At 46.3% G+C, this 71901-nt stretch overlaps 1 protein-coding gene across 2 annotated transcripts; it reads left to right on the top strand.

The window, feature by feature from the left end:
* Positions 1-12794: 12794 nt before the first annotated feature.
* Positions 12795-37733, top strand: ASB1 (ankyrin repeat and SOCS box containing 1). 2 transcript variants are annotated; one of them, XM_090044972.1, is made up of 6 exons: positions 12795-13093; positions 13915-13999; positions 16702-16848; positions 21217-21519; positions 28513-28898; positions 31501-37733. In XM_090044972.1, exons 1-6 carry the CDS (start codon positions 12964-12966, stop codon positions 31632-31634), a joined length of 1185 nt encoding a protein of 394 aa, XP_089901098.1. In that variant the 5' UTR covers positions 12795-12963; the 3' UTR covers positions 31635-37733. The 2 variants fall into 2 exon arrangements, with proteins under 2 accessions (XP_089901098.1, XP_089901099.1); XM_090044973.1 differs by lacking the exon at positions 13915-13999 and having other exon boundaries at positions 12796-13093; positions 16707-16848.
* Positions 37734-71901: the final 34168 nt, after the last annotated feature.

The raw sequence follows: 71901 nt of genomic DNA, 5'->3' as shown, positions 1-71901 counted from the left end.
GTTGATACTCTGAAGGGCTTTGAGGGTAAGTTGTAAGATAAATGGGATAGCTGTAAGGACAGTGTTTCTGCATTTCCATTGAAAGTCTCCAACGCTTGTCTGATAATGATCTCACTGTCCATTAGATGTGCATCTTGAATGGGCTTTTGTTTTTGTTTATAAACAAAAGGGTTAATAATCTCATGTGTACACATGGGCTGATAGGCATTACACAAGAGTTGCTGTTTTCCTATGATTGAGAACTCCTTGCCTGCTAGCTATAGAGTGGTATTTTGCACCTGATCAAATTAAACCTAAACCAGTTAAATCAGGATTGGGCTTGTCAACCATCTTCAGACCTGCAGATAAGACAATCGTGGTCATCCTCAACTGTGCGGAATTGCTGCTGATGAGTTAAACTAGGTGTCTCAGGGGGATGAAAGCAAGGGAACTGGAGACCCGCCCCCCCCCCCACCCTTGGCGGGACCTGGGGCAGAGACAGCCCATCCCCACAAGAAAAAGGAAAGCCCTGAAAACAGGGAGAACTTACCTTTTTCAGGAGAAGAAGAGATGAATGAGCCATGCCAGGATGGAGCACCCGCACAGTTTTTCAGCAACTTTTATTTTCAGCTAAAAGTGGCGGACCATGTTACACAAGAGTGCCGCCTGGCAGAAATAAAAGTCGGCAGTGAAAAAACAGCTGGGGACATACTGCAGGGGGCAAGCTGCAGGAATGCTTCCTGAGCTGGCCAAGGATAGCACTGGCTGCCACCACAGGACCCGAGGATAGACCCATTGGAGGGGCCCACGAGTAATTAGAGAGACGAAGATGGGATCGAGGGACTGCGGACCCACAGATGCCAAAGTTGTGAGTGGGGATGGGCTAAGACTCTACTCCCCTTTTCTTTCTTTGTTAATTTGTTCCTTTCATGAATTACTCCAAGTGGCCCTAAGGCAAGGATCAGGGCCACGGGCAACGCTCAGGGAATAGGAAGGGTCAGGGCAGTATTGTGAACAGCAGCACAGTGAGAAAGACCCGGCATAGCAACAGGGATGGTCTAACATCCCAAAGACACCTACGGCAAGGCGAGATCACCAGGAGCCCAGCAGACAAGGAGGGTCAAGGAAGGGACATTGGAGGGCAAGCCAAACGACCATCAAGTGGCTGTCTTAAAGGCTGGCGCATGGCTGGAGTGTAGGGGAAGTGGAGCCCCAAAAATACCTGCTAGGAAGTGTGACCAACCCACGAGGGGCTACAGGAGGGAGCCACACCACTGAAAGGAAGACCCAAGTCATGGCAGACGACTTTCAGGGTTTCCCTCAGGGAGAATGTGAGCCCTCACCAAGACTGCAGGAACAAATGCTGTGGCCAACCCCGGGTGCATGCTCCAAGGCAGAAAGGGAACACCTGTACAAGACAAAGCGGACACATCAGGGTATGGCTTCAGGTGATGTAAGTTCCTGAGAAGTGTTTTGGGTTCTAACCGGTTCAGATGAGAGGTCAGAAACCAAAGACACAGCTCAGCAGTTTTGTGTTCTGGCCAGCACCAGCAAGTGATGCAGGGGCTAGGGCAGTGGGAGTGGCTGCTATTTGTGTGCTCTCCTCCTACCCCTAAGTTGGCACTTGCGTCTAGTGTCCTGTTTGTTTCTTTCCTTCCCCCCAGCTCCTTAGTTGCACTACTTTTGGGAAACTTTGAGCAACAGTGGGCCAAATTAATGAAGACTAGTCTAAAGCAGGCCTCTGCAACACTGAAACTATATCATGCCATGTATTGCCTTGTCATGGAACGCTGCTTCCCTGCTCCCAGCTGACGCGCTTCCTGTGCTACCAAATCACCACTGCTGTTTTGGATCTGTGGGTCAGTTACAGTATAGGTTGTTGACTCCTGGTTTAGATCACTCTGTAATGTCTGGTTCTTCAGACGTAATCATGCTACCTGGTCTATAGTCCTGTTTTCTCAGGACATATCAAACTGTTATCCAAAATCTGCCATGTTTTTCACTTCAGCATTTATAAATACCCTTTGGTGTGCTAACCAATTCCACAGCTGAGGAGTTTGCAGAAGAATTTACTATGCATCATGAAAAATAGTAAATTCTTCTGGAAAGCCAGAGCCTGAAACTGACCAGCTACACTGCCTGTAGAGCACTGCAGGAATCAAAGCTAATCACAAACTCTCCCTTTCCCTGGTGCACACAGAGAAAAAGATTTCTGTTCCAGGCTCAGTATTGCTGTGTCCTGAAAGTAGATATTCACTTTATAAACTTCAGGAAGACGTTAGGTGTGGCTGGGCATGCTTCCTCTCCCCCCCACACACATGCTGCTCCAGACCTCAACCTCTGATATACCTGAGAGCAGGGGCAAGGGGCTCCCCCCAGGATCATTTCACCACCTCACTTCTGGGTTTGGTGCATGCAAACTAGAGCAGCTGAGTAAGGCATACACTAGAACAAGACACACCAAAAGAAAGCAGGCCAAAGGCAGAAAATGAAACACTGGACAGACAGCTGTAGCAACATAGCAAATTTCTCAGCAAAAATACTGCATATCTACTTTCAGGTCACAGCAATACTGAGCCTGGAACAGAAATCTTTTTCTCTGTGTGCACCAGGGAAAGGGAGAGTTTGTGATTAGCTTTGATTCCTGCTGTGCTCTACAGGCAGTGTAGCTGGACAGTTTCAGGCTCTGGCTTTCCCAATTCCCTGGGTAGTTTAGGCTAATACAGACCTGTCAATGACAAAGATTGGGGTTGGGGGAATAAGTGGATATTTTACAGTGACAGAATTGAGGAGGCCAGGGTATGTGGAACATAGTTGCATTTGTGCTTCAGAGCCCACAGTGCCCTGCCACATAACTCCTTTTCCTCGTGCTATAAAAGGTTCCTAACATAGTTGCCTGCAATTACAGAGCCCAACTCCTGCTGCGGCAGTAGTATAGTGCATTTCTCCCTCTCCAGAGAATACAAACCTGGCCCACTACACAGTCTCTATGGTTGGATATAGTTGATGGTGGCAGACTGGCTGGGATACAGATGTACAAGGAACAGCAGAAGGTGGGATAGATGTGCACCTTATGGACTAACTATTTAGTGAGTCTCTAAGTCTATATTTACATCTCTTCTATGGATCATTTAAATATCTAGTAGGTCTATAAGGTGCATATCTCCCCTGCCATCTGCCTGACTTCAGACTAACATGGCTAACTACCTCTCTGCTCGTGGAACGAATGACTAAGGTTCCAAAAATAAGACGGCTGAAGGTCTTCTGGCCAATTTCACTTTTATGAAATCCCAGAAAACAAGAGGCCTAGGTACTGTATTGACCAGCAAGCTCTGCAAAGCAATGACTCAGACAGCAGTTTGTTGTCAGGGTCAGACATGTCTATGTTAGAAATATTATTAAAAATGCATTATGAATAGTGTTGTTAGAACAGCACGGCTGGCAGCTCTCCCTGGTGGGAGGGGGAGGTTGGAGGAGAAGCTACTAAGGACTCTTTGTATTAAGGTATCACTCTCTCTTTGTTTTGAAAATTTACTATCTCTTTGTTACAGTAAAGCATATACTCCTTAGTTTTCTCATGTAGATAAGAGTAATTGCAATTTTTAATGATCCTGTCCTTGAGACAGAAAGAGGGTTTGAACTTTTGGTAACCTAAAAAGCTTTCTGAGCAGGCGTAATTAGCTAATGCATATAAGCCTATCCGCCCCGCATACTTAAGTAGTTAATTATAATGCACATGGGACGTATGAAGTGACGTATTTACATATATGTTTGTATGAACCGGAAATGAGTTGTAAGAGTTCCTGCTTCTGCACACGTGCTCAGGAGAGAGAGGATAAAAGCCAGCTGAGAGTTGTCCTCAGCGGGCGGAGTGGTCCTTTGTTTCCACTCCAACCCTATTTGCAAATATACCTTTTGTGTTGCTAATAGAGTGTGTCTGAGAGTTCTTTGCCTCCCGAGAAACGAACCACAGCCATTTCTGCAACAAATTGGCGACTCCGCCGGGACCTTCTCGTGGACTACCCCGGAATCCAGCGGCGGAGCGCCTCCGGTACCGGGGGAAGTGCGCACCGAGCCAACTTTTTGGACTCGCCCCTGGAATCTGAGGTGTGAGTCGGGATATTCGGGCAGTTAAAGGATCCCATGCAAATTTTCAGTTTTTGGAGAGGTCAGACACACTTTGGTATTTGGATCGAGATCTCTGGGGTATCTGAGTGAGTATACGAATTCCCTTTGCCCAATTTGGTTCTGGATCGAAAACGGGGGGCGTGCATGATCGCTGGGGAATTTTTTGGCCTCAGCTTTCAGTAAACCTTCTGTTACAAGGATCTTTCGGTATTTGGTGTGCCTTGGGTGCACTCTTGTGGGCAAAATGGGTATGGGTTGCTCCTGTGTAGAAAATTCAGATGCACCCCTACAATTCGTATTACGTCATTTTAATAAATTTGCAAAGCCGGCCGATTACGGAGTAAAAATGAAAAAAGGTGATTTAATTAAGTTTTGTCAACTCGAGTGGCCAACATTTGGGGTCCACTGGACCCCGAAAGGATCCTTTGTGCTAAAAGAAGTGATAGCTATCCATGAAATTGTTATGCAGAGCGGGTATTGGAATCAGTTTCCTTATATTGATTGTTGGTTGTGGGTGGTTCAAAATCAGCCACCTTGGATTAAGAATTACTTAGTAAAGTCTCATGTGATGGTTGTTAAGGAAAAGACTCGAGAGGGACCGCCTGTACTCCCTGAGTCTAATGAGGGAGGGGATTCTGAATTGGCTGAGTATTGGACCCGCGCTCCGGTTGCCCTGTCAGGTAGCGAAGATGAGTCAGACGCCTCCTCAGGATCCAGTCCCTCTGCACCACCGCCCCCTCCCTTAGGGAGACCACCACTGGCGTATCAAAGCATACCTAATGATTTAGAGCGTGAGCCTCAGCCAAGTGCCCCATCTGAATCGGGGAATAAGGGTTATTATTTGCGCAAGCCTGTAGAGTCACAGCCGGTGCTGAACTGCCCGATGCGAGAGGTTATTGGAGAAGGGGGCAATGCAACTTTTGTCTACACCCCATTTAGCACTTCAGATTTATTTAACTGGAAGAATCAGAGCCCCTCTTTTCGTGAAGACCCTGAAAAGATGAGAGACCTGTTTCGATCTATTGGGCAGACTCATCGACCCACTTGGGCTGATGTCCAGATGATGCTCCAGACCCTCCTAACCCCGGAGGAGAGGAGATTAGTGTTGGGTACAGCGGAACGTATTGCAGCAGCCAGAGTTGAGTCAGAGGCTGCTGCTGGTCATACTCTGCGTGATACCTGCCCTGTTGAGGAGCCGAGATGGGATAATCATACTGCAGAGGGAAGAGAGCTGAGTGCACGGTATCTGGGAATTATAGTGGAAGCAATGGGAAAGGCAGTGCCTCGGGTTACTAATCTGTCTAAGTTGTATGAAGTGAGACAGGGAAGAGAGGAGGATCCCTCAGCTTTCCTTGGGAGGCTGTATGAGGCGTTTCGCAGGTTTTCGGATCTGGATCCAGAAGCCCCAGATAACCAGCGCATGGTAAATCTTATGTTTATTGGTCAATCTGCTGCTGATATCCGTAAGAAGTTACAGAAAACTGAGGGAGGTGCTGGGAAACCGATTTCAGAGCTGGTGGAAATTGCATATAAGGTGTATGGGAATTGTGAGCAAGTGCAGGAGCGCAAGGAGGATAAAAAGGCTCAGCGACAGATGGCAGCACTAGCAGCTGCTATAACTGGAGGTAACCCTGGAAAGGCTGGGATACAGAAGGGGAAAGGAGAAAGAGTGGGAGCAGACATTTGTGCTTATTGCAAAGAGAAAGGACACTGGAAGAGGGAATGCCCGAAGTTGAAGGAGAAGAGAGAGAGGGAACCGAGAGGTCACCTCATGCGGGCAGAAGAAAAGGGTGAGGACTCAGAATGAAGGGGACGGGGATCTAAGACCACTACCCTTCGGGTTGGAGCCCGAGAAGATCCCATGGTAACCATTAGGGTTGGTGGCAAAAACTTTGAAGCCTTGGTGGATACTGGGGCTACATTTTCAATGATTCCAGAAAACGCCCCCTGTGCAGGAACTAGTGAACAGCATGTACTTGTGGAAGGGATTGAGGGAACGCAATCCCGACTCCCTGTTTGTAAACCACTCCTCACCAAAGTGGGGGACCATTTGGTTGAGCATTCCTTTGTGTATTCTCCAAGTTGCCCGGTTGCACTCCTTGGGCGGGACTTACTTACAAAATTGCAAGCTGAGATCTTTTTCAGAGATGATCAGATGGTGGTCCAGCTACCTGTCAAGCAGAGCTCGAACTATCAGATGGCTCTCCTGGAGGACCGATGCCCTGCAGTAAGTCCAGAAGATCACATGATTGGAGTTAGACCCCTCGGCATGGGCTGATGGAACCCCTGCGCGAGCTAAGTCCGTCTCCCTGGTAAGGATCGTACTCAAGGATGGGGAGGGGCCCGTTCGGGTAAAGCAGTACCCACTCAGCCGAGCAGCTAGAGCTGGACTCAAGCCGTTAATAGAGAAATACAAGAGGTGCGGATGGCTAGTGGAAGGGTCCTCACCCTATAACACCCCCATCCTTGGAGTGCCGAAGGCAGATGGGGTCTCATACAGACTGGTCCAAGACCTACGAGCAGTAAATAAGAAGGTCCTTTCAGACCATCCTGTAGTCCCGAACCCTCACACGATTTTGACACAAGTACCGGGGAAAGCTGAAATATTTTCAGTGCTAGATTTGAAAGATGCTTTCTTCTCTATTCCCCTTCACCGAGAGAGTCAAAAATTGTTTGCTTTTGAATGGGAGGATCCAGATACTTTCCATAAAGCCCAACTCATGTGGACAGTTCTCCCACAAGGATTCGTAGCAGCCCCCCATATTTTCGGACTTGCCCTTCAGAAGGACTTGGAGGAGTGGAAGGGATCACACCCTGCAGTGACTCTCCTCCAGTATGTGGATGACCTGCTAGTTGCAAGCCCAAACTTGCAGCTCTGCAAGGAAGCCACCAGGTCACTGCTAAACACTCTGGGGGAAAAAGGATATAAAGTCTCTAGAGAGAAAGCCCAAATATGTCAGCCTGAAGTCACATTTTTGGGATATAAGCTCTCAAAAGGAGTCAGAGCCCTGAGTGCAGATCGCATACAGGCAATCCAAGGTCTAACCTCACCTAAGTCACCCAAGGAGCTGCGGGCATTCCTAGGGCTAACTGGGTTCTGTCGACTATGGATACCAGATTATGGTGGGAAGGCTAGACCACTGTATGACTCCCTGACTAAGGAGAGTCTCACTAAATGGAAATGGAATAAAGAAATGCAGCATGCCTTTGATCTGCTTAAGGCAGCATTAATTCAGCCCCCTGCCCTGGCCATCCCAAATAGTAAAAAGCCATATCGACTGTATGTTCATGAGAATCGAGGGGTTGCATCAGGGGTGCTGACACAGCCATCGGGCCCGACCTGGAGACCCGTGGGATATTACTCAAAGGTTCTAGATCCAGTTGCACTCGGGTGGCCAGCCTGTCTTTGGGCTGTGGCAGCCACAGCAGTGGTTGTTGAAGCAGCCCAGAAGATAGTCATGGGTGCGGATATGGTAATACTCACTCCTCATGGAGTTCCCCAGATCCTAGGGACTGAGGGAGAAAAATTTCTTAACCCCTCCAGACAATCACGATATGAGCTATTTTTGCTCTCTAATCCAGGACTTACTTTCAAACATACTACAGCCTTAAACCCTGCAACCTTGCTGCCGGAGCCAGGAAAACCGACGCATGACTGCCTTGAAGTCCTGAATCAAACCACACAGGTGCGGCCTGATCTTGCTAAGGACCTAATTGAGGACCCAGATGTTGAATACTTCGTAGACGGCTCCAGCTCTGTCATCGATGGAAAAAGACGAACAGGATGTGCAGTGGTAACCTTGGATAAGGTAGTATGGAGGGAGTCATTGCCGAGCTCATAGTCGGCACAGGCCGCGGAACTCACTGCGCTCACCCGAGCATTACAGCTGGGGACAGACCAGCGAGTTAATATATATACTGACTCTTGCTATGCTTTTTCTACAGTCCACGCGCACGGACTATTGTGGAAAGAAAGGGGTTTCATTACGGCCTCTGGGAATAAGATTGCTAATGGCCCCCAGATTATCAAGCTACTAGAGGCACTCCACCAGCCTAAAGAGGTAGCAGTCATTCATGTGCGGCATAAGCTTGGAAATGCAAAGGCTGATGCGGCAGCAAAGGAAGCCGCATTTATTGGGGGAGAAGCGGAGGAGGTATCCAAGCAGGCCATGTCCCATGCCATATGGCCATACGTTCAGGATTTAGTTCCACAATATTCCCCTGAAGAAGATAAATTTGCACAGAAAGCTTGTGCAGAAAAGAACTCCTAGGGGTGGTGAATAGTACCGGGAGGGAAAGTCATGATACCCAGGCCATTGCTTCGGGAGGTGCTGCAACAGCTCCATGCAAGAACCCATATGGGAGGCTTGGCCATGGGTGATCTAGTGATCCGCCAAGCAGTAGCCCCAGGGCTATATGTAGAAGCTCAGCGCATTGCTACCAAGTGCATCACATGCCAGAAAGTAAACCCTCGAAGGAAACCCCCTGTGCCAATGGGAGGTAGACCCTGGGCAGCGTACCCTGGACAGGCATGGCAGATTGATTTTGCCGAGCTCCCACGGTCCGGACATCACGGGTTTTTACTTGTCATGGTAGACCAGCTCTCTAATTGGGTCGAGGCCTGGCCCACCAGGACTGCCACTGCGGCTACAGTAGTGAAGTATTTGTTGCAGGAGATCATTCCACGGTAAGATCTTAGACACTTGAGTCAAGCAAAATGATAGTAGGACCTATATGAGTCTGCCTGATGCATGAGGGAGCCTGGCAAATCCAAAGGAACTGACATATACTCAAGCAGCATTTTCTGATTTCCAAGCGTTGTCCCTTTAACACAGACAGGATGTGATTTGCAAACTGTCAGCCAGCTCATTATAGGTAACCTTTTTGGTCCCACGAAAATGTTTTCTAGTAGGGCTGTGCGAAGTGCTGTGCGAAGTTCTATCAAAACTGTTTCCAGGGGCAATGCATAGTGGGTTGTAACAGGGGGCCTTCTTGGGGCCCATTTCCCTGTGGCCTGCCCACCTTCTTGTCTGCCACACCTGGATGATAATTAATTGATGTTGATTAAGCAGGAGGCTGCCCCAATGCCAGGGGGCACTATCTGGGGCTCTGTTCTTCCTCTACACCGCAGCCCAAGCCTCACAGGTGGCATCCAGATGTTATCAATATCACCAGCCCCACACTGGGCCCCAGAATTCTACTAGTTGAACCCCACTTAGATCCCTCCATTCAGGCAGCCTATTCTGCCTTTATTCCCAGGTGCATCGGTCCCTGAGCTGCTCCCCCTTATGGGTGTGGTTCCCCCCCGGGACCTTTGGCTACTAGGCCTGGCCCAACTCTAGGCCAGCTGGAACCCCAGGCCCTCAGCTCTTGGGCATTCCTCATGGTAGGCCCCTGATCCTTTGCCCCTTCCGGTCCTGGCCCCGGCATTGCCCAGTCAGGGGATGTTCAGACAGGTTCTTGAGTCTATGGCTTCACACTATCTTTGGGGTCCACCTTCCAGACCCTACAAGGGGGTAACCCACCTGGCTGTGGGAACTGGGATTAAGATGCCCCAACCCGCCTTTCACCAGGGTGGTAACTGGTCTGGCATTTCCTGGGGGCTCCCATGCCACTGAGAGCCCCACCAGGCCACCCACTCCTGGCAGGGTGCAGTTTTAGGTCATGCCCAGGACCAGAAGCCTCCTGACCATCCCCTACAGCTCCTCCCTGACCTCCAGAATACCAGCAGCCCTCCAGCCAGGCAGTGTTGTTGCCTGGCCTCCCAGCAGCAAAATGCCCTGTTTATATGGGCAGCCCTGAATCTAAAATGGCTGCCCTAACCAGGCACCTGCCAGCTGCTGTCTTCTGGCCTTTAAAGTGGCAGACACAAACAGTACCCTGCCACAGGGGTGCACATGGGTGCACATGCACCCCCTGAGCGTGGTGGTGCACCCCCTGCAAAAAGGTGCCATTGACACTGTAAGTGGCGCCTGTGGGTGGTCGCCGTTCACTACCCTGCCGCCGACGCTGCCGTCAGTGTCTGCGGACAGTCCATGATTGCCCTGGCTGCTGCCGACGCTATCGGCAGTGCCTGTGGGTGGTCGCTGACCCCTAGTTAGCACTTGGCACTCCCTTCCCATCCCCGCCACCGACAGCACCGGCGGCATCTGCAGGAGCTCCCAGTTTACTGCCGCTGGGCTCCCACCACCATTCTCCTGCCGCCGCCTGTACAACCGTGCCCCCCTCAGCCACCAGGGGCATGCACCATTCATGGCTGTTTTGACACATTTTGACATTTCGCCTATAGGCTATAATGGGCAATCATGAAAATGCCTAGAACTTTGTCATTTCTTGCCTGACTCAAATGAAAATTGCAGGGGTGGCAGTGCCTTGTGAGGACATGAAGCCTGGCAAGTTTTCAAGGAGGTAGGTGCAATGGTTTCTGGGAAACTGCGCATCAAACTGTTCAAAGCAAAACTTACCACCTATTGGCAGTGGCAGCCTGCTGCCATCCCACGCGCAGAACTGGCTAGGGGCAGCGCCAGCACTGGGTTCTTCCCAGCGCTCAGCATGGGCTGTACCAGGAAGATCCCAGTGCTGGTGCTGGCCTCATCTGGCAGTGGCAGCATGCTGTCATCCCATGCACAGATCCAGGGGTCCACACCCCCCAAAAGGAGTCTGTCACAGCCCCACAGTCCTCCTGGGGGGTGCAGGCCCCTGCATCTGCACACAGGGTTTCAGCAGGCTGCTGGTGCTGGCTGGGGAAATAGCCTAGAGCCACCACCCTCGCTAGCTGGCAGTGGCAGCCTGCTGTCATCCCGCATTATATGGGGACCTGTTTCCCCTTGGGAAGAGCTGGGTGTAGCGATCAGAGAGCTGGGGGAAAGATCAGGGAGCTGGGGAATCCAACTGGGTACTGGGGGCATGTTCAGGGACCTGAACTTCCCCCCAGCTTCCTGTTCAATTCCCCAGCTTGCTGATCGCTTCCCCAGGCTCTCTGACCATTTCCCCAGCTCCTCCTGAGGGGAGTGGGCCCCCAATCTGCGTGTAGGCCCCCAATCTGCGCACAGATCAGGGGCCCGTGTCCCCTGGGAAGAGCTGGGGAAATGATCAGAGAGCTTGGGGAATCAAATGAGGAGCTAGATGTCAATATCACAGCAGTCCTCCCCCCCTTTTCCCTTCCTTTTCTTAATTTCTGTTTAGCTGCAAGCAAGCCAGCTGCGAAATTTGAACCATTTTGAAATGTTGTGGGTGCCCTCTTTTTGAAACTGTTTCAAACCCTTTTGTTTCATTTTGGTTCTGCTGTTTTGAGCTCGAAACGTGACAAAACAGCTTTGAAATAAAACTCCCAGTGAAATTTCATACAGCCCTACTTTCTAGCTCAGGGACAAGAGGAACAAACATTATAGGAGGAGGACAGTGGGATGAGGCAGTATTAGCTGGTTGTAGCAAACGCACCAATAGTCTTCCTCTTTGATCTTTACCATGCAGGAGAAAGAAAAGGTTTGGTTTGCAGGCTGTACATCTCTTCTATGGATTGCTTTAAACTAAATCAAAATTATTCACAGGAAACCACCTGTACAGCCAGACCCTGGGTCTGTGAACTGATATCCTGCCATGCAGTAGCAAGACTACAGCTACAGACCAATTGGTTTACCACCATTCTCTTCCATTTGGCAGCTGGCACTGAGGTTTGCACGCACGAGACCATGTGCTTGAAGTTGTGAAAACTGCTGGTCCCAGAACACCAGCAAAATAGGAGGTTTGAACAATGTGTATGGATGATGATGGAGTAGTTTTGAGGCTGTTTGCAACTGTACAGCAGGGGTCAAAGGTAGTAAATGGTATCTCCTCAGAATAAACACCAGCCCCAGGTTTTGTACGCCCAGAAGTTACTTTTTCTGCATCTTTTTTCCGGGTCTTCGTGTGGAAACCACTTGATTATTTACTTATCTGTTTGTGGCAGAGCTGCACAGTGGATTTGATTTTCCTCTCACTACAGGGAAATCTCATTATAGCAACAGGCCAGCTGTCCTCCTGAAACATTTTGCATCAAGTATTTGAAGGGTGAATCAGCTTTTGCTGAATGTTGAGTCGCAGCGAGTCGCTTTGGTTCAACCTGGCTGACTTAGCCTGGTTGGAAATATAAGCCATCCTATGTTCAGTGCAACTGACAGAAGATCAAAATAAAGCCAAAAATATACACTGGAGCTATTAAATTCACTAGCTGCCCTAGTTTCTTACAGATGGGAGTAAGGTGTGGTTAGGCAGAAATTGAAGGGGTAATATGTTACGTAGAAGAAAAAACAGCCAGCCTGTGAAGGTCACACTTTCCTTGCTCTATCGTGATATTATTGGGTGACCTGCTACTAACTCTTTTCACTCCCCTGTCATTAGTTCGTCTAACACATCTCTGCAAACATTATTTTGTGCAATCATGATCATTAGAAGGATAGGATGTGTCACTCCAGGAAGTTGCCCTTTAAAATGCAAGAGAGAGGAGCCAGCCTGTTTATTCCCCTGAAGAAATAAGTGAAGCATCTTTATTACAGGACATTTTGAAGGAGGAATTGCTCTGGTGCTTTGGTTTCAGTGCTGTCAAACCTGAACGGAAGCGCTTTTTAAAGCTTAGACAAACCACCTTAACTCAAAGCAGGAAGCTCTGTGCCCTGGCATTCACCAATCAGATAAAGGGAAGGGTGGGACGGCTGTGCAGCTTGCATAGTATTCACAGGCAAGGAAAGGGAAATGACATGCCAGCTTCAGCATTTCATGTGCAATAACTGTTTTGGGAGCTGTGTAGGGATTGCACTGTAGCCTCTGCAGGAATGTAAAGGGAGGAGGTAGGGGTGTTTCTATAAAACAGGGTGCCGGATGGCTGAAGGAAGCTACCCAAACAGTCAGGCTGATAGTGCCGGTTTCCTCCAGGCTATTGGGGATGGCCTGGAAATCCAAAGCACAAGAACTCATTGTTTCAACTTGGGTGCCAGAAATGGAAATGCAGGTAATGTAAGGAGAGCAAAAATAGAATGATCAGCTGAAGAATTCCAGCATCCACCCCCAGCTTGTTCTCTGAGACGCAGCTTTCCTTATTTCCTGCCTTGCTGCCTTAGGTGCTGGTATTTACCAGGATCTATACCCTGGCAATAACTCTGGGGCTGGGAAAAACACTAGGGAGTTTCCACTCGTCTTTAAGGGTGCATGGGGGAAAGGGGAAAGAGGGGAATGATGGAAGCTGCATTTTTTTTCCTTGTTAAAGTACTGGATGTGCAGGAATCAGGTTTGTATAGGCTTTTCCAGATGGACATGTACAGATCTACAAACTGAACTTTGTAAATCTGGGTTTTGGTTGTTTTCTATGCTCCTATTCATTTGCCATTCTCTTAAGGAAGTACAAGCCCATGGAGTAGGTCTATGCATATGCATGTGCAGCATGTGTGTGTAATTTATCTGTATTTCCATATGTATGTGTGCATGTATATGAAATCACTGGCTATTTTTTCCTGTATTGATCTGCCATTTTAAGCCTACCCAGTTGTCCTCCCAACTGAAATGGATTTGTGGTGGGACTTTCAAAGGATCCAGGCACCTGACTTCCACAGGTGTTTCTCCTGTGTCTCAGTTGAAGCTGCTAGGCTGCTTTCCTAGCTCATGGAAGTTTGGTGCCCAGGTACTGTTGAAAATCCCACTGTTAGCATTTACAGTTCTGTCCTTGAGGACTGGTTATAATAATCCTAGCTCCTATGTAGCATGTTTCTTCAGTAGCTCTCAAAGCCCTTTCAAAAGAAGGTCAGTAGCGTTATCCTGTTTTTTTTCTTTTTCCAGATGCAGAAACTGAGGCACAGAGAAGTGAAGTGACTTGCCCACGGTTACCCAATAGGCCAGTTGCAGAACTAGGAAAAGAACCCAGGTCTCTTAAGCCCAAATCTAGTGTTCTACCCATTAGACCATATTGATTTGCATAACACAAGTTGTCCTTCTCCATTATAGAGAAAACCCAGTACTGCCTCCTCATAACAACCTCAATGGCATAGTCCATGCATGTTGGCTCACATATTTACTATATTCTTGAAACAAAGTGCCTTATCAGTATTTGAAAAACAGAATATGAGCCAAATTTTCACAATGGTCAGATTTTCAAGTGCTCAGACCTGCTATTCAGGACTGCTTTTGAAAAGATCTCAGCTGCTTCTAGTTGGGCACTGATCAGGACCAGAGTTTGCAAAATGCCATGTACCCAGCAGCTGACATTGTGACACTTAGGTCCATATTTCTAAATGACCTCGAGTCCCAACATGCATCCAGTGTGCAGAAGTCCTGGGGAAATCTGACTACATATATTGTTGCCTACATAGGAGCAAAGTCCCTTTGAAAATTTTGATCTATGTACGTGGGAATGAAGCATGTAAAATCTGTTTGCTAAAACTAATTACTAACTTACCATAATTAAGACTGCAACTAAGTTTCCCCTTCAGTTTTTATGGAAGCATTGTTTAACAATGAATGAACCTCGAAGTTCCATATATATCCCCCAACACTAATCTTGGGTTACTTCATCTGAAATTACACAAATGATCTGTGCCTTCTGGGTCTGCTGAATTGGTCTACAAACCTTGGCAGAACAGCATCTTTCAACACATTTTGGTACTTCTCTGTTGCTAGCTGCATCTAGGAAAGACAGACCTGATCCTGAGGCATGGCAGAAGAAAAGCCTTAGCTGAATACTTGTAACTTGAGCAAAGGTTGCTTTCTGGATTTGTCCAAATTGCAGTTGGAGGGTTAGGTCATTTCTGTCTACCCATCCTTAGTGGGTGGCAGCTTGTTTTGTTGCATCATATAATCTCAGCAAGTACTTCCCTAGTGCTGAATCTTGTCTAGAAGGGTTTGATAAGTGAAAGGGGTAGCCCAGAAGCTGGAAACATTTAGACCCAAATTTTGTTTTACTTCTAAGGCACAATTCTGATACCCTGAAAAAACATTAACACAATAGGTGAGCTTTTTTCACTTTTAAGTCTAAAGTGACAGCATGTTACAAAGAATTGATGCATTAATGGCTTTTCAAAGCCTCAGAGTTGGGTAGGTTCTCACTTAGCCATCTTACTGCTCAGAGAGGATTTGGGCCTTAATATTTATGTGAGCAAGGAGAAGCCTGTTTGCACAGTAGAGGGGCTGAGTAAGGAACAAGAACTACATTGGGAAGGGGACCTGGGAGGGTTTGAAGGGCTGATTAAAGATCATGTGGAGGTCAGGAGCTGATGTGGGTTTGCCAGATTGGGACACAGCTTTCCCTACCAGGAAAACATCATAAATATCAGACTAGTAGGAGGACCATGCAGCAAGCGTCTTAAGGAAATTGTAGAATCCTTCTAATAAGTTTCCAAAAAGAAGCTGGATAGGAACAGCTCATCTTGCCCCTGTGTAGGGGGTTGAATTAGATTACCCCTGAGGTCCCTTCAAACCTGATGGCTCTGTGTTTGGCACCTCGACTAAGGTGACCAGATACTCAGGAGGGGAAAGAGTATTTTGGTTTTTGAGGACCTGATTTGCATACATAGCCAGGTTTACCAAGCTGGGGAGATTCCCTAGGCTGCTTGGATCCCTCATGGCTCATCAGTGCTATAGCAGAGACCTGTCTGTGCCAGCCCCAAGCATGCTCCTGTCCACCTGTGCATCCAGTGAGACCACTCTGGGGGCATCCCAAGCAGTTGGTTTCAAGCACACTAGAGACTGTGCTCTTGGGAGTAACCTCAGGGGGTCAGCCCAGAGAACCTTCACTAGCTTATTTCCTGGTATAGAGAGTGCTCCTGCTGGGACAGGTGTGGGTAAGTCTTGCTTGGGAATGACCTAACTGGGACATGTTGCTGCTTCCTCAGTGTAAACAGGCCTTTGGGTCACATTTCTGTAACAAGACAGCACTGATAGCCACCATGCTGCCTCCTGCAGCTGACCAGGTCATAGCCTCAACTCCACCTCATTGAAAAGGCAGGTGACTGCCCTACATTCAAAAGCAGTGGGATGATTTTTCTTCAGGCTCCTCCAGCAGTAGGTAAAGAGAGGGAGAATGGGGTAAAGAGCGGGGGCATGAGGAGGGTTTAGGGAATAGGGAATTGAGTGAAGGGGAGGATGGAAGGAGTCCAGAAGACAAAATGAGGAACAGGAAGGAGAAAAAGACACCAAGAGAAACCAGAACAGCAGAGCTTGGTGCAGGGAAATGGTGCAGGTAGACACCTACTTGCACTCAAGAGTGTGTAAAGATCCTGGCTAATATCATGCGCCTATTGTGCTGGGTGCTATGCACATCTAGAAGGGGGAACCCTCTTACTTCTCCCCCTTCAAACCTTCTATGCTAGTGTTCCAGTCAGCTTTACAGATAACATGTCTTCCCTCTGGGTACTGACCTGATGCATTATCTTCCCCTCTAAAGACAGGCCTTTCATTTCCCCAGACCATCTCCAGCTCTGTCTAGTGCTGTGGTATTGCAATGCCACTTTGCTTTGTATGCTGGCAGCTGCTAACCATTGCTATCAATGCCCTGCTGTGTGAGGTGAGTGAAAGCACAGGCTGGGGGAGAGGCAGTGTCTCCTGGACTAACGCAAGTGGCCCTGTCTCCAGCGCAGGTCGTAATCTGAAGGAGTGGCTGAGGGAGCAGTTCTGTGACCACCCTACTGAGCATTGTGAGGACACGCGGCTGCACGATGCTGCCTACGTGGGGGACCTGCAAACACTCAAGAGCTTGCTGCAAGAGAGGAGCTTCCAAAGGTGTGACCTTTGCTCATCCTCCCACTACCCAACCCCACCCATCTCTTCTCCCCCACATCTCTTAGGGCTCCTATACATATACAGGGAGGCTGTTTGCATGCACTGTAATTACAGCATGTTGGAGCAGACTTGATCAATCAAGGCTGCTGGAGCATGGTAATTACCATGTTCCAGCAGACTCCAGCATCATGTGTATCAGCGTTCGGTGCCCACTACCAATTTTCAGCATGGGGATGCTGATACACGTGACACTCCAGGCACTTTTATTAGCATGGCTCTTGGAGCTATGTTAATTAAAGCGCCCCCCCCCACCCCCAGTCTCCCAGACCACAACTATAAATGTCCTTAGAGTCTGTTCTATATGCAACACTTCCTCTGAAAGGCTTAGAAGATGGTGGGGCTGCTCCTGGTTCCTTTAGATTGGCTATAAGCTACCAAGTAGATCCCCAGCTGGCATAAACCAGCACCACTGCAGTGACCTCAGTGAAGCCACATCCATTTACACCAGGGTGGGCAAAATATGACCCATGGACCAGATGCGGTCCAGCAGGCCATTCTATCCAGCCTGTGAGGTCCCTAAAAATGTAGAAAATATTTATCTGTTCCTGGCTGCCTATCAAAGATGACAGGAGCCAGGGGCAGTAGGACCCAGGGGGAGCCTCAGCAGGAATGCAGCAGCTCAGCCCGCCCCACCCAGAGCCATTTCCCTGCCTTCCTGCCCCCACACTGCTCCAGCACCATATGGCTCCCAGCTGCATCGCCTGACTGGGGAGCATGGGGCCTGTGTTGGTACCAGTGTGTGTGTGTGTAGGGTGAGTCCCACACCCCCTCACCATACACATACACCCACATCTCCTCTCGCACTGCCATATACACAGAACCCCACAAACCCCATACCCACCCACACTCCACACATCCACATACACACACCCACGTGTTCCCTCACCCCACCCCCATACCCCCACACCTATCCAACCTCCACAGGCACACCCACATCCTCCCCTACACCTGACATACCCACACAGCCACATCCCCCCACAAACTTATACCCACCCCCACACAATATGAAAGAGTAAGACTTCATTTAAAGCTATTATATACAATCACCTCTGTGTAGACTGGTATTTTTATGGTTCTGAGATGGGAAAACCCCTTGCTGAAAGCAATACTTCTTAGGGCAAGGGAAGTGACTTCTGGTGGCAGAAGTCAGGGGTTAGGAGGCAGGATGTCCAGTCAGAAGATGGCAACCAGGGGGTGGGCACCTGTCAAGAGGCAGAGCTACCCATGTGGCCCTCAATAGCTTGCCAAAACTGGGTAAGCAACCCTCTGCCCAAAATAATTGTCCCTCCCTGATTTACACCTGCCAAGGACCCAGCCCACTGACTCAGGTAGAGCAACAGAGATTTATGCCTACTGGAGACTTAGCCTGTTAGCTCCAACAGTGGGCCAGCAATTGACACAAGCTGGAAATCTCTCCCACATATGTGGCAGGTTCATTATGTTTCTTTTGATCAAATCAGTGAAGTCTAGCTTGGGGCATATGAGTTCCTCAGTGCTTTGTGGGTAGTATTGGGACTATTTGTTCCTATAATATTGGCAGTCATAGGCCAAGCTTCCTGTCTAAGCTATGCCAATGCCTGTCCTCATGACCTGCTCTGAAGGAATCATCTGGAGGGACATGGGAGCAGTTTTTTCCCCTGGCCTGTTTCATTCGTGGCCTCTCAAGTGTGACCACTATGCAGTAGGTTTCCCTGTGGGGATACTGAACACCTAGAATTTATCTCATTTCACATACAGCCAGCTGCAGAATAGTCGAATGTTAACAGCATGTGCATATGTTTGGAGAGGGAGCTTCAAAAAGGCCAGGGTGGAGGGACAAGATGAAGTCTGGTTCAGAAACAAGATATAGCTACCCCCTGTTTCAGCTGGTTCTTGTTAGAACTTCTCAAAATTACGATTCCTCAGAGCATCCTTTCCCCCTCTGCCCTGTGCACCCTTGGCAAACTGTTACTGAATCCGGCAGTTTGTCCTCTAGTGCTTAGACGGTACTGGGATCTTCAGGGAAGAATTGGCTGTCATGAATTCCACCTGTCTTGCAGAGCATGCTGATCCCTACACCCAGTACCGCTGAGCAACTCAGTCCTTTAAAATGTTAAGAGTATCCTTGAATTTTACACCTCTGGAGCCCACTGCCAGAACTGTAGACCTTATGGGCATGCAGGGAAGGAGGGGAGATGAACACCTGCTCCAATATTTCCATATCATTAGCAGATCCCTCAGTGCACTCTGAACTGTGCCTTTCTTAGCTTAAAAGGGGCAGCTTGGTGGGACCCAGTGGGCTCTTAGTATTGGCAAAAATACCTTGCTTAATTTACAGAGGCTTCATCTCTGGTGACAGGCTGCTCAGATAGCCCTTGATATTACCCAGAGTAATCCCAGCTGAAGTAGATTTCAAGTTTGCAATGTAAGGTTAATAAATATCCAACCTCCACTAATGAATACCCTTCAGGTCATCATGGAAATATAATAATGTGAAAATAGGAGTCAAAATATAATGACAAAACCATACAAAAGACATTATAATAAACTATAAACTGAAACACCCTATGTAAAACTATATATACATATATTGGTTAAGTTAATGTCTATGGCTGTTGGGGTATTTAATTAATTTTCCTGTATTGTGGAATAAACTACTGTTGACCCAACTGAAGCCTTAAGTTGCCTTTTCAGCAAGAATCAAAAGGAGGCAGCCCTTCCAAAATTGTAGCACAGCTTTGGTAGTTCTCCCTTTTTTATGCAGTCTGCTAAGTTTTGTCAACTTTCCATCTGTTACCCTTTTGTGCCTTACTTAATTTATATTAGTATGAAGAAGGCCTGGTGTGCCAGGCACCGTACACAAGCATACTGAGAGGCAGATGCAAATGCTTTGTTATCTGTAGAAGGCAACATAGAGCTGTAGGGTTAGAAAGGATCTCCTGGGTTATGTAGACCAACTCCTTGCACAGATGTGGGACTCACTGTTTCTTTACCATCCTAGATATGTGCCCATCCAGCCTCTTGAAAATTTCCTGTGAAGAGGCCTTCCTGGCTTCCTCTAAGCACTTTGATACTATTCCTGCTGTCAGAGAGCTTTTTTCTGAGATTTGATCTTTAGATAAGGGATGGAAAATGAAGACAAGTGATAGGGGTGTAGATTGTAGCCGTGACAAGTGATAGGACAAGTAAGAGGCATATGAAGTACTATTATCCCCATTTTACAGTTGGAGGACTGAGGTATGGAGAGGTGAAGGGATTTGCTCAAGAATAGCAGCAGGTAAGAGGCAGAAAGAGGAAGACAACCCAGGTCTCCTAACATCTAAGGTATTTCCCTCAGCTTTGGACTGGACCACTGAGGATGCTAATTATCTCTTGGTCTCTGGGGTCTTGTCAACAGAATTAATAGTTTGGTTACCTGGCAAACTTTCTTAATTTAGGCACGACTTATATGGCAAAGAAGTGCCTTGGCTGGTATAATTTATACAGTTTTGATGAATGAAAGAGACTTTACTTGTAAAATATTTTTTAATGCCAGTGTAAGTGCACCTATGCCAAGACTTACATTTGTATAGAAAGGTTGTGAAAAAAAATCACACCCACCCCTAAATGACCCAAATAACAAATTCTTTCCTGCCTTCTCTCTGGTATTACTTCCTTCTTTTGGACTCATTCTGGTCTCACTACACTTAACGCTTCCAGGTATAGCCTCGGGGTGGGTGGGTACATGGTTTGGCTTCTCCTGGACATGGCTCCAGGCAGGTTTTAAAAGCATTTTTAAGATGTTCTGTCTCTAAAAAATCTTGTTTGTAAATGATCAGTTTGCTAGTGCAATGGTGGCTTATTTCTGTCCTTTTATAATATTATATTATATAAGCAGAAATGAAAATCCATCTTGGAGAAATAGAGGGCTTTACTCTTTGAGAGAAAGGGTGGTGGGTAGTTAAAGTGGAACCTAGGTGAGATCTGGTTTTGGTCCCCAGCTCTGCTGCCGTCTGCCTTTGAGCAATTCACCGAATCTCTCTGTGCCTTGGCTCCCCATACATTGAATATGGATAATAATTCTTCCTTTGTCTATTTAGATGGAAGGTTCTACAGGGCAAGGGTTAACTTATCCTATGCTTACAGCATGTAGCTCAAAGGAGTTCTGATGCTGGCTGGGATTTGTAGGCGGTAGCATAGTATATGTGACTTGTGAGACTCCTTGAGACAAGACACAAAACTTAGAGGGAAGGTACCCCTGACTTACCCAGGCATACAGGGCTGTAGCAAAGCAAATACCACGTGTATTCACACTTCATTCTGACATGTTGCTTTGCCTCTTCTGCTCAGTCGAATCAACGAGAAGTCTGTCTGGTGCTGTGGTTGGCTGCCTTGCACCCCCCTGCGAATTGCTGCCACTGCTGGCCATGGCAATTGCGTGAACTTCCTCATTCAGGAAGGGGCAGAGATCGACCTGGTAGATGTGAAGGGGCAGACAGCCCTGTATGTGGCCGTCGTGAATGGGCATCTGGAATGTGCAAAAATCTTGCTGGAGGCTGGCGCGGACCCCAATGGGAGCCGGCATCACCGCAGCACTCCTGTGTACCATACCTCCCGCGTGGGCCGGGCCGACATCCTGGCAGAACTGATCAGGTAAGTATTGTTTGCCCCTTTTAATTCCCACAGAAGCCTCTATTTCTGAGGTGTCATATCTTATATGTAGCATCCAAAGCCATGGTTAAAGAAGGTCAGAGGTCTGCCTAGTGTTGTTAAAGTAGTACAGTGAGTGTCCAAACCTATCACACTAACCATCTTCAGTCTCCTCAACATCTTGTCCCTGGCTTCCTTCCCCTTACAATATAAAAATATCCTGGTCTCCTCCATCCCCAGAAAACCTTCCCTCAGCCCCCATCACCTCACCTTGCCCCCACTCTTTAAAGTCACTGAATGCAGCATAATCTATCAGCAGATAGCTGATTTCCGCAGCTCCGTTGTGGGTGCCAGCTGTACTGGCTTCCAGTGCCACAGCCCTTGCTAAACATTCCCTTCTTCAATTCCATCTGCTCCATATTTATTCCATATCTGCTGCTGCCTTTAATTTAAGCCTCCTGTGATCACCTTCAAAGCTCTGCATAATTTCCCTATGACTCCGATTTATTTTCCCTAAGCATCCTTGCTCCACCCTTTTTTACCTGCTTCTTGGTCATATGCTCATACCATCATCTCTGAACTTTCATCTGCACAGCTGTCTGCACATGCTGTCACCAGCCTGAGCCCATCACTAAGGCTCTTACTTTGGCCTCTTCTAAATCCTATTAACGACCCACCTTTGCTCTAAAGATTTTATGTACTGTCCGTCATCATCTGCTTCTCCCATCTCTTTCTATCCTTAGGAGTATGTGAATTAAACAGAATAGAGACTATCCCTTCACAAGAGTTTGGAAGGTGCCCAGCCAGTGTATAAGTAAACATTGCAATACTATGCTTAACACCTCCTTAATTAAAGAGCAGTGATGTTACCATATGAGTCAGTCTCTGGTAGGTGGAGAAGTAAATTCGCTCCCTCTAGTGGTAGGTAGTGTAAAGGGAATGCTGTATAAATCAGTGAAAAGCGGTGGAAAATAAAGATACTGAATAGCATGCCAGCTAAGGGGACAGATGCTCAATTTTGTTTCTTGGGGATCATGCATTTCATTTTGCAAGGCTAATGAGATTGAAAAAAACCCCAGGCAAAGATTTTTGGTCTATAAGCAAAGCAGCTCAGTAAGATGCATTGTTGTAACACCCTCCTGGGTGTGAGAAGCCATTCTGCAAAGCCCAACATGACTCACCGTATACTCTGTGGTGCTACTGCTGTGTTACTATGGCTTCTGGAAACATAGCTAATGTTTGTGTGATGTAGTAAGCTGAGCTACTCTGCGTCTCTCCCAGTCAATTGTGGAGAACACATATGAGTCTTTAGGCACACAAGCAGAATTGTGGGAAGGCACTGGGGGACGATTGCCTCTTGAGTGGTTTAGCCTGCATTGTTCTTGCAAAGTGGGTGTGTTAGTAATACCAGTGAAGCTGCACTTGAACTTTAGCCTACAACCACAAGGGAGCCAGCTAGCCCAAGGTCATAGCACCATGAAATGCAGGCGGTGCTTGGGCCAACAACTGATGGAGCCCAAGATAACTCTATGGTAAAGACATATGCTAAATATGGATGCGGGAATCCTGCTTTGTGGAAATCAGAACCTGTTGCTCATTATGAGCTTATCGTAGTCATAATACTTCATTGGATCTGTGGACAATCTGGTCTGCTATTCTGACGCCAGAAGTGGCGAGTGCCAACTGTTCAGAGGAAGGTGCAAAAAACTCTACCCTGCTCTGTACCCCAGCAAATTTCCTCCTCGTGTCTAGTAGCTAAAGGTATTGCTTTAAGGTATTAAGCAGGGTTGTTGGGACTAAATTGTTAGTGCTGTTTTAGGAATAGATTAGACATGGAATGGTTTGGATTGGGATGTTCATGTTTTGAGTAGGGATTTGGACTGAATGACCCCTCAAGGTCCCTTCCAGCCCTATTTTTCCATGATTCTATGATTCTTAACAGACAGGCTCAAAGCTTCTGTTGGTGGGCTTTGCTTCATGTCCTGAGATCACCAACTTTCTCATGGCCTCCAGGCTCTTTGTCTAAGGGGTTCTGCCAACACCTTTATGTGTGTGATGAAGCTGTCAAATCATAGTATTGTTTTTTTAAAAAAACCAAAAAGATAAAAAAGGTTATGTGATTACCTATAGGAATGCCCTCCAAAGAGTTCTATTTGATAGTATATGACAGCAAAAAAACTTGGATGAATTATGAGGATTATTTGAAATACTTGGGGAATTTTTCCTTCTTTGGGTTAGGAGGAAAAGTTTTTAAAGGAAGTACACCTTTAAGGAAAATGACTAATGGAAAAGTGGAGAGAAGGGAGGGGACATATTATTTTGTAAGATGAGACAAGGATGTCCCCATCAACCATGCTATTTGGGTTGGCTGAAAATTTGGGCTCAAAAGCGACATTCCTTAGAATCTCCCTCAATATATCTGCTAACACAGAATGAAATGTAGCAAAATGATATTTCAGAGCATGATGAGCTGATGTATTGATTTATATGTCTACCCCTAATGATACCTTGCCAGCAATATTAAAAGCGAGAGTCTGGAAAACTTTCAGGATTAAAAATTAACTGGAGTTTGTCCAATATCTTTTTATTAGGCAATGTCTGTCCCAAGGCTGTTAAGTTAATACCAGATTGTCATATTGCCCAAGATTTCAATATCTTGGAATACAGATTTCAGAGATCTTTCCAGAATGGCTTACTTTGAAACACAATCTTATGTTAAAAAGCTCAGTAAAAGATTTTATTATATTCCTCTAAAATGCTCCTTTTCCACATAAGTAACAAAATGACAATTTTTTGCTAAGATATAATTATGCATTTCAGACTACTGCTGTTGAAACAGCACCCTTCTCCATCACCAAGAGTTCTCAAAAATATACACTCAGTTCCTTATCAGTCAATGAGATTTGTTTTCCTGTTAACATAGGCTCTTTCCAGTTCCCTTTATTCAGGCATTTTTACTCTACCCATTTTTTTTTTAATTGTATGGTAACACATTTATAGTTCCTGGACTCCTGAATCCAACCACAGTTGCTGAACCAGATTACTAAGCAGTAAGCAGGAGCTGATAGGACATTATATGTGAAACTCTATCAACAAATAGTAAATACACACCTAGCAATGGAATGGTAATCCATTTTCTAGTAAGACTCTGGAGGAAATATTTACAATTATATTGCTAGGGTATAGATTACTTTCCTAACAGCTTGTTATACAATCATCCTGTGTTGGGATGGAGTATTGCATCTTACTTTCAGTCTAGCTGAAGGCTGATCCAAGATATTAGGTGATATGTGTATTCTGCTCATTTCATTAAAAGCAGTGTAAAAAAAGACAGTGGTGAATCGAGTCAGTTTCTAAAAAGGTGTCTATTTTTATTTTAAAAAGCATAATTAGCATACTGTTTTTTGCCACAGAAAATATTAATAAAAAGGGAGAGGGGAGGGGAATTGTAGAATTTTAAGGGAGTGCCTAGCAGTGGTATATACTGTAGGACAGTCTGGCCAGGGGTCCAGACCCATAGATAGACACACAAATTATGAATGCCATGAAACACTGCACAGCATGTACCTATAGAAATAGCTTGTTTTTAGCCTAAATATTTTGGTTTTCTAATAGTCATTTGTTTGACAAACTGAAATCTTCTGCGGAAAGCAGGCACTTTTTATTAAAAATTGAGCATAGTTAAAAACACAATTTTTGATTGAAAAGCATCTTGATTATATGTTTTTAACCAGCCTTACTAACTTGTGAAGAGATCCCATTCCTTAGGGTTAGTTGGTGAGGAGCTGCACTGAGTGGGCTTAGGTCCCTTGCCATTTTCTAGAAACATTTAACATAATTAAAATGTTTCTCTATAGGAAAAGCTTTCAGTGCAATATGGCCGTGACTCAACTGAGCATACTAAAAACCACTTTGATAGGGGTATCCCCTTACAGAGCAGATGTTCTCTGAATACTCTCTCTCTCCCTTTAGCTTATGCCTTGGCCAAATGAAACGGAGCTGGTGTGTTGTGACTATGGACGAGCCGGGGGATAGCAGCTGCATAGCTTTCTGTCTTTGTCCTCTGTGCCTCCCCCAAAGATCTTTCCAAGATCTTCTGAGGTGTTGGCCTATGTACCATACTCTGGAGAGGAGACTATGCCTTTGGGTAAATATGCTCAAAGTGACAAGTACAGCCTTGGATCTGCTTGTGTTGACGCCAGTCCTCCAACTAGTTCTGCACGTGCTTAAGTGCACACACAAAATACAACTATTTAATTAATTGTGTCTTTAAAGGTAAATCATATGTAGACTTTTCTGCAGGATCAGTGCTATAAACCTCAGTCACTGCACTGAGAGATACATTAGCAGGTAGAGAGAATTTGACCCAAAAAATTTTTCCTATTTGTTTTATTGACTGTAAAGAGGAAAATTACAGTATACAGGAAAGTAGAAAAACCTCATTCTCCAAATGCTTGGATTACAAATCCAAGTGAGTTATTAAAGGCTGGAAGAATGTTTTATTACTGTGAAGGGAAAACACAGGACTACTTGATCTAGATTGCTGCAAAGAAACACTTTAAAATGGTTGCTTTTAGAAGGGTAGCCTGCCCCTTGTCCCACATTTCAGTATATATGACATAGATGCAATTATGACATTCAGTACCTTGTGCTCTCTCTATATCCATGGATATATAAAATACAGCACATTGCTAATATTGTTATCTGTTACTTGCAGCATTGCAGTTTTTCAAAAGAAATATTTTTTAAAGGAGGCAAACATTCTCTGTGCCATCCCTGTTTTCTTGCCATCACTCAGCTTGAAATTGGACACCCATATTTGCTGTTCAATCAGTATACGATAAAATTAGTACATATATCTATAGCATAACAGCATAGGGTCTCAATGTATGGGGTGGGATTTTTGTCACCGATTTGTACTGGATTGACAGCTCTCACTCAAATCTGCTAACTTCAATAGGTGCTGTCGCACCCAAGCAGAAAAGCTATGAGAATCCTTTGCTGAAATTGGTTTGCACTGTCCCATTAGAACCAACTGTTCTCACTCTGCCTGATCTACAGGAATTGTGTTTGTCACAGCCCCAGCTAAGTGATGGTGTTTTCACTCAATCTGTAGCAGCCTGTGGGTTTTGCCCAAAAAGTCCCTAGTTCAAACCTTGGTGTATGAACCAAGATAGCTGCTGTCGCACCAATAATAGAGTTTAAAATATCCCATGCAGCGTTACAGCATGCTAAATGTAATCAGTAACATGATGATTCATATGTTTTTTAATTTTAGCATAGGAAAATACAAATGGTCATGAAAGGATGGTTGGAAGCCTGACAGGATTATTTTATATTTTCTCCAGTTCCTATGGGCTTGGAATTTGGTGCATTCATTTAGCATGAACTTCTGAATACAGGGGAATATGGCTGCATTTGACTTTATGACTGGATTTCAACTATCCAAGTTCCCTCTGGAATAAGAATCATGAAACTTGTTTCATACCTCTGTTTAACAGCAGTATTTTTTTTCAGTTTCCTTTGGTGTTTGCAGCAGTCAAATCTGTGGCTTTAACACATTGGCTCATCATCCTCTCCCAGGTGGGGAAGTTATTTTCATGCATCTACAACACCCCTTCAGTGAGAAGCTGAGTCATTTGGACAACCCCCAGCCACGCCGTTAATGGTAGATTTTCCATACAGCTCACTCAAAGCTGAACAGTCAGCTATAGTATGCAGATGCTTAGTGTGGTCATTAGTGGGAGAAGAGAAAAGTGTTTTGGAGTCGCCCCTTCTCTCTCCTGATCATGGTGCTATTAACCACTCTATGAAAACCACTTGGCCAGCTGAATATGGTGAGGGCTGTGCGCTCCTTGTTCTGTCACCAGCAGTCCCTCCCTGCCTCTATAGGCTCGTCTACATGGGGACACTCAGGAGAACTCATCCAAATTAACTTTTAAAGTGGATTACCTACACCACATTAACAACTTATGTGGACTCTCTCATTCAGAACGAACAGGGCTTTAATTCAGTTTAGCTTAGTTTACTTTGGAAGTGACTCAAACGATATTGAATTAAAGGCCACTTTAATTCTGAATAAGTGTCCACACTGGGCTTTGATGCAATTTAATTCATCCATTCCAAATTCATACTTGATTGTTTCAGGTATACTTTCCCTTCCCAAGTGTCCTCCGGTAGACGAGCCATTTAGGGGAGATGTCCAAATGGGAAAGGGCAGGGTATTTTGGGAGCAGTATCTCAGTGCCCAAATCTTCAAGACCCCAAATTTGACCCCGTGAACATTTAACACAAGAAGTCAGGTTTGTTCTTGCAGCTCATTAATTCTTAGTTCTTTGAGTAATGGGCCATATATTGGGTTCTGTGATGGCTGCTTTCTGCTGCATAGATCTAAGGGAAAGCCATGTGTGTGGAGGGAGAGGTGGGAGGAAGGAGTGTAAAACTTGCATAGTCATCTCTGTGCCATCCCGTCCTCTGCTCCTAAAAGCATATCCTTGACTGTTTAGGGAGTGCTGCATGGGCCAGATGACCAGGTAGTATTCCTCATGAGAGGGAAGTTGATTCAGGGCACTAGGGATTAGCATGCCACCCAACAATTTGGGAAATCAGATTTTAATGTCTTTCTCTGCCACAAATTCCCCCTGTGACCTTGACTAGGGCCCTTAGTCTCCTTTTGCCTCAATTCTCCATATCTAAAATGAGGATACCCAACGGGGATGTTGGTAGGCTAGATATAAGCATTTTCATGATGAAGTGCCAGGAGCCAGAAGGTTCCCAGTGTCCTTTCCCTCTGAATTACTGGATGGCTAGAGAATTATACCTGTGATAGGGGATGGGGGTAAGGAGTCTGTGCTTTCTGGTCTCCTCTGCGATTTCCAGCTTATACATGCACCTGAACTGAAGTTGATGCATTCATCCTTTTTGAGCATTTCCCTGTTGAGGGCTGATTCACTCATCTGCCTTTCTCTCAAAATGGACCTTGCTTTTCCTGCTCAGGTATGGAGCTGAGGTGGATGTTAACCACCATCTGGCCTCACGGATGCCCAGCCTGTCCTCGCGCCCCCTCACCTCCCTGGTGGTCTGCCCCTTGTACATCAGTGCTGCCTATCACAACCTCCAGTGCTTCAAGCTACTGCTGCAAGCAGGAGCCAACCCTGATTTTAACTGCTGTGGTCCTGTCAACATCCGGGGCTCCTCCAGGGGCTCCCCGGTCTGCGTGATGGATGCTGTCTTGAGACATGGCTGTGATGCAGCATTCATCAGCCTCCTGATTGACTTTGGAGCCAACTTGAACCTAGTGAAGATGGAGGCCCTAGATACAGAATCAACAGGAAGAATCAGAGTCAACCCAGAAGCCTTGCAAGTGTTCAAAGAAGCCAGGAGTAAGTAGGAGAGTCCTTGGCCACTGGCTTACCAATGCTGCAAAGAGATAAATGCAGCACACTGCATGCTGTTAAACAGACAAAGGTCTCTCCATGGCAGGTTTGAGGCAGTCCAGTGCCATAAGTACACTATGATGAGGGGTTCCACATTGCCCCCCATCATGGTCTTACCAGTGAACCATGGCTGTACCCTTCCAGGAGATGAAAGTTTCAGAGTTAAGTTGGATGAGGAATTTCACGCATCCTATAAAGCGATTGTTTTGGGATTTCTGCAAACCCCAGCAGGGCTAGATACCAGAATATCTTAAACATGAGAGCTGGGATTCTGATTCCACCCTGTGAGTCCAGGTGGTAGATCTAGAGTGCCTGTAGTTTCATTTAGTCCTGGATGGGATGCCTCATCAAACCCATACCTGCAATGAAGGGTTTCAGAACTACTCAGTTGCATGTTCTGCTGCTGGAACTGGGACAGGCTGACATGACTAACATGAAAGGCTTCCTCAGAATAGACAGGCGTCACAAAATTATAGAGAAGTAGATCTGCAAAGGACTTTTAGAAGTCATCTAGTCCAAACCCTTGTCTGAGGCAGGATCATCCCTATCCAAACCATCATATACAATCCATAATTTAAACTCTACGTAAGACTACTATTAACCCTGACACAACCATGGCAACCAGTGTCCTACTTCTGTAAAAGGTTGTCAATATATGCTCAAGATATTCTAGATAGAGGGTCACACCTCTTGCTACAGATGGCAAAATCCCACACAGTCCATACCAATCTGACCGTGGGGTAAAATTCTTTCCTGATCCCAAATATGGTGATTGGTCTGATCCTGAGCAGAGGGGCAAAACCCTTCAGCCAGGAACCTCTGGTCCCAGCAGGAGCTTTGGAACACCCTAGTCAAATTACCCAGCCTTGGCTGTAGCCAGCACCCAATGCCTCTGAAGACGGCTTAAAAGCACCCTGAGACATGTAGCAGAAAGGGGACCATTGGAGGTATTTGTGCTCCTTTGGAAGTTAGGCCCAAGGGCTTATGCTGTAGGAAGCCATTAAGGCTTCCATTTGCAATGTACCCAGAGAGATGCAGCTAACCCAGGTAAAACAAATGGAACCTCACTGTTCCTGGCAAAAATAGACTTGAGAAAGGCAGTAAGTCAGCTGGCAGGCATAGGACCCATAGCAGCAAAAAGAGTTCTATGGATGTTTAGACAGATCAAGTCTTGCTGCTGGCCAGCTGTTAACATTTGTGGTTGGGCTAGATGGTTGGGAAGCATATATCTGGAGAGGTGGCAAACAGTGAGGGCAATCTGGATGTGAACATGTGGCTTTTGGGGAAGAGCAAAAGAGGTAGCCACTTTGAAGAGTGACCGCTAAAGGGTTAATGGAAAAAGTGACCTGAACCAAAGGCTCAAATCCAAACCTTGCTTGAGTTTGGCTAATGTTTTTTAGCACAATATGTGAAAGCCACTGTACATCCCAGTTCCAGCAGGGGAGGAAGCCCCGAAGACAAAGAAGTCATTCTCATTGACTGAAAACCAGCCTTTTGCATGAAGACCTGATCAGAAGTGAGACTTCCAATCTGAATTCCAGACCAAAGAGGTTTGAATGGGATTCAGGTTCTGGGAAGTGAATCCCTCCTGAAACCAGAGATTTAACATTTCCCACCTTAAACCACATTGCAAGATGAGACTCCCACAGGTGAGAGACTAGAATTGTAACAACTCAGTGTGCCATGTGGTTTCCATTAAACCCTTGCTTAGCAGGCAAAGTAGACAGTACTGTCTGTTCAGCCCAGGTAAAGGTAGGGAAGACAGCAAAGGAGCAGCTGATTTGAAGCATCTTAGGCATCTAGGAAGGCTCTTAAGTAGAGTTTCTCTTTCTTAATCAATGCAAACACAAACAGTTACTGCTGGTGATGTTCACAGCTGTTCAGAGCATGTCTTATGTTCTACTTAATCATGGTCTATACTGAGGGCGTAGGAGCATACATGATGCATATAGGAGTTGTGTTCATTCTCATCACAGGAGTTAATTTCATCCAAAGTCTGGTTTTTATTTGCTATTGGGTGTTTAGTTCAGAGAGAAACTATGTTTAACCTTAAAATGAAATTATTAGACTAACATTTACAGTTAGGGGCACTGAAAAAGTCCCCTGCTGAAAAGCAGCCAGATCTTCAGCTGGTGCACAAATAGCTGTAGCTCTGTTGACTTCACTGGAACCAACCTCGTTTACCTCAGCTGAAGAAGTAACAGCTAGCACAGACGGCTCCCTTCCCCTGCAGCCCTGAAAAACTGCACATGAAACAGAGCTAAGGCTGAGCTTTTGCAAAGTGAATCATCTGATTTTGCAAAATGGATCATCTGATTCTTCCAAATAGTAGCACAGAAGCGGTTTTTTCTATGCTGAATTCCCACTGAGGTGTAGAACATGGGACAAATCCTCAATGATGGAATCAATATTGCTCCACGGAAGTCAGCAGAACTATTGCAATTTACACCTGCTGGACACCTGGCCCAGTTCAGGTTACACCTGTTGTTTTTATGCAGTTATTGCTTTCCCTCCCTCAATGTTTTTCCTTTGTCCTTTTTTGTTGTAGGCCATACCAGGAGCTTGTTGTCTCTGTGCCGTGTAGCTGTGCGGATAATACTCGGCAAATCCCGTCTGTGTCTGATACGCTCCCTTCCGGTCCCAGACCCCATCAAACAATTTTTACTTTATGAACAAAGTTAAACTGTCACCTGCTGTTTCAGGGACAGTTTTCTTTAAAAATATGAGTGATCTGGTAAAAAAGTGCCAATTCCAACCTCAGCCCAATTAAATATCGTATAGCTATTAGTACAAGTATGTCTGTAATGGTTCTACCTCTGTTATTGCAACTTGTAACTTGCTTCTTGGGTTTTAGCAGCATTACTATATCTTGAATTTGTACTCACTCAAGCAGTGGACTTTTAACTTCTTGTAAAGTGCAAAAGAGAGTGTCTGATCTCGTAAGTACAGGGTGCCTAACACGGCACTATTTTCCAGTCCCTATGTGCTCCAGCCATTATTGCCTGGACCTTTCTCCCTTAAGAAGTTTACGATTGCTACTGTTACATAGGTCAAGGTGATGTGTTTAGTTCTACTGTACATCCTGTTCCAGTGTAAAATGCATCAAGTTTCTTGCCTGATACCATATGCTTCCTGAAAAATTGCATGTGTATATAACTGTTGCAAGGTAGCTGCTGTGTCCCAAGCCATTCATTCAGCTTGTGTTGTTTGGCGTTTCCATTCTCCCATGATGGAACAGTAAAAAAAACCCAACAACATGAAGACCTGGCTTAAGTAACTGCAGATGCCATATGAACCTCCTCCTACCTACAAACATATGGGTTAGGGGGGTAGTTGCAGAAAACAGTTCTTCAGTTACATGACTCTGGGACTGGACCAACTTATAGCTACCATTGCCATGGCATGAAAGAGAAAACACACAGGAGGAATTGAAATACAGTTTCTACATGGAACTGAGAAAGCTAATCACAAGATGGCACAGGCACTGGCAACGTGGTTACCCTTGGGTTGTAGTTTGAAGGATGTGCTCAGGCAATGGACTTCAATACCAAACTTCCTTCTAATGAAACATTAACAACTCTGAAGTCCATGGTGGATTTTAAAGATTCCCATGGCATGTCCTGCCTCATATCCCTATTCACTGTAGACCTAGTTTCACTCTTGAAGGATGCATGGACATGTTGGATTTGTGAGGAACAGTTGTAAAATTTGCAAGTGGAATGACTACACTATTGGTAGGTAACTCACTGCTTGTAAATTTATTGGGGATTAACCTGATTATGAAAAACTCAAATTCTGTTCCTGCCTATCTTGCTTAGACAGATGCTACTCACCATAACATATTAATGGTATCCCAAAGGAAAAGCACTGAGGGGCAGCTAGGAGAAACTTGCAAAGCATGGTACGGGTGCATAGGCATAGCTGGGTAGTTCTGGGCCTGGGGTAGCCACATGATGTTTTGGGTAGCATCAGCTGCCATGGTGCCCATCTCAGCTACTTCTGTGGGTGCAGCTGTTTTGGTGCTCTCCCACCAAGGCAGCACTTAGGGATGCTGCTCTAGTTGCCCCCTTTAGTTCCACTACTGTACATGTGTATCAAAATAGCCACTTCCCTGTACCTCACAAATTAGATGAAGGACTTTTTGGTAGGTATCTTGCTTTGGCTAGTGCTACTGACTGGGGAGGAATGGCATGAAATGGGACTGTTTCTTGGAGTGTCTATGTAACTAAGCTGTTTTTCATTTTTATTAAACAGTAACAATGACCATGCCTACCCTGCCTTCATATCAAGCCATTAACTATTATGTCGTCCCTGCTTCTGCACTGTGTATGAAGCCCAGAAATATGACAGTGGAGCTGGCTTAGAATAGCCCTAAACATGTGCAAGAGAGAAAGTCTGAGGGGACAGTAGCACACACGCACAGATGCCTCATTTTTGCTTTGTGGTATGTACTGAGTAGGAGACAGTGGGTTGGATTTGCTTCTCAGGGCTGGTTCCGGGCATGGCCTGGTGGCAATGGAAGCAACTTTGGATCCAGTAAGAACCATGGAACCTCTTCCAGGGCTCCTTTTGCTTTCTATTGCATATATCTATGTATGTATTTGATTGACATAGTGCCTGTGAAACCCAACCCCAAACAAGGACCTATTGAGCCAGGGGCAGTACAAATACAGCAGAACAGTTCCTGCCCCAAAGGTTCCCTTCACTCACCTTGCTCTCCTCTCAAGTTACAAGTGAAGATATACTAAAAGATGGCTGTGTAGACCTTGGCAAGTCCTGCAGTGTCTGCCCACTTTTGGTGTGAGATCTTATGCCAGCAGAGCTTCAAGGATTTACAACCAAGACAGCTAGTCTGTAGTCCTTGTTGCGTTTTGGTTGAGTGAGATTCTGTGCAAAAAAGCACAGCATTAAGTTTGCACTGCCCAAGGAGGTGGTGGTTTTGAACCACCTTATACCTTTCCAATCCTGGGTGGTCCCAGCAGCTGGAGACGCTCCCAATTGTGTTGTGACCATGTAGACATAATTCTGAATCGCACCTGCCTTCCAAGGTTGTCCCATGGGCCCAAGCTTAAGCTCCACATCATGCAACCCCAATATATAAATCCCAAGTTCAAGTTTCCCCCCAACTCTGCAGTGCCCCTGCCACCAGGGTTTGAGCAGTTCCTAAGAAGGCGGCTTGCCTAGATTGTAGCATTCATTTACTCTGGCTTAAATTTACTATGCAGTAAGTAGGAATAGGCCAACATCTACACGTGCAGGCGTTAAAGTGCATTAACGCTGCTACTTCACAGTAAGGTGTCTACACATGCATTACTGTGCAGTAACTAATCAAGCGTAAATTTTATATTTGCATGATGCAGGTATCAAATATACACTCAAGTCAGCATAAGTCACCATATTTAATGTGCAGTATGAGTTTGCACGTGTAGACACATGCCTGTACTGCACAGTCATTTTGGTTACCGCACAGTAAATGCTCAAATGTAGATGCATCCACTGAGACTCCCATGATACAGGGTGACAGGAGAAATGACTCAGGGCTTACTTTCCAGCATGAATATTAGTGATTCTTGGAGGGAAAAGGAATTGTTGAAAGACCATTGGAATCAGTGGTGATTTACAATGCAAATCGGCTTCTCAGATTGGCAGCTAGTATTAATACTGTATTACTCTGCAGGAAGATATTCCTTTCATATGAACACTCCACAGACAGAGAGGGTATAATAGCCAGAATCTCTAGCTCAGGTACAGTTGAAAGAACAAATGATATGGGAAGCTTATGAGACTGGAGTTCTGAAAAAGGATAACAACAGAACTTTTGCTTGATGTTTCCCTTTTATAATTTGTTTGGAGAGTTTTGAGTCTTCACCGAATCATGAATTAGTGCCTTTTGCAAGTGAACAGGTGTCCTCAATGAGATATGGAGGGCATGTCTACACAAGATGCTTACCATGCAGTTGACTAGTTAGCTGCACAGTAAATGTCTCGACATCTACACGTATACCCCTGTTACTCCAGAATAAATTAATTTACTCCATAACAGAATAGTAAAGATGAGTACTATCCTGCTGTGGAGTAAAAAACTGCAGCAGCACACATATAGACACTGGAGGGGCTGGCCGGGGCACAAGGGTGCTTCAGTGTAGGGACTGCCTGCTGGTTAGCCCCACACTGAAGCTCCCTTGTGCTCCAGCCAGCCCCATTCACAGCACACTGAGATAGGGGGAGAAGCCCCAGGCTAGCAGGCTGATCCTTGGAGCTTATTGCTCCGGAGTTAATTGCTCCCAGGTGCACGTTCAAACAGTGTGCCTGGGAGCAATAAACTGTGGAGCAATAAGCCCTGCAGTTTATTCATGTGCAGTAATAGCACATGTAGATGTGCCTAGAGAAAACAAAGATTCAACTGTAAAGTAGAGCAAAATTAGTTGTCTGAGCCAGGGTGAATTTGACTCGTGACTTCAAAGTTAGGGTAGTTAATACTAATAGTGATAGTAGTACAGTCACATGCAGTAGTTGAATTTTCATTTTAATCAGTGTAATTAATTCTGTGCCCAATGTGCCTTGACAGCATAATTTAATGTCCTGGGGCAGCCAGCCACAGCCACATTCACAGTGACCTACTTACCAGGGCAGGACTTTACCATGCATGAGCTGCTCCACAGAAACTGCCTGTGTATAGGTCTTAGTGTGTGGTAAGCAAAAGCTAAACTGTATCAGCTTAGTCCTCAATAAAAGGGGGATAGTATCTCGTGGCTCAGCTTCCACCTATCATGGATTAAAAACATACATGTGGACAGTCACCCACAGTAGGTGACACATGGTAAAGCCCTATCCCTTTAGCCCCACAGTAAGTTGTTTGTATGTCCAGTTCCTTGTTTCCTTATTGCTGTCTTAACAGGTCAACACTTGAACATCAGACCTGTGTGTACTTGACTTTGATGGTCTCACAACAGACTTGTGAGTAATCTGCTCACTTACACCTTTTTATCCAGACCTGACATATATGTATACAAATGCAGTCCTTCTGAGAAACTATGTTCCATATGTCATAAAAGCATCAAGTGATACCCTTTTTACTTTAAAAAATGCATGTATTATGGATATTTTTTTTTGCAAGCATAAGCACCAACAGTATGGTCAAACTGTCCAAGATCTTTTTTGATAAAGGGGCTCTGACCACAAGTTGTTAAAAAAAAATACATATATCCATTTTTTAAGCTAATTCCACCCCAAAAAGCCTCACTTGCCTGTTCTGACAGCTAAAAAGGAAAATCAGTGTTTTGGGCAAAGATGTGAGCAAATCTTACCAGTTTCCTCTTCAGTAAGACAGATAGTTCACATGGGTTCTGATACTGCAAATACATAGGCACACGTGTTACCTTTGTGCACATGTGAAGTTGCATTAGAGTTGGGCATGCATAAAAGAAAAGAGGTGCTTAGGTGCTTACAGGATCAACACTTTAACATGCAGGAAGCATTTTGACTTAGATATCCAAAGGAGGCCAGCTCCTATTGCAAGTCAGTGGCTCCCTTAACAATCCTATCCTTTAAGACTGTGTGAGCTTCCAAACAATTAGGAGTCACTGGGAGGGCTGGGGTTTGTAATGCAGGATGGGTGCCAAACTGATTCCTCCTGGATGTTTGCTGCTATGAGTGCACAAACCCTGCTCTAGTATTTATTTTTAAAACCTGTTTTAATGGATGTATTGGAGTGTGTGGCTGAGCCTGCAATTTTTAATTTACAGAGAAACAATGGAGTCTCAAATAGAAAATGTGACATCCAGTAGTCATTGACATCCCTCTGGTTCCATGCATGTCATTGTTCTGCTCACTACTTCTTCAAACTAAAGAACAAAACCCTTCCATTATTTGAGTAATTTGAATATCAGTTATATATAGCGTTACCATCCATATAGCATTCATTTTTGCCTTAATTCACACACCCCCTATTGTCTCCTCTATGTAAACATAACTCTCTTCTGCAAAGGTATTTTTTTTCCAGTGTTTCCTTTTTTCCATGGTGTCCGACAGATATGGACAAATAGCATAAATAACTACTAAACACCGTGATCAGCGATTTACTGGCAGATTCAGAAATCTTTTTGGGTGGTTCTGCAGTGTACATTGAATATATAGAAGAATGCATATTATATATAGTGCATGTTGTGTATTCTCAATACAAATTCAGCTTGTGATATGATTGTGATATTGGGGAAGTGGTTAATGCATCCAGGGACATTTTGAGTAGTTACAGCAATTAAAATAAATGCATTTTATATTTTTCTTTTTCTTCATTTTGTTGCCTTATGAGAATTTTACTGGCAGTGCATGTTGTGTATATGGAAGTATGTCCAAGTGTGCCTTCTCAACACTTCCTGAAGACATCGAAAATATTTGTGGTGTGAAAGCAGTTTCATTATCATCTAAGCTGCATCAGCCATTTTAAGTCAATTTCAAGCTCACCTATTGCAAGGGTATGTATACTGGAAGGTATATTGAAAATTGCATTATTTCTGCTCTAACGCAAAGGGGATTCTCATGAGAATGCTTGAAAGGGATTCTAGACATTTCTTTTACAGATACTCTGGAGATCAGTGCAGTACAGGAACTGAACAAAATTCTGTAATGCTCCATGAAATGCCTATGTATATTTAAGAAGTACTATTCTGCATTCTGTTGCTTTTGCCCAGGATATAATTCTGTACTGAGGCAGATGACAGCTGGTAGCTGACAGTATTAGCTGTATTTACCTCTAAATAAATATGTTTAAAAGAAAAAAAAGCCTGCCTTTCTCACGGTATTCATTTATCAGTGAAAAGGGAGGATTGGTGGAAATGCTGCAGGCTGACATAACTGAGTACACTATGGTATACATCTCTGAGTACATCATGCTCTGGGATAAGTTGTCAGCAATGGAAATTGGACCTGGGACTTCTGGAGCTAAGAGACACAAGCTTTTACTTGAGGCCTTCGGCTCAGAAACTCTTTTTGGCTTTGCCTCTGCTTTTACCACTAGAGGGAAAAAGCAAGCCATGCTATTCAAGCATGGGTTACATATATACAACAATACTGAGAAAGTAATGTGGTCCTTCCTGGCCTCCCCACCCCAATGATTGATTCCTCACTGTTCATTATGGATGCAAAATGCAGAAGCCAATTTAAAAGATAAGTATATTGTTTAGGGGTCAAAGTACAAGAGCTGAGGGTCCAAGAAGTCTCCAAATGTCAGCTGTTCCTTTGCAACACAAACCTTTTCAGCTAGTGTGTTCCTTCCTACTTTCTTACCTGGTAGATGGTGCTAGGACAGGTTGGCCTCTGTCTCCCACTACTGAGTAGATCACAGACAAAGAGGTTTACACATCTGCTCAAGTTTTTGGGCTATAGGACTTGGTTCCTGTGATTCTGGATCCAAAGTTTCCATCTTTCCATTTGCATCTCATCCATCTTCCTCTGATTTAATTGAAACAGATCCTTTCCTCTCTTCAAGCCATGGTTTCTTCGTCTCATCTCCTTGCACCCACTTCTCACTCTTTAAGCCCTTAGCATGACCTTGTTTTTCTTTACACTTGGCTGGGATGACTTAGTCAAGGATAATCCTGACTTGAGCTGGGGGCTGGACTACATGACCTTGTGAGGTCCCTCCCAGCCCTACTTTCCTATGGTCCTATGATCCCCAGTGAGGCTGGTGTTCTGCCCACCCTGTGAATTTTTCAATGTTGTGCCACCTGCAGGCATTTGCTTTGCTTGTATCTTGGATGTGCACTTTCTTTAGGTCAATGTGGCCCCCTCCCACAGGATATGATTCTTGCCTGGGGACAGCAGTGGGTGGGATCAACAATGTTGGATGTGCTGAGGCAATTCATGCGCAGTAGACCAGATCTGGCTCTTGGCACTGTGTCGTCTGACTCTTGGGGCTTCCCACACACTAGATCAGGCGTGCAGAGCATTGTGGAGCCCTGGGAAGTGATCCCAGTACATGGAACCAGGTAGGAGCAACTTCAGGGCTGAGAACCTGATCCTGGCATGTGAGGGCAGGACAGGCCTGGGATCTAATCATAGCATGTGTCGCCTGATCCCAGCACACAGGGGCAGCACAGGACTGTGGGGCCCCAGGGCCTGATCCTGGCACACAGGGATGGCACAGGGCCCTGGAAAGCTCGTGGGACTGGGTCTGGGTGGCACAGGGCCCTGAGGCCTGACTCTGGCACACCAGGACAGTGAAGGGCCTATTACTGACATGCAGGAGTCTGATCTGGCCTGCTGATTGGCCCCTCACCATTGATTTGACCCATGGGGCCACAAGTGCTACTGGTCAATGGCAGTGATTCTCAGCTGGCGTGTAGCAAGAGCCTTTTAAGAACTGCATGGAATATTAACACTGTTAGGTGTGGAAACACTTGCATGATTCACAAGACAAACCTAGAGATTCCAAATAGCCATCCACAGTATCAAAAATATTCTGACCTGTTGTTGGTTTTCTAAGTTCTTTGCAACAGAAAAATTGCTCTACTGATTTCTGTAGCAAAAAATGAAAGGAAGCTAGCATTTTCTGATGGGACCTCTGAGTGTAAAATGTTGAGGACCACTGGCCTATGGAGTATGGGAGCTTTATGATCTTTTCTTCCTTAGGTTAAGCAGCAGTAACATGTGTTTTTAGATCAAGTCATTCTGAGGTTCAGTCCCTGTAGACCAGGCGTGGCCAACCTGTGGCTCCAGAGCCACATGGGGCTCTTCAGAAGTTAATGGAATGGAAGCTGGTCACTGTGTGCTTGTGCAAAGATTCAAAGAGACGCATATTCACTTCTGAAGAGCCACATGTGGCTCTGGAGCCACAGGTTGGCCACCCCTGCTGTAGATAATCTCAATAAAGGATAATGAAAACTTTGTTTTATAACTTTTATAACTTTGTATAATAATTCAAATTCCATGTAATGCCAAGGTGGATCCAGAGGGGTACAGTCATGGCCCCTTTTCAGGCTTTGGTGCAGGAGAAGGATCCAGGGACTTCTTTTAAATTCCTGAAGTAGTTAAGACTGCTTGGCCTGCCTTGGCACCCTCTCCTTCCCCTCTGTATTCAGTGGTACATCCCCTCCCTTCCCATTTCCCTCCACTTCCCAAGCCTGCCATTGTCACCATCTGACCCCAGTGGAGCTTGGGGAGCTCCAGAGCCACTCATGCTTCACTCCATCCAGGGCTGTGAGAAGTAGCTGTGCAAGGAAATGATTTCAGTCCAGTTCCCCCAGGTGTACCCAACCAGCATGAGAACAGGCACAGGGAGAAAGAGCCAGCCTGCTACCACACCATCACTCTTGTCTTTACCTGACTCCCCACACAACAGCTCCCCATTCACTGGCTGGAGCAGGGCAGGAGCTTCCAGACAGTGGTGGCAGCACGTGAGTTTCTTCTTCCAGTGCCCATAAGCATAAGGAGAGAAGATGCAGGGGGGAATAGGAGGGTGAGGGAGGTGCCACTGAGCTTGGAGAGGAAGGGAGGGGGTGCCAAGGGTGTGGGTTTTTTTAAATAGTGGGGACTTAAAAATAGCGCCTAACTGCTCTTCTGTGGCATGGTCTGCCTGCCCCAGCAGGAAGCAGGGAGTCTGGGAGCAGAGAGTGCAGCCACACCACAACACCCAACTTGCCACTCACTTTTACAAAAATCCTGGATCTGCCTATAATATAACGTGTATTTTGCATTTGTTATCATTGCATTTCAAAAAGAGGCCACTGCATTAATGTGTTGTGTAATTCCCTTAGGACTCTCTGAACTTCACCTTTAAGTTGCCTAAATGACTTGTGCTGCCTGAAAATTATAATGCCAAATTAAAAAGGAAAAGGAAAAGGAAGAAAATAATTGAGATTTTTAGGGTTTGGACTTATTGACAAGTGGAGCATGGCCTGAAAGTTTTGAATAAACTACATTCAAAGACTTTGACATTAAAAGACTACAAATGGTCGCTTTTAGACATTTTTCCAAAAACTTAATGATTCTGTATGTCCCTTTTAGTTGTTCTATGAAAACATGTAGTTTTGCAAAATTTAAAACCTATTGTCTACACAAATAAGTTATTCCGGGATAAACCCTGGTGTCCTGCTATAAAAAAGAGTTGCATTGTCCACATGATGCAACTCTTTGTACTAACGTAAATTCAGTGTAATCAGAATTTTTTACTTTGGCTACCTCTTGGGGTATATTTGTCTTGTGGCAAGCAACCTTAGTCCCATGTTCATGAACATGTCTCTGTCTCGGTACAGTTCTGTGGTCTGCCAGTTGCCCTCCAACACTATTTTGTGCCCTTTCCCAACATGGCTGCACTATTTAACTGTGTGGTTTCTACTCCTCTGTGGCCACCTCCCTGTTTAAACTCTGGTGCATGTCCTCTTCGTGCCTGGGCACTCCAAGGATCAAAACCTATGGATATGTTGGCTTATTGTACCTACTACTGGACCTGTGCCAAGTTCTGGCATCTTTCTGCAATGTGAGGAAATGTTAAAGAATAGTAATTGTTCATTCACAACCACTGCTAACAGGAAGTGTACAATGCCATCACTAAGGAAGTCACCTCACAGTGACCACTGTGACACCATGCAGTGTTATGTTAAGGACAGGACTGGAAGTGAACCTACACATGGACAAGGAACAGAAACTACCTTGGATGCTAGGTGAGCCACGTGTCTGTACCACAAGGAGTTAAATAGGAGGCTGGCATGGGGCACCATCATCAAACCATACTTTGTGAGGATGCTGGGATTGGAATGGATGCTCCGAGGACAGTGGGACATAGAAATCCACACAAGTGGAGGTACCCAGGTACCTGCAAGGAACTACTCATGATCCAGGACACTGGAGAGGAATCCACAGACCCCAGCTCAGATCCACAGACCCCTGAGCCCATTGTCAGCTAAGCATCCACTTCTGACAAGACCAGTGCTCCCAGCAGCACACTGGAGGAAAACGGTAATATGATTTGCATTTGCATGAACTTTTAGCATATGATAAGATTTAGCTGACTAGCATTTGTTTCTATTGCCTCTGCTGGCTGTCACCATCATGCATAAAGGACAGTAATTAATGTTTCTGAGTTGCTTCTCTTCTTCCCCACATAGTATGGCCTCTAAGTGTCAAACATGGCAGCTGAGGACTGCAGTTTGTGAAAAGGTCCTCACCTTTTCCAGAACTCAATCTAGTCTTCCCAACCAACCCATTTCCTTCCCCTGCCTATTTGTCAAGTGCTGGTGTACTTGCGCTTGCTGACCTCACCACCCCTTATTTTGGAGCACTGCACTCAAGTTCTGGTCATGATAAATTACAGAAAAAATGAAGTAATAAACCTTGTGTAGTTCTGGAGCTAAGAACATGCTGCATGTTGTGGGGTCAGGAGAGATATTAATTCAGGAAATCCATATTATCCAGAAAAATGATGTCTAGTTTTTTATGAAACCATATAAAAATAATAATATGAAAATCATTCACAAATTGTGCAAAGCCTGGAGCAGGACTGTAACTACCAAAGGCTTTAAACCTTCAAAAAGCATTCACACCATAAGCAGGCAGTTCTGAATTATAAGCCACAAACACCATCACTCCCAAATAATGTATGTAGGGCCACTGCAGAATGGTGATAAATGATGTGGCAAACTTTCAGCATGTACACAGGAGAGATAAAAAGGGAATTTCAGACATACAAAATGCTCTAGGAGAGGGATAACGGTGCATAGCAATTCTGCCTTATCTCTGGTTTCTGAATCTAGTAGTGCGCCCAGACGTGCCTTATTGATGTCTTACTTTTCTTGCCTTATGAGTTCCAGATCCTTATGGCCATTCGTATTAACCACAGGTTAGTGTCTGGTGATTTTTGAGGGCCCAAAGAAAAGAACTAAAATATGAGATGTTTTAAGACTTTGTAGAGGCTTTAGTGAAGCATGAGAAGGCTGTAGAGGGCTAAAGCAGGAAGAGGAGGAGGGTACGATGGTATGAGGGTCTGATCACTAAGGAGCTGGTGCCAAGGTATCAACTATCCCTGGAGATGGTGGGGAGAAGATTTGACTTTAAAGGTACCAGCTACAAAGAGTGAGAATGGAGACAGAAGTGCAGCAGCAGGGAGTGGGCCTAAGGAACTGAGCAGCTGTGCTTCTGGTGAAACTTCTCCCTAGTAATGTTTTTGCTTTCTACCTCCTCCCTGTGCCCTTCCTCCAACAGCTGAAGGACTCTTCCTACTGGGAAATTAATGTTTGCCAGCAGGTCCCACAGGCACAGCTACACTCTGACTGTAAGAGACAGAGAGAGCACACTTAGCACTCCAGCTTTCTTGATCTGTCCAGTCCACATATTGGTTTACTGTGAGTCCAACCCCAAACCTTTACGAAGACAAGGGCCACACACCACCTTGGTAGTAAGCCTTTCCCAAAAAAGTCTTTAAAACCCCATTGGAAGCTACGTTTACTTCTTGGTTCACTCCACGCACACCAGGTTTGCACTGTTTGGTTTATGTTGCACTTTTTGCACATTTTTGTTTATACTTTAGAGATGCACACAGTCTGGTTTTGCTTACTTAAAAGTCAGTTTTATTTTCTTCCATCATGCAAACATCTGGTGTTTGTAAAATTTATAACGGATTTCTCATACAGAAAATTGAGCCAACCTAGGCCTTCATGGACCATAATCATAAGGATATAAAGGTACACAATCAAAAAATAAGACTGCAGAAAACTGCTAGTCAGACCCATATATATGATCAGTGGCTGAAACATGAGGGCACCTGATGCTGAAAATTCCTGATGCCCTATTTAACGTGCACAAATGAGGTCTCAAATGACCAACATATCTGCATACCCCATGCATACAGAACTGAAGGCACAAAATATTTTAAATTTGGGAAGCACATAGTCCCTTCTATAGAACACCTAAACCCATGGGTGGTTGTGCAGCACATTGCTCTAAGTCATGAGGTCATGCGGAAAGACATTATCTTATAACCAGAAACTTGCAATTATCATATTTTCCTGCAGGCACTATCCCCAAAGCCCCCCTTGGACAATGTTCCCCTGGTGCTTGGTCACTTAAGTTGGTACTGGATTTATGACCCAGATACTTTGTTCTGGGAGGACCCCAATGCTCAGACCAACCACAACCACTCCATTCGCTAATAGCTGAATTTCATTGATACACAGTGATAGCAGATAAGAATAATGCAAACAATTCTATATCTACCAGTCCTAGAGGTATCACAGAGGGAAGGTACATTTTGCAAGTATGCAAGATTCACCCTGAAGTTCTTTCTTGAATGTCAAATGTCAGCAGCCTGGAGATTGGAGGCCAAGGTCCCTCCCTCATCCCCTCCCCCCCCCCCCGAGTGGGGTGGGTGAGACAGGCTGGTGGTGTGCCCTCTGTCCATGCTAGTCTTGGGTTCCCTTCTCAGGGACTCTTTTCTGCTCTGAAATCCGTCCTTTTGTATTCTTCTCCCCCTCTGCCGACTCCTCATCGCTGGGCATCATTAATTGGTCTCTCTGTGGTTGCCATACTGTGCAAGTTCTGTCCTGTCAGCATATTCCTTTGTTTCACAAACCCATTACATGCACACATCCTAATTTGAGCTTTTATTGGGTCTCCTAATTTGGCCTGTTCTCCAAAACTGGAAATCCCAAGGGCTCTGCAGTTTGGCACTGTGACCTGGCACCAATGCTTTGCCCTTAGCTCTGTTATGGAATGGTGTGGTACATGTCTTCAACTTACCAGGCTGCGTTTCTGCTTGCTGCTTGCCTGTGTCAGACACAGTGGGCCTTGAAGGAAAGTTGTCACAAACAGGCTTTTAGAAATCAGTTAACCTTTGCCATTGCCCTGAACCATTCTTCTAATGTAATATCTACTTTACCTACAAGCCAGTTCCCAAAAGCAAACCTTTAAATAACATTTTCTAGCCATCGACTTAGAAGCAGGTATCTCACAGGCTGGTCAAACCCCTCTTAAGTCCCTCTCTCTCCACCTCTGCCTCCTAGGCTTTGGTGAGGCACTATCCATTGTCCAGATGTACGGGAAACATGAAATTCAGTTATAATCTTTGGTAGATATTATTCAGATACCTTAAGTATTCCAACAAATGCATATTCAGTTGTCATCCTGGAGCTGCTAAGGTGAAATCATAGTTTATGGTCTGACTTCCAAGTGAAAGACTTAATTAAAGATAGCAGTAGAGAGAAGGCAGCGTCCCAAAAGACAAGAGGTGAGACACTCAGTGCTGTTTGCCAGACTGGCAAACCACCATTTTTCAGTAGGGAAGAGAAGGGAGTGTTCTTAAATATTCCAGCTTCAGGGATTTTTCCAGACCAACCTGCACTGATGTTAGTGGACATTCCCCACTGGTCAGCTGGGTCTTGTAACACAACAGAGAAAAACCCTTTCTCCATTTGAATATTAAAGCGTATAGGTGGAACCAAGAATTAGAGCATGGGTTTTGTCAGTTGCTCCAATGCTGCTGGGACACCTTGTGAATGCCAAGGGATGCTGAGGATTTAAAGTCTTATAATGTGGACAGTACTTTTTTAATGGCATTACACACACCTTCATCACAGCAGACTCAGTGGGTGATTTGCCTGTGGCAGCTGACCAGTAGCAGTCACAGGTGGTAAGATGGCCATGCATTTCTTAACAGTGAAGGCAACTACTTCAGCCTCTCTGAGATAGATAGGCTCAGGGCACATTGCTAGGAAGTGTCCTCAGTCATTCTGATATGTTGCAACTTCTTGGATGGTCCCAAGTCTGTAACATGATGCTCTCCCACCAGTCCATGCCTGATTCTTGGGACCAGATGTGACAACACACTGAGTTTAGCTGTTACAAGAGAAAATGCTCTTGGAGAATTGTCTCAGTCTCATCCTCCTCGTCTGTCCTGTCATTTTCATCCCTTATCTTATTTGTAGGTTCAGACATTCCTATGGAACAGGAAGCTCTAATTGCCACAGCTGCTGCATTACAAAATCCTGCCATAACCACAGGTGTTAATGCAGAAGTGAACTTACAGCTACTCAACTACAGGATGCAATAAACACGCACGCTGGTCAGTATTCCTGACTACCAGTGTAGTAAAGTGACACAATGAGTCTCTGACAGTCTTCCCCATGCAGAAGCAATGAGTCATGGTGAAGTGGCAGATGGCTGTTTGTTTGAGCACAATTGCATCAAAATATGTGCTTTGACGTTTCTCACTTTGACATAAATCTGTTCCTGTAGACAAGCTTGTCATGTAGACAAGCTCTTGGGTACATTTTGACACTGTAGATTTGACTGTAGCCTTTTCAGGATTTGTCAAGACATTGCCATTATTGGAAACCTAAAGAAAATTTGTTACTGGAGCTGAAGGAGAAAAAAAAAAACGGAATGATCCTATGACATGCTTTGTCACCAATGAATTGTTTCAACAATCATGCAAAAGGTACAGAGTGATGTATTACTTGTACATAGCGTGCTGTCCCAGGCATATACTTTACACAAGCCTTCCAAACATACCAGGATGAGGTAATGCATATAGACAGTGCATTTGCTCTCAGATTCTTTCCACAATAATTTGAAAGCTTCTAGGGGAATACAGAAGTTGGGTTTCAGCCATGATTCATTTGGCCAGTGCCGCTCCCTCTTTTAATGTTAATAAATTGGCGACATCCCTTTATTTGACATTTTAGAAACGGGTGTCTGTATTTGCTCAGAGAAAATAAAAGGTGAAAGATGGTAAAATGGCTTTATAAAATGAAAAACAAATAGGAAAAAAAGAAACAGTGATGTTAGTTATGTATCACTCATTACCTTGTAAAATCTAGGGCCAGGTTATTGCCCATCAAAAGGCCATGTCTGTAGGGAGACAGATTTGATTCATAATCAGAATTTTTGTTTTGTGGGAGATGTTGACATTTAAAAAAGCTGTTTTCATTTTGAATGTGAATAGAAACAAGTATTTTTAGACTAGACAACAAGCTGAAATTTCTAATAAATCTTGTCTTTGAACATTTTTCATTTTGGAATTTTAAACTTTGTTTTATTGTTTTAATATTATTTCACAATATATTGGTAGACCCATGATATTATATGTACTATATACAGCTTAATATGAGAGATGAACTATTTAATTTTTTTAAATCATTAAGGGGATTGACTATTTGGAAGCCTCTTATTTCTTTCTATCATTTTTGTTTGTTTTTTAAAGCAACATTATGGCACTTTGACATGATGTGACAAAATGATACAATGTCAAACTAATAAAGATAAAACCCAAAAAATTTGGCACCAAATGTGCCAAAATATGAAACAAAATGCTGACATTTCCCAAACACCAAACTTCCTGAAACAGACTGTTTTCATTGTTAAATATTTTTTCCTTTTGGAATTTTGATGGAAACAAATTAGTTTAATCACTTTCAGAGCTATATTGACTAATAATGGTCAAATAAAATATTTGATAAAATATTGAGTAAACCAACTCTATTAAGGAGTCCTCTTACTGTCCTGAACTGACCATACATTGCAGAAGAGACCATCCATTGCAGATCATTGAGGGGACTGACCTATTCAGAGAGACTGTCCTCATCTGCAGACATGGGCAGAGGCTTCATACTTTTCCCAGCAAATCAAGCAACGTAGCTTTTCCAGTGTTCTGTGGGATGTATGCTGCATCAGGCAGAGGGCTAAACAAGGCATGTTCCCCCACTCCTTTTTGAAGCCAGAGGACCAAGTAATTGTTGCAGTCTGCTTTCAGACATGTTCCAGCTCAGCACAATGAGGCACTATCATCGCACATGGCAAACCATGACTGACCTTCTAGTGATAAAGAAAGCTTAATTTGGGTTTGGCAGCTGAAATCTTTTAGGTCAACAAGGAGATAAGCAAAAGAACAGCATGCTGAACAGTTTAGAACAAGAGTATTTCTAAGACTTTCACCAATATTCAGGTGCTATTGCAGTGGTTTGTCACAGTTTACTGAAGTAGCTTGGTGACTAGATCTGGAGGCCTTAGTGAGTGGTCAGAAACCAGTGGAGATCAGGAGCGAAAAGGTCTGCAACCAGGTTGTCAAACCAAAGGCTAGAGCCAAAAAATTGGAAACCAAGGGGCAAGCTGAGCTCAGGAACTGGAATCAAGAAGTTTGGAGGCAAGAGGAGATCAAGGGCCAGGAGTCCAGGACCAGGATACAGGAAGCAAGGAATCAGGGCAGGGAGTAGGAGATGAGGGAAGGAGATATGAATAGGCTGCAAGCAGTTTACAGGGTGGAAGTGCTGTGTGTTGTGTTGCAAAGTTCAGGTGCTTTGGCTGGAGCCATTTTGGTGGCTGAGCAAGAGCTGTGTCGGAACCCAGCTGGGAAAGCCACCGAAACCTACCCTGCCTACTGTCCCCTACCCTAAGCAGGGCCATCCCTAGGGGGTTGTGAATCGGAGCAATTGTCCCAGGCTTCATGCTTTGGGGGGCCCCACAGAGCCAGGCCAGCTTTGTGTCCGCCCACTTGCCACGTGCCCCCCCCCCCCCCCAACTGCTGCTGTGTCCAGATCTGTGACAGCCAGAACCAGAGGGATTAAAAAGCAATAAATATGTGCTTCTTGGAGGCATTTGGTATTTTGCCTAACAGGTAATATTAGCTTATATAAAGCTTGTAAGTTCGTAACCTGCAAATGTAACTTGTCTGTCATAAGTTTAACCAAAATGATAAAATTAACTGTTCATATTAATCGTGGAACTGACTGGGCCCCAAAGGCAAAGCTGTAGCTGCAAGATTAGCTGACCTAACTGTTTTTGCTCAGGGTTCAGCCTTGACAATAAAAACTGGATCCAGCCACCTGGCACACCCAACACATTCCAGGAAAGCATGTCCCAAGAAAGCATATTCAGAGAAGCCTAAAAGGGTTGGGCTTAGATGGAATAATGTCAATTTCAAACCTAAAGGTGCTGCACTGTAATTTGCTTATTAGATAAACTTGAGTCTAGACGGTAACCTTTTATGATAATTTTTAACACCTTTCAATCTCATAGGGTAACAGCTATAGGGCAAGATTGTGAGTAGCTCTAAAGCCAACAGATTAGCATAAGATTAGATATAAAAAGTGTGTGCGTCAGGTGACCAGCAGGAAGGAGGGAACAGAACAGTCATTGCTGTTCCAAGCCCGGGCTCTGGACTCATGGTGTGAGTGAGGATCGGATCCTGATCAAGGAACCTTCCCCGGTAATCCCTCTGACAGCATAGATCGGGGACGCCTGACTTCGCTGGAATTACTTGATGTGTACCTGGCATTGAGGGACAATTGATAAATTGCCAACCAATGTCTGTCTATCTGTTGTTTTGAACAGCCCAGTGGCTGATACCCTCACAGTGCCCAGTTGGCCTGTGACAGAATTGATCCGTCTGTTGTTATTATCTGTTGTTATTACTTACTATTAGCTCTTTAATACTGCATTACCTGCATATCACATTTGTCTTTCTGTTAAAGAGTTACGGCTGTGTCCAAGACGTCCACCATTTTGGCCAAGAAAAGCTTCCCCTTTGACGTGAGCTAGACGCCAAAATGCTGCAGTCCTTGAGATGCATGCTATGGTTGAGGAAGCTGAAGCCCTCACTATAGCACCATTGCCAGAGTCTTCTCTTTACTTCTATGCACCTATCTCTCTTATACCTGTGACCCTCAACCAGGAGGACCAAGGATAAAACTACCTGTGCCCCGACCCTTTGAGCCCAGCCCTCAGAGCCCTGTAGCCACTCATGGTTTGGCTAGGGTTGTTCCTGGCCATGTCATTTGAACCCACATGGATGAGGAGCATGGGGTAGTGGTCAGAGGGCTGGACAAGTTTTGGGATCCTCTCAGCCACATCCCACATGCGGGTCCCTAGAAGGCAGCAGACCTCATGAGGTAGGGGGTTGGGGCAGCAGATCGCTTCCTCAGTCCCCCTCAGAAGGGAGTTGCCCACCATGACTACCTTGCATCTCTTCTTTGAGGGGGATGGCTACCTTGCTTCTTCCAGACTCTCTTCTTCTGCTGACAACTCCACTGATGCTGTGAGGAGCACATACCTGTTTCACAGTTCCAGGGGAGGGGTAACCCTGGTGTGTGCAGTAGGACCAGAGACAACCATCTTCCAGGCAACTCCAGGATGGGACTCTAGGTCAGTCTCATCATTGTCCTCCATCCTGTTGATGGGCTTGTATACTCTTTCCTCTCCGTTCTTCAGGTGTAGGGCCTGGCAGTAATCAATGATCTCCTGGTCATGGGCTCTGATGGTGCAAAGCTTGCTCACCTCTGCCTGAAGCCTCCCCACCTGGCATTCTAGAGACTTCAGAATAGAGCATATTCCACAAGTGCAGGTGCCAATGCTCCTGTCCCAGATGCTGGTAGACTTGCCAGACAGTCCCCACAGCCTGGAGCCACAGGCTCCATCTGGGTGGAGGCCTTGGTGATGCGAGGAGGGGGCTCCAGCAGGGGGAGAGGTGGGAATCTTTGGGGTACAGTGTGTCCCCACCATTTGGATGTAGTTTAAACTACTACCAAGTACCTGAGTTTCTGAGTTGGCAGGCTCACTGCCCAGAGCCTTGTGCCCTTTTGTGCAAATTCCCATGTTAACATGCACACCAGGGCCCAGAGTGTACTTGTTTGCACAGCCCCCTGGTGTGTTGGGCTAAGCAGAAGCTGGGGTGGGGGGCCCTCCTTGGCTCCACTCAGCTGCTGCGCACTGCTGCTTCTACTTACCCACCATGGTCCCTGCTTACCTCCAGGCTCTGCGCTGGGGAGTTGGGGTCTGCCAGAGGATCCAAGGCTACAGGGCTCTGGGGACTGGGGTTAGGGGCACAGGTAGCTTTCTCCTCGGTCCTCCTGGTTGAGGGTCACAGGTATAAGAGGGATAGATGCATAGAAGAAGTAAAGAGAAGACTCTGGCAATGGTACTACAGTGAGGGCTTCGGTTTCTTCGACCATAGCACGCATCTCAGGGACTGCAGCTTCTTGGGAAGAAATGGCATCCACCTCACATCAAAGGGGAAACTTTTCTTGGCCAGAATGTCAGACCTCTTGGACACAGCCTTAAACTGAGATCATTGGGGGGATGGCCCTCAACCAGCAACACAAGCCTGAGAAATGCCAACCTCAAAACTAGCATCCTAGGGTACAATATGAAGTCTTCTTTGACACCAGCCAATGGACATGTTATTCCACCACTTCCTAGAAAGCCATCCAATGGACATGTTATTCCACCACTTCCTAGAAAGCCTAGGACCTCCACTGGCAAACTTAGTTGGCTGTACACTAACACCAGAGGCATGGGAAACAAGCAGGAGGAACAGTCCTGTAGGGATCATGGAAACCTGGTGGGACTCCACCTATGGCTGCACCACAGGTATAGGGGGATATACCCTGTACAGGAGGGATCATATTGGGAAGAAGGGCGGAGAAGTTGCTGTATATGTAAAGCAACATTACACCTCCCCTGAGGTGAAAATTGGATACAAAGAAGGGCAACTTGAGACCCTCTGGGTCAAGATACAGGGAGAGCCCAGGAAAAGGGCCTTGACTGTAGGAGTTTATTACAGACCTCTGAACCAAGAGGAACAGCTCAACCAAGAATTCTCTAGAGAACTGGCAGAGGCTGCATGCTTGTGGAGCATGGTCATTATGGGTGACTTCAACTACGCAGACATCTTGTGGGATGAGCACTCAGCTACAACTGATTAGTCACAAAGCTTCCTCACTTGCATCAAGGAGCTCTATCTAACTCAGGAAGTCTACAAGCTAACCAGGGGCAAGGTGCTCTTAGACTTGGTTCTGGTCAAGGTGGATGATCTAGTGAGCAACCTGGGGATTAAGAGGAAACTGGGTGACAGCAACCATGAGATGATCACTTTCTCCATCCTCTGCAAGCCGGGGAAATCAGCCACTAGGGTAGAAATCCATGATTTTAGGAAAACTGATTTTCACAAACTCTGGAGATTGGTTGGCGAGGCCCTGCAGGACCACAGTCCCATGAGGAAGGAAATACAAAAAGAATGGTCTTTCCTCAAGGAAGCAATCCTAAAACCTGAAAGAAAGTCTGTTCCCTCTCACAAGAAAAGCAGCAAAAGAGCTGGGAGACCCCCTTGGCTCAACAGGGAACACACGGACCTCCTGAAATTAAAGCACGAAGTCTACAAGGGATGGAAGTCAGGAACCGCTACCAAAGAGGAGTGTTCAGCAGCAGCCTGCACCTGTAGGGAGCAGATCAGGACAGTGAAAGCGCTAACTGAACTTAAATCCAGGACAACCAAAAGTCCTTCTTTAGATACATAGGAAGTTGCAAAAGGAACAAGGGAAGCATAGGACACTTAGGACAAAACTGAACTCCTGAATGAATACTTCATATTGGTATTCCACCTGTCCAAGGGTATTAGCCTGCTTGACAGGATACAGGATGACCATGGTAGGGGTGACCACCATTCCATAGTTGACATTGATTTTGTGGGAGAGCACCTAAAAAGGCTAAATATCTATAAGTCAGATGGATCGAATGAACTACACTGAACAGTGCTAAAAGAACTGGCTGATGTCATTGTGCGACTGATGGTGAAGTTATTTGAAGATCTGTGGTACTCAAGAGAGGTCCCAGAAGACTGGAAAAAAGCCAATATGGTACATATCTTTAAGAAAAGGAGAAGGAAAGACCCAGGAAACTACAGACCAGTGAGTTTGACCTGAACCCCAGGTAAAATCCTGGAGAAAAATCAGCCAAGAAACCATCACACACCAGCTAACTGAAGGCAGTATTCTGAAGGATAGCCAACATAGCTTTGTAATGGGCAGGTTGTGCCAGACCAATCTCATTTCCTTCTACGATCAGGTTACTCACCACCTGGATAGGGGAAATGAGGCTGATGTCATATACTTCAAAAAGGCCTTTTACCTGGCCTCCCACAATGTCCTCATGGTCAAATTGGGAAAATGCAGCCTCGACTACTTCACGGTCCGGTACCACACTCTGGTGAGACCAGAACACCCCAAGGGATGACAAGATCGAATGGTCACAAAGTCCTCCATGACCATTTCAGGCTGGACATAAGAAAGAACTTCTCTACTGTCTGAGCCCCCAAGGCTTGGAATAGACTGCCGCCGGAGGTGGTTTAAGCACCTACTCTGAACACCTTCAAGAGACATTTGGATTTTTATCTTACTGGGATCTTATGACCCCTGCTGACATCCTGCCCCTGGGGTAGGGGGCTGGACTTGAAGATCTTCTGAGGTCCCTTCCAGCCCTAATGTCTACGACTAGGAAACTGGCTCCATGGTAGAATCCAAAGGGTATTGATTGGCAGAACTGAGTCATCATGGTGGAGGGTGACCAGTGGTGTTCTTCAGGGGTTAGTACTTGGACCAGTGCTCTTCAACATGCTTATTAACAATTTGGATTCAGGTATTACAAGCAATTTGGCAAAATTAGCTAACAATACCAAGCTGTGGGGAAGCATTGTCACGCTCAAAGACAGGCTGGCAATACAGGCCGACCTGGACAGGCTCGTGAAGTGGGCAGACCTCAACCTGATGTCATGTAATATGGAGTAATGTGAAGTGCTCCATCTGGGAAGAAATAACTCACAACACACAGGCTTGGCAGTACTCTGTTTGCCAGCACCACAACTGAAAGAGACCTGGGCATCATGATTGACAACGAAATGAACATGTGTCACCAATGCAATGCTGTAGCTGGTAGAGCTAACCAAACACCAGCACGCATCCACCGAGGCATCCTGAGCAAGGCAAAGGATGTCATCCTCCCACTTTACTCATCCTTGATAAGATCACAGCTGGATACTGTGTCCAGTTCTGGGCACTACACTTCAAGAAGGATGTGGAAAAGCTCAAGAGAGTCCAGAGGAGGGCCACACACATGATTAGAGGCTTGGAGACCAAGACGTATAAGGAAAGGCTGAGCTTGGCGAAGAGAAGACTCAGGGGAGACTTGGTTGCAGCCTATACGTATATCAGGGGCATACATCAGGATTTGGGGGAGCATCTATTTGTCGCATCCGAGGACCGGTGCACCCTTGACCTGCGAGCCTGGGTCGGCACAACCGGCTGGACATGGGTACGATACGGTGGTCATACAGGTGGAAAAGCGAGAGGAGTGAGGGAGTTTAAATGCATTTTGGTTAAAGATTTATTGTTACTTACACCACAGAAGAGTTGCGGTGTAGGAAGGAAGTTGTGGTTACACAGCAAGAAAGGAGAAGTTCAGTTTAGCTTACAGATGCTTCTTCGTTGCACAGATCATAAACTGCTTGGTGCAGGTTTTCAGCAAAGCATACAGGTAACTTCAGTTTAAAGACGTTCGTGAGCTCTTGGAGAACAGACAAGTTGACAAAAATTCGAATACAACACCTGAAATTTTTTTTTTTTTGCCGCAGGTGGGGAGGGGTCAGCGACTGGCCAGGCCGCTGACTATGTCTCCTGGGTGTGCGTGGAGGTCTCCACAGAAGGCGGAAATCTTTCCAAAATTAAAGGTTTTCAGGTAGCCAATCACAACACACCAGGCTTGAATAATTACAGGACTGCCAATTATGACTGTGAGCAGACTTTGCATGTTCTTACTTCTGCTCAGGTTTCATGCAAGAATGACTGCGCATGTATTTTACATTTAAGCTGGGGGAGGGCTGAATACGGAACTATGATGATGAAATATGTTATGTTAACCTTTTGACCTTTTTGCCATCGGCATCTGAAATCAAAGACTTTTCTTTGACACTATTCACCAAGGCCCCCCAAGGGAGGACAAGAAATAATGGGTACAATCTGATTGAAGATTGCTTCAGGCTAAGCATAAGGAAAAACTTCTTTACAAGCTGAGTGCAGAGAGTTTGGAACAGGCTCCCTCCAGAAGTGGTACAGTCATCGACCCTGGCAATCTTTAAAAAACATCTTGTGCATCTTGCTGGGATCATTTGGCCCTAGCAGTCTTTCCTGCCCATATGCAGGGGGGCTGCACCCAATGATCTGTAAGGTCCCTTCTGCCCCCTAAAAACTATGAAACTATGATCCTTTTGTTTCAAACAATAAGAAAACAGGAAAGGGAGCACGGCCATACATTATTAATGGGGGTTGGACGGAATCACTAGCCGTGCCTACCATTCCCTGTTGGTGTAACAAGGACCTTGTCCTAGGGATGGCTCCAGTTTCCCTAGGTGGCAGCTCAGTCCCAGCTTGGCCCACCCATCTGGGGAACTGTAGAGGGACTCAGGCTGAGCAGCCACACTGAGGTGGGGCCCAGGTGCCATACTCTCAATAGGTGTCTTATTCCCCTATTTTTGTATCTCACTTGTCATGACTTGGTGTAACTATTAAGGATATCATGAGATGGCACATGATCATATAGGGCTTGTTGAGACCAGTGTGGGTCACAATTTCCGTGAGTCTTCTATGGGGCTCCATCTTCCCTACACTCCACCTCTTTCCATTCAGGTGTTCTGTTGGTGATTGGAGTAGGTGCCTGGTCTTTCTAGGCATCTGGCTTTGTGTGCTATGTAGAAATGTCTGTGAAAGAAGAAAACCAAATGGCTTGGGGTTGGCATATATTGGCCGAGCCCGGGGGTCTTGTTAAACATCTGTGAACAGCATCCGGGCCATGTAAGAAAATGAATAAACCAATATAATCTAAGTAATAATGTCTGTACTTGCTTCAGACCTTGCCCTGGTCCAGCAGCATGCGGCCACCTTTCTTCAGGTGGTCAGGGCTCTTCAGGGTTTACCTCCTGTTATGAGCCCAGTCCGAGCAGGCTGGCCTATCTTGGGCCAAGCCCTTCAGGTAGGCTGGGGCAACAGGTATTATGAACCTGTGTGGGGCCCCTAAAGGTACCTGACCTTCACCAGCTGTGTGATAGTCAGGGTTCTGCAGGGACAGCCAGTATCAAGCTGGTTTTCGATCACAGGTCTTTGGTTGGCTCTGGTGGCAGGATGTGATGTAGGCCAGTGTCTATGTTGATGATCCCCCCCTTTTGAGGCTGCTGCTGCCTTATGCAGGAAATTAGAGGGGCTCATCATCTGCAAGTGCAACTTCTGGGCCCTAGGTGGTACTGGCCGCTTGCCGTCTTGGGCTGGGCCCTGGGCCCATGTGGAGCCAGACTTCCAGCTCTCACTGCAGCCTCGGGAATAGACCCATGGAGACCGTATTGCCCACTGGCTGCCCATCCCATCCAAGGAGTAGGGGCACAGAGGAGCACACAGTCAGAGTATAGGCTCACCACTTTTCTTCGGCGCCAAGCAGGAGTGCGCTACCTACGGAGCACCCCGGTGGCTGTTGCCCAAGTAAATGTGGGGCTTAGCTGGATCCCTGCTCTCCCCTTTCTCACCCATCTTAATTTGATGTTATGTTTTATATCTGAGGGAGGTTGCCCTAGGGCTTCCAAAGCTAGGCCTCAGCCCCTGGTTCATAGGTTAACTAAACATTCTGGGATGCCCGTATATGCTTGTCTGGCTTGGGCCTTCTGGACTCAGCCCACTTCTTTCTCTTGGCTGGGTCCTGTAGCCTAGGCCCACTGCACCGGACCTGGCTTCTGGGTCCCAGCTTTGTCCTGGCCCTCTGTGGACCTTGTCTGCCCTGCTCTGGGCTTGCTACTTATTCAAAATGCCTTGAGCCTACCCTCAGCAAGGCTCAAGGCAAGTACATGTCTCTAGGGTACTAATGGGGCCTCCAAATACCTGCTCTTGCAGTCCCAACCCAAGCCACTGGTCTGAACTACAACCAAAAGAGAAGCTCCCAGGCTGCAATATTAACTCTCCCTGCTAGGCAAATGAACAACAACAAACAGAAAAACAGTATGCTGTTGCTTTAAACATAGGAAACCATTCCACCACCATCAGGGTAGGTAAACAAGCACCCAGGGCATCCCTCCCTGGGTGCCAACATAACCCCTGCTCTGGCTTGTGTCCCCCACCCCCATAGGTTTGCACAGCCTGGCTGGTAGCTCTCAGGCAGCAGCTCTTCAGGTGAGGTTGCAGCTTACAGGGCTTGTGTTTATGTGGTTCTCTGGCCCTTCTTCCTGCTGGTCACCTGCTTTCCAAAGCAGTCACAGGTGATTCCTGATTTGGCTTACCAGAAGCCTTAGGGTGGCCTCTTGCTGCTGGGCCGGCAGGGTTTCTATGTAAGGCCCCAGCTCCTGTTATTGCTACTCCTGCTGGCTCTGGGATGAGTCTTTGCTCAGGTATTTTCCTTCCTTAGTCTGAGCTTGGGCTTGTCTGGCTGACAGATGCTGGGGTTTGCTCCCCACTCTCAGTAATGGGGTAGGGGATTGTTACACTAGGGAGTTTCATAGATTTCATAGATTTCATAGACATCAGGGCTGGAAGGGACCTCAGGAGATCATCGAGTCCAGCCCCCTGCCCAAAGGGCAGGAAGTCAGCTGGGGTCATACGATCGCAGCAAGATAAGCATCCAATTTACTCTTGAAGGTGTTCAATGTAGGTGCTTGAACCACCTCTGCTGGCAGACTGTTCCAGACCTTGGGGGCTCGGACAGTAAAGAAATTCTTCCTTATGTCCAGCCTGAAACGGTCTTGCAGGAGTTTGTGACTGTTCGACCTCGTCATCCCTTGGGGCGCTCTGGTGAACAAATGTTCCCCCAGATCCTGGTGGTCATCTCTGATAAACTTATAGGTAGCCATCAGATCACCCCTGAGCCTACGCTTTTCCAGGCTAAAGAGTCCCATGTCTCTCAGCCTATCATCGTAAGATCTGTTTTCCTGACCTCTGGTCATGCAAGTGGCTCTCCTCTGGACTCTCTCAAGCTTCTCCACATCCTTTTTGAATTGTGGAGCCCAAAACTGGATGCAGTACTCCAGCTGCGGCCTCACCAAGGCCGAGTACAAGGGGAGAATGACGTCCCGGGATTTGTTCGAGAAGCATCTATGGATGCAAGCCAGTGTTTTGGTCGCTTTATTAGCCGCAGCATCGCATTGCAGGCTCATGTTCATCTTGTGGTCAATGATGACCCCCAAGTCTCTTTCTTCTGTAGTGCTATCCAACGTAGCACTGCTAAGCCTATAAGGATGCTGCAGGTTTTTCCTCCCAAGGTGGAGAACCTTGCATTTTTCGGTGTTAAACACCATCAGGTTCTCGTCTGCCCATTTGCTGAGCTTGTCCAGGTCAGCCTGGATACCCTATCTTCTGGCGTGGATGCTTTGCCCCAGAGTTTGGTGTCATTGGCGAACTCGGCCAGTCCACTCCTGACTCCAATGTCCACATCATTAATGAAGATGTTGAACAGTATGGGTCCAAGGACAGAGCCTTGAGGGACCCCACTGGTCACAGGGCACCACAATGAGTGACTGCCATCAATTACAGCCCTCTGGGTCTGACCATGGAGCCAATTTCCCAGCCAGCGGATCGTGGTGGAGCCAAGGCCACAACTGGCCAGTTTGGCCAAGAGGTGATCATGGGATACCAGTTCAAAAGCTTTTTTGAAGTCAAGATATATGACATCAATCTCTTCTCCCTGGTCCAGGTGATAGGTCACCTGGTCATAGAAGGAAATGAGATTGGTCAAACAAGACCTACCTGCAACAAACCCGTGCTGACTATCCCTTAGGATGTTAGCCTGGGCCAGTCCCTCAAGGATGGCCTCCTTAATAAACTTTTCTAAGATCTTCCCCAGGATAGAAGTCAGGCTAATGGGCCTGTAGTTAGCCGGATCCACTCTCCTCCCTTTCTTGAAGATCGGCACCACATTGGCCTTCTTCCAGTCTTCGGGTACTACACCAGAGCACCAGGAGTTTTCAAAGATCCGTGCCAGGGGCTGGGCTATGACGCTCGCCAGCTCCTTGAGTACTCTGGGGTGCAGGTTGTCAGGGCTGGCTGACTTGAAGGTATCCAGCTTCTCAAGATGTTCCTTCACGAGGTCAGCATTGATGGAGGGTAGGGGATCCCCCTCACCCGGATCTCCCTGTCCCATAGCAGGCATGACGTCCCATGGGACTGATGAAAGACTGATGCAAAATACGTATTTAATAAGTTGGCCTATTCCTGGGCATCGGTTCTCAGTTGCCCCATCTGGTTTAGCAGGGGTCCAACGTTGCCCTTGCTTTTCCTCCAGCTGCCCACATATCTGAAAAAGGACTTTTTGTTGTCCTTGATGCTTGAAGCTAGCTGGAGTTCAGTTGCAGCCTTGGCTTTCCTGGTTTGCTCCCTGCAGGACCAGACCAGTGCAGAATAATCCTCCTTGGAGGTGAATCCCATCCTCCATCCTTTGTAGGCTTCCCTTTTTAGCCGCAGGAGGTCCGCTAGGTCCCTGGAGATCCAGGAGGGCTGCTGTGCCTTCTTGCTGCCTTTCCTCCGTGTTGGAATAGATTTAGCTTGTGCATTGAGGATCACTTCCTTGAGAAGCAACCACTCTTCTTGAACTCCCATCTCCCTGGGGTCATGGTCCCTAAGGGCCTGACCGACAAGCCTCTTGAGCTTGTCAAAGTCGGCTTTTCTGAAGTCAAGGACTTCTGTGTTGCTGACTGACTTTCCAGCTTTATGGAGGATGGTGAAGGTGATCAGCTCGTGGTTGCTGTCACCCAGCTTCCCATCGATCACTAGGTCGCCGATTAGGTCGTCCCCCGTAGCCAGTACCAGGTCGAGCAGCGCTTTGCCTCTCATTGGCCCATAGACTTCTTGAGTCAGGTGGAGGTCATCCACGCATGAGAGAAAGCTTTGCGACCGCTCAGATTTTGCTGAGTGATCTTCCCATGAGATGTCCGGGTAATTGAAGTCACCCATGACAACCAAGGTCCTGGGGCAAGCGGCCTCAGTCAGTTCCCAGGCGAACTCCTGGTCAAGCTCAGGACTTTGAGTGGGAGGTCTGTAGTAGACTCCCACCATTGTGTCCCCTGTGCCGTATTCCCCACGAATTTTTACCCAGAGGGTCTCTAGCTGTCCATGCTGGTCACCAACATCAGCTTGCAGGGACATGTAGCTTTCCTTCACATAGAGAGCTACACCTCCGCCCCTTTTGTCAACACGATCCCTCCTGTACAGGGTATAGCCCTCTATACCCGTGGTCCAGTCATGGTTGGAGTCCCACCAGGTCTCCGTTATCCCAATGACGTCATAATTCTTTGCACTGAGCAGGAGGATGAGCTCCTCCTGGTTGTTGCCCAGGCTCCTGGCATTAGTGTACAGGCAGGCAAGTGTCCCCTTGGGGGCTCTCGCCTTGCCCACAGATTGTCCCAGGGCTGGGGCAGGGGTGGGCTCCCTTAAGTGCCTTGGTCTGCTGGCTTTGCAAGGGTTGCTCAGTGGGCCAGCAGCGGCAGTAGTCCCCCCATCCCCCAGTGGGCTTAGTTTAAAACCCGGTGGAGCAGGTCAGCCAGCCTGGCTGAGAAGAGCCTCCTCCCCAGCGGGGAGAGGTGGAGGCCATCTCTTCCCAGCAGCTCACTGCCTCTCTCGCCAAAGAGCGGGCTGTGGTCATGGAAGCCAAAGCCTTCCCGATGACACCAGCTCCGCAGTCTTTGGTTCACTGCGTGGATCCTCCTCTCCCTCCTCAGCCCATAGCCTGAGACTGGGAGGATCGACGAAAACCCCACCTGAGCTCCCAGCCCCCTAAGCCCCACTCCCAAATCCCTGTAGCGCCTCATGACCTGGCTGGGGGTGCTCCGAACCCTGTCATTGGTGCCCATGTGAATAAGGAGCATGGGATAGTGGTCTGTGGGCCAGAGGAGCTGTGGGATCCTCTCCGCAATGTCTCGGATACGGGGCCCCCGGGAAGCAGCAGACTTCCCGGGCTAAGGGGTCGGAGCCGCAGATTGCCCCCTTAATCCCCCGCAGGATGGAGTCTCCCACAACAAACACCTTACGCTTTGTCTTGGGGAGAGTGGGGGCAGTAGCTGTGGTTGAAGCTGGGTTGCCTGCGGGAGCCGGCAACTGCATGGGCTCTGCTGGGGCTGCAAGAGGTGAGAACCTTTTGCTGAGCTCCGGCGAGGGAGGGGCCTTGGTGTGGCGGGCCTTAGGGCCCTTGACCACCTTTGTCCATGCCCCTGACTGGGCAGAGCAGGAGGTCCCAGAGTCCTCCTTAGTCCTGGAGGGAGATGGTGCTCTTCCCTGCGGCTCCCGGGGGAGAAGGGCCTGGCAGTAGGAGTCTATCTCCTGCTCGCAATCCCTGATGGCACGCAGTCTCTGGACTGTGGCCTGGAGCTGCTCCAGCTGGCGCGCCAGAGACCCCAGTAGGGAGCAGACCCCGCAAGGGGAGGTGGCCATGCCCCCGGGCCCCAGAGCCTGAAAAAGGGACAGGCAGCCCCCACAGCCAAGAGCCAGGGGCTCCGTCTGCATGGAGCCCGGAACCATGGGCTCCGTCTGGGTGGCCGTCGCTGTGGTGCCCAGTGGAGGGGTCACAGAGCCCGAGGGGACCTTCGGGGTGTGGCGCGTGCCCATCCGTGTCATGCCTCTGGTAGGTTGGCTACAGCTGGGGCTGACTACTCTGGGGGGTTCGCAGGCAGGGTCTCGTGCCCTCCCACACCCTCTCCTGCGCGAACTCTGCGCTAACTCGAGCGCCTGTTTACGCAGCCTGTTTGTGCGGCTCCGGTCGCAGGGCTCCCTGGGGGGCTGGGCCAAGTAGGGGCCTGGGTGGGGGCTTGACCCAGCCTGGCACCAGGCAGCAGCCTCCTCCCAGGGAGCGAGGAGTTAACCCCTTCCCACCACGAGCCCGCTTACCTCCGGCTGTGCTGGGGGTCGGCAGGGGGCTCGGCGGCTGCTGAGGGGGTGTCTGGGGGGCTTCCGGGGAGCGGGGGCGCAGCGGGCTTCACCCACGCGTCTCTCACTGTTCCGGAGCCTACCTGAGCTTTTTTTCCCTGTTTGGCGGCCGGAGTTGGTTGATGACACCAGCTGGAGGCACTAGAAGAGGAGTTAATTTTAGTGCTACTTTCCTGCCTTGTGGGGCAGCTGTATTTTGGCCTGAGTGTCTTCACCTGTGACAGTACAGCCTAACTATAGATGTTACATAGGCCTTGCAATCCTACGTGGAGCAACAATTAAATATCTTGAAGAATCTGGGCCACAGGGTCCATCTTGAACTGCTATTGTCCATAGAGTGAAGTTGCTGCATGCCAATTTAAGAACTGGTCCGTAGCATTTGATTGTTTTCCCCAAATCCTCTATTTTAAAGGACAAGCCCCATACCAGCCCTCAGCCATTAACCTCCACAGCACTGGTTCCACTTGCAAAGTCATAAAATAATTTAACTTATATTAAAATGAACATGTTGCATGATTTTTTGTAGTTTGAAAAAGTCACTGACTCCATCAAAGCAGCCAAATAACGCCTCTTATAAATACTACCTAGCAAAGCAGAAGTTTTCAATTACCCTAGCTCCGTCCCTAATATCTGTTCCTATAATTACCAACCTCCATTAATGCAACTTAAAGCCAAAACATCAAAGCAGAAGTTCTCCTTTACCTTAGCTCACTACAATCACCACAAGAGATTTAACCCATCTGCCTGTACGTATGTCTCAGGCTCTCCTTCCTGGTTTATATTTCCACGTTACCCCAAGGCTTCCACTGCTTTGATGTCACAACAACTGCTCTGTACTGTCATGATCAAGTGTGACGTAACCTCTCAGTACAACTCAAAAAGTACTGGCTGATTTCCAGCGGGTGAAACCCATGAGCCAAGTATTGTTTCTGTCTTTGAATCTATTAGGCAAGTGGAGCCCAGCCCACACCCTGGTGAAGTCAACAGAAGCCATCCCACTGACTTCCATGGACTTTGGATCTGGTTTGTAATCCTCTTTTTAATAATGTCTATAAATGTTTAATGCATCCTAGTTTATGACAGAAGCAAAGATATCTGCGCAGTCAATTATGCTAATGTATGCAGCTCTAGGAAGGATTATTGTTTCTAGTTCGCAAATCCACTCATTTTGGTTTTTATCTGTATGTTTGTGTTGGAATGAGTCTGAAAGAAGTTGCTTATATTCCAGTGCCAATGTTAGTCCAGTATGCCAGAAGCCACCTTTTCCACTGCTATTTAGTGGACTTAGGTTTCTCCGTTTCCCTTTCTGTCTGAATGAAAATGGGTTCCAAGTTCCGTAGAGACATTTGACTTAGTACTTCCTCCACAGTTACACCCTGAGCCAATTTTGAAGAAGGGCCCAACCAGTCCACCTCAACAAGAAACACTGTGATGTGAAGCTTTGAAATGGTGGACAGCAAAAAGATGACTCTCTGTCAAGAACATAGAGGACACAGCCGCCCTTAGGAAGAAATGACTTAGTGTAATATTCATTACCAGGGTCACATGTCTGTAAATTCATTTGCAAAGGGGTGTCCAGGAAGAGTTGGCTCTTGCAATGTTACTTTCATGTGGTATGAAAGATGAGTCACATGGCTTTGAAGTCACATGGCTTTGAAGTCTTGTTAGCATGGGTCAGATGTTTGAGCGTAAGTAAGGACATTATATGGGATAATTAAATCAAGGCATCTGGTGTGCATGTCTTATGCAGATATATTTCCATGGAAAATAGTTCACATGCAATGCATGGCATTTGAAGATTAGGTTATAAATCAAATAGGTCTTATGTTTTGCTGGAGACCATCTCTCTCTCTAAAGTGAGTTTGGGGCTAGTGTTCTGACCCAATTAAATAGCTTTGGCTATTGAAATTCTGTTTCTTCTCCAGAACCCTGATTTACAGCCACAACAGATAAGTGAAAGAGTATTTTGTCTTCTATGTTCAGTAGTGATGCCCTTGGCTGGATAATCTACTGAAATTATCAGGAACATCTACCTTTAAATGCCTCTATAGTGAGTGATTCTCAGCCAGAGAGCTGCCCTCTCCTAGGGTTCAAAGGTGCCACAGGGTGCTATACAAGGTTAGCCGCATTAGTTGTGCAAACATACTCTACAAGATGAACCCAAAGATGTCACACAGGAATCCATAGTATCAAAAGCTTTCTGTCCTGTTTTGAGCTTTCTGAGCCCTTTGCAACAAAATAATTGATCTACTGGTTTTTCTGTACTCAAAAATGAGTGAAAGCTAAGAGATGGTATTTTATAAGGATGCCTTGAGGAGTGCCTTGCATCTTAAAAAAGTTGGTCAGTAGTGTAACTATGGATGGGCAAGAGGGACACCCACCCCAGGCTTCTAGAGTCAACTCATCTGGAAGCAGTAGCAGAAACAACCTCCTATGAAACTGTTCACAAGAGAGGGAAGGGAACCAAGGAACAAACTGTATTAATATGTTACACAAGCATAATGCATGACCTCTACATGGTCCAGGAGGCAAGATTTAAGATGGGGAATCTGGAGATTAGGTATTTATTCTGAGTTTTGTCAGTGACTCACATGTTTCTCTGTGGTAAAATCACTTTACTTTTCTGTGTTTGAGTCTCCCCACCTCTAAAAAAGGGAAGGGATGGGATAAGCAGGTGTTTCCTTGCAAGCCAATATTAAGAATACAGAACATAGTGGGGTGAATCTGTGATGCAGGCATTTGTATTTGAGAAACTGGGGAGTTTGAAGCAATCATCCCATTTCATAGGAATCACTAAAGGCGATGCACAATTCCAGCCAGTCAAAACGGGATCAGATGAAGTGACTGAGAGGAGAGGAAAGAGGCTTTGTATACGATTAATTGTGATGGTTCATTCTCTACATATGTCAGCCATTTCTCTTACCTGCTTTAAATGGAGCTACCAATGTAATCACTGAAGAATGCAAGTCAGATCTTCAGCTGGTAAAAAATGGCATTGCTCTGTTGGAGGAGTTGTGTCAATTTGGACCCATTGAAGAATCAGAGCAAAACCAGGGGTCCTCAAACAGGACTCCATGGTGCTAGATGCTGCACAAACTACACAGGAAATTCACAGTCCAGTATTTGGACAAGACCCAGTGGGTAACTAAGCAAACACAGTAGGAGGGAAGTGGGTATGAGGATAAAGACTAAACCATGGATATTTTGGTATTTGGATATCTATAACTCTCAGTGTTTATTTTTATTACATTTTTGTTGGCTTACAGGCCTTTGTGAATCTCAAATACAGCAAGATTTGGCCTCTTCCTGGTATTTCCACCATCCAGAAATTTAATTGATATTCCATCAGATGACTAGACTTTGCATTAAACCAACTCGCCAGAGTTCAAATCAAAATTTCGTGAGAAATAAACAGATGCAAATAAATACAAACACTAGGCTTGGCATGCAACTTCTCAGGCAATGGGAATCTTTTTGATTCTCACTGAGGTGATTTGACTGAAAGGAAGTTTCTCTTCTTGGCCATTTTTAGCTTCTCATAGGCCTAAACCTGCCAGAATTTCTTGTGGCTTTTTTTACCACTCCTTCCCTGGCTGCATTACGTCTGTCAGTTAATCCTTCTGTATCTTCCCCTGTGCTCACTTCTTCCATCTGAGTTGCTGTTTCAGTCCTGGTTTTTGTGTTGGTCTTTGCATCTGAAAAGTTCTTTGAGAATCCATGGGATTAAAAAAAAAAGGTTGGGTTCTCCACTCTGCTTCTTTTGGTTTCTGTGCCATTACAAGGTCATGCTTTCAAGGCTTTCTCTGCATCCAGGTTTGCATCCATTCAACTTAGGTTAGAAATCAATTGATTCAGTCAATTGATTGAATTCACTATCCGGTGAAGAGTGGGTAAACTAACCAGCAGGGCTGAAGTGCTAGACCTCAGAAAGGCTAACTTCAGTCTGCTCAGGAGATTAGTTAGTGAGGCATTAAAGCTCAAGAGCATTGGCAAAATAGGGGTCTAGGAAAGGTGATCATTCCTCAAGGGAGTGATCCTATGGACACAGATGGAGACAATCCCATTGCATATAAAAGGGGGCAAAGGGGCCAAGAAGCACTCTTGGCTAAACAGGGAAGTCCAGGAAAGCCTAAGGGCAAAGAAACAGGTATACAGGTTGTGGAAACGGGGTAGCTACCAAGGAGGAGTATACCTCTCTGGCTTGCAGTCCTTCTTGAGGTATATAGGGAACAAAAGGAAGGCACAGGGTAGCACAGGACCCCTATAGGACAAACCAGGGCAATTGGTGACAGAGAGGGGAGACAAAGATGAGCTCTTCAATGAGTTCTTTGCATCTCTATTCCTAGACACAGCTCAAGACAAATCTCCCAATTGGATCATGGATAGACACAGGAGGGATACCAGCCCACCAACTGTTAGCACAGACTTAGTGAAGGGGCACTTGGAGGGCTGGGATGAGTTCAAATCAGTGGGCCCAGATGAACTTCATCCAAGTGTGCTGAAGGAATTAGCTGCTGGCACGGCTGTTTGAGCACTCATGGTGTTCTGGTCACGTCCCAGAGGACTGGAAAAGGGCCAACGTGGTCCCTATTTTCAAGAAGGGGAGGAGGGAGGACCCAGAAAACTATAGGCCAGTTAGTCTCACCTTTATCCTTGGGAAAACTCTGGAAAAAATCATTAAGGGTCACATTTGTGGGAGCCCAGCAGGGGAAATAATGCTGAAAGGAAATCAGCACAGATTCACTGAAGGTAGATCCTGCCTGACTAACTTGTTTGTTTCTTTTTATAACCAAGTCACAAAATATTTAGATGCAGGAGCTGAGGTAGATGTCTTCTACCTACACTTTAAGAAGGCCTTCGATACGGTATAGCATTCTGTTCTCGTAAATAAAATGACAGACTGTGCTGTAGATGATTACACGGTCAGGTGGGTGGCAAATTGGCTTAGGGGTCTGTAACAGGGGACCTTCTTGGGGCCAGTCTACCAACGGCCTGCCCACCTGTTTCTGGGCCAACCGCCCACCTTCTCACCTGCCATGCCTTGTTATCTAATTAAGCTGTTTATTAGGTGGGAGGCTGCCCATTTCTTGCCCCAATGCCAGGGGGTGCTATCTGCAGCTCTGTTCCTCCCCTACTCTGCAGCCCAAGCCTTGCAGATGGTAGACTGGCCTCACATGGGCTTCAGAATCCTCCAATCAGGACCCCTCTTAAGATCTCTCTATTCAGGCGGCCTACTCCACCTTCATTCAGGCTGCCTAGCTCCCTGAAACTATTTCCCCTCTTGGGCATGGTCCCCCTGGGACCTTTGGCCACACAGGCCCTGGCCTCGCCTCCAAGGCCAGTCGGAACCCCAGGCCCTCAGCTCTGGGCATCCCTCGGGGTGGGCCTCTGATTCTTCTGACCGTTCTGGTCCTGGCCCCAGCATTGACCAGTCAAGGGTACTCTCAGCCAGGCCTCTGAGCCTCTGGCCCCACTCTCTGTCTTGGATCCACCTTCTTGCCCTTACTAGGGGTAACCCACCCAGTTGTGGAAGTTGGGGTTATTAAGGCACCCTGACCTGCCTTTCACTGGGGTGGTAACTGGCCTGGCATTTCCTGGGGGCTCCTGTGCCACTGAGAGCCCCACCAGGCCACCCACTCCTGGCAGGGTGCAGTTTTAGGTTGTTCCCAGGACCAGAAGCCTCCTAGCCATCCCCTACAGCTCCTCCCTGACCTCCAGAATGATACAGGATGCCTTGCAGCCAGGTGATGCTGCTGCCTGCCTGGCAGCAGCAAAATGCTCTAAAGATCCAAAATGGCCACTGCAATCAAGCACCTGCTGGCTGCTTGGCTGAGTCCTTAAAATGGCAGGCATAAACAGTGCCCTTCCACAGGGTCACACACAGAGAGTGGTGGTGGACCGGTTGATATCGACCTGGAAAGATGTAGGCAATGGAGTCCCACAAGGCTTGGCCCTTGGACCTGTGCTATTCAATGTCTTCATCAGTGACGTGGATGAAGGCATGGAGAGCACCTTGTCCAAGTTTGCGGATGATACCAAATCATGGGGCGAAGTTAACACAGCAGAGGGTAGGGAACGGATCCAGGCAGATCTGGACAGGATGGAAAAGCAGGCAGAACGAAATAGGATGCAGTTCAACAAAGACAAATGCAAAGTGCTACACCTGGGCAAAAAGAACCACCAACACACTTACAGGCTTGGGGTGACCACAGCAGCAGAAAGCATGCCTGACTCCAAGATGAACATGAGTCGTCCATGTGACAAAGTGATCAACAAGGCTAACCACGCTTTATCATGTATTAGCAGATGCATGACGAACAGGTTCGGGGAGGTGATGCTTCCCCTCTATGCGGCACTGGTCAGGCTGCAGTTGGAGTACTGCATCCAGTTTTGGGCACCGCACTTCAAGAGGGATGTGGAAAATCCTGAGAGGGTTCAGAGAAGGGCCACTTGTATGGTCAGAAGCCTGCAGGCAAGGCCATTAGAGGAGAGACTGAGGGACTAGATCTCTTCTGCCTTCACAAGAGAAGGCTGAGAGGTGATCTTGTGGCTGCCTATAAATTCATCAGGGGAGGGCAGCAGGAAATAGGAGATGCTCTATTTACTAGGGCATCCCCTGGAGTAACTAGGAACAATGGCCACAAATTGACAGACAGCAGATTTAGGTAAGACATCAGAAAGAACTTCTTCACCGTAAGGGTTGCCAGAATCTGCAATGGGCTTCCAAGAGAGGTGGTGCTCTCCCCTACCCAGGGGGTCTTCAAGAGGAGACTGGACAAGCACCTAGCTGGGTCATCTGACCCCAGCGCTCTTTCCTGCCCAGGGCAGGGGGTCAGACTCGATGACCTACTGAGGTCCCTTCCAACTCTAACATTTATGCATCTTTGAAATCATGTTCCAAGTGCATCACTGTCCTGTAAATAAGACTTATATTGCATCTGGGGCAGAAACCATTTTAAAGAAAAATATCGACTTTAGTTGATGGGAACTAGTGAATTCTCACTTTGTTTTGAGAAGCAGTTTGGTATTTTGCTCCTGGGATTGGAAATGAGTAAAAATAATCATTCACCAAAAGTTAAATACAGCTTATTTCTCATTGATCTTAGGACAGAGCAGTATTCCTCAGGAGTCTCTCTGGTCTTGTATCCTAAGAGTCTGGCTCCACTGCAAGCCAAGCTGTGGTCCAAATGCAGGAAAGTTAGACCTTATGGTTTTTGTATTACAAATGGGAAATCCATACTGTTTTGGAATAAACAGCACTGGCTATTTGACAGCCTGTTTGGTTACTATTTGGTTACAACTGTATGAGGAACAGATATAGTGGAAAAAAAGAAGCAACAGAAACAGACAGTCAATCATCGCCTTTCTCAGCCTGGAAAACATGCATCTTTATGGCATATAAACTGCAAATTAGAATTCCAGGTGACAGATAATGTGCAGTGTAAATGCAACTAATATGAACCCGCTGATGATTGCAAAAGGTAAGTTAGAAATTCCTCATCAGTTGCTATTCCTATGACAGGAGCCTTTGAAAAACCCATTGTAACAAATGGGCCCACATCTACATGTACAGACAGGTTCCCCTGAAACAGCCACAACCCTATAAACATTTTGAGAAGCATACTTCACATTTGAGGTCCCATATATATAGAGAGCTGTGGGTCATCTGTCTCTCGTAAGGTTGGTGCAAAAGAACCAATATGTTTGATACCGACTTTTTGACACCACTTCATGCTTCTTTTATGCTAGGGGCAAGCAGAATGGCTAGCTGACAATATGCCTGAGTGCAAAAGAAGCCATTTCACTTTTACTCCTTGCTTGTACAGATGTGAATATTACTTGTTAATTATCATGGTGTACTTGAAACAAATACACAATCCTACAATGCTTTTCTTCCTCAGCATCTCTTCTCCTATTTACTCTCACTCACTCGTCTCTTTTTTCTTTTCCCTGATTATGCCCCCAAACTCCACTTTGTCCTTAGTGTTCCTGCACTGTTCTGAGAGTAGGATCTATTTAATTTTCTATGATTCAATATTTGTTTGTATTCAGAAGATGATTATCCTTCCCTAAGTTTCTAGCCTATGCCAGGGCATTTACAGAACGTAGTGAGCCATTAATGGCCAAGCCATATCTGTGTGTTCACCTTCTATGTAATCCTGCTTGCCCATAGATGTACAAGGTTTTGAGTAAGCAGAAAGTTTGTGTCATTCCCAGCATTCTTAAGGAACACTGATAAAGCCCATTCAGGGACTGCACTACTGGTATTACGCTCACCTTCTTGAAGCACTACAATGCCGTAATTTCTGTGGCCAGATTGTGGTACCTTTCTAGCTTTCTCTGATGCACTGTGATCTGTTCTCTAGAGGGATAACCATGTCCATGACTCTTGCTGTTATGCCTACTCATCTACAACCATGATGTCTGGTTGGGTGTATGGCACAGTCCAGTTTACGATGGGTATCATATCCCATTGATATTGGATTTTGCCAGTTTGTAATACTGATGGCAATCCTGTATTTGTACGGGTGAGTTACTGCATCAGTCAGCTTTTTATTATCAACTAAGTGGGGATGCATCACTTTGGATAGAGCTCTGTTTCATAGCTTCATAGTTTCATAGTTGGTAGGGTCGGAAGGGACCTGAGCAGATCATCAAGTCCAACCCCCTGCCATGGAAAGAATGCTCTGTGCCACTGGGGGTACTCGTGACTCTCGAGGGCCCAGTATAATTATTCCTAGAAGCCTTAAGTGACATTAGGGCCTGATAATGCTTTTCTGCACAGAGAAGTTAGTGCACAGTAAACTTGGATGTGAATCTTTATCTTGGAAGTTACTCCATGCTAACACCCAATGTTTGTGTTCCTCCTGAACTCTATCTGCCATTCATGAGCATGGTGTGGGAGACCAGAACCCAGAACTACCCCTGAAGTCAATGGGAGTTAAGCGATTAACAGCTTTTGAGGAGCTGTGCCTTGGTATTTGCAATCTTAAGTAGTATTTGTTACACTAGCATTAATCATGGAATCATGGGCCTGGAAGGATTTCAGGCAAGGGTCTTCTCTTCTAAACCCCTGCAGATATGCAGGGCACAGTATTTTTAAATCCACCCATATATGGTTATCCTCTGTCTTCCTGAAAACCTACAATGAAGGGTTTCTGCAACTTCCCTAGGTAACTTATTCCATTCTCTTGCTATTCGTACACTTTGGAAGATTTTTCTGAGATCAGATCTAAATCTGCTTTGCATTCTTTGTATGTTAACTTTGTGACCTGCCCTCTCTAGGTTGTTATAACATTTATGAATATTATGTGGTATATCTGAAATTCCACAGGGTTTTTTCTGTGCTTTGGTGCATAAAATAATACCTGTTTGTTACAAAGTGTCCAAGTCATAGTAGCCAAGATATACATGGTTGGAAGCTTAGTCGCTTTAATTGGGCCCGTCTAAGTTGGAACGACTTGGGCACCCAGAAGTTCAAGTACTCCAAAACCCTAGTGAATTTTGAAACATAGACCTGGAGAGTGGTTACATTTTCAGAAGCTTCAAAGGATATGTCTGCACTAGTCTATACAGAGTTATGTACTTCTATTTGGGATTTTTTAAGGGACACTGGACCAGGGACCCCTAGCTCTGTTACTAGGGAAGGGATGAAGGGTAATAAAAGCTCACATGGCCCCTTTATAAACAAAATGTTTTTGGCCTAGAGGAGCAAGGGTTCAGACAATTTGAGTTTGGCTTCAGAGCAGGGAAAGGAGCTCAACCCCCTAAAACCCTGGCAGAGAATGGAGGCTGTAGGGGAGTAAAGGAGGGGTGTACTTGGCAGTAAACAGTCCAGGAAGGGCAGAAGCTAGAGGAGCAGGGCTATATTAAGTTGCCTAGGTATAGGTTTCACAAAGACTGAGCCACAGACCAGGAAAAAGCTAGGGGCCACAAGCTGGTACAGAAACTGCTTAATAGGAACAACTGACCCAGGACTGTGAACCTGCCTCTGGTGCAGCAGGCTGAAGGTACATGAGGTTATAGATTGGATAATGAGGAATCCCTGCTCTGGGGCTGAGAAGCAGGGATCAGCAGACAGCAGTGGTGGTGCTAGCCAGCATATAGGCCACTCTGGCCTTGAATGTTGGAGACAGAGGAGCTCTCCTTCTGATTGTTGGTGGCTGAGGAACATACGGAGATGAAGAGCTGCAAGTAGGAGCAAGAGAGCTTCTCCCTGTTGGTGAGTGTGCCTGGATAGGTTACCGGTATTGGGT

Source organism: Crocodylus siamensis, chromosome 4 (genome assembly GCF_052110815.1).
Source record: "Crocodylus siamensis isolate JL-2025a chromosome 4, ASM5211081v1, whole genome shotgun sequence".
Lineage (NCBI taxonomy): Eukaryota > Metazoa > Chordata > Crocodylia > Crocodylidae > Crocodylus > Crocodylus siamensis.
The sequence above is the reverse complement of the archived record's forward strand: the minus strand, read 5'-3'. Positions and strand labels throughout refer to the sequence as shown.

Bases quoted from the DNA above. Each gene is read 5' to 3' on its own strand.
- ASB1 (XM_090044972.1), top strand. From the start codon at position 12,964: ATGGCTGAAGGAAGCTACCCAAACAGTCAGGCTGATAGTGCCGGTTTC. The intron at 14,000-16,701 runs GTCTCTTAAGCC...CCCTGTCTCCAG, and splicing joins GAACTAGGAAAAGAACCCAG to CGCAGGTCGTAATCTGAAGG. The intron at 16,849-21,216 runs GTGTGACCTTTG...TCTTCTGCTCAG, and splicing joins CAAGAGAGGAGCTTCCAAAG to TCGAATCAACGAGAAGTCTG.